This window comes from Populus alba, chromosome 1, assembly GCF_005239225.2.
Source record: "Populus alba chromosome 1, ASM523922v2, whole genome shotgun sequence".
NCBI classification, from domain to species: domain Eukaryota; kingdom Viridiplantae; phylum Streptophyta; class Magnoliopsida; order Malpighiales; family Salicaceae; genus Populus; species Populus alba.
Genome location: NC_133284.1, coordinates 14,527,005 through 14,583,869, shown reverse-complemented (window position 1 = coordinate 14,583,869; position 56,865 = coordinate 14,527,005). Strand labels below are relative to the sequence as shown.

Genomic DNA, 56,865 nt, shown 5'->3' with positions numbered 1-56,865 from the left:
TTATTATTATTATTATTGTTATTATCATTACTATTATCACTATTATTACTGTTATTGTTGTAGTTGTCGTCATCACCACAATTATTAATATCGTAATCACCACTATTACCATCATAATAAACTATTATTATTATTATCATTATCATCCTAACTACTAATAATATTATTTGTTACTATTTTTATTATCATTACTATTTGTATTATTATTACTATTACTATCACAATTATTACTATCATTGCAACTATTATTATCATAAAAAAAAAAAACTATTATTACTACCATATTTATTATCACAATTAATAGTATTATTATTGGTTTTATTATTATTATTACTATTTTTAATATTTTTATTTTTATTATTACCACTATTATCATTGTTGTTGTTGTCACTATTATTATCACAATTATTACTATTAATAATATTATTATCACAATTATCACCATCATTATAACCATGATAATAAACTATTATTATTACCACTATTATTAACATTATTATCACTATTAGTAGTATTATTAGTAATATTGTTAGTATCATTGTCATTATTACTATTACTATTACTATTACTATTATTATTACAATTAGTATAATTATCGTTATTAGTTCATTACTACTATTACTACTACACCACTATAACTATTATTATTATTGAAATAATAAAAATCATAAACTTGATTTGAATGATAAAATTAAAAAACTATAAAAACTTTGATAAAATGACAAAGAAAACAAATAAAAAATCAAAAGAAAAGGGACCAAAATGAAATTAATATTATTATTATTTTAAAAAAATCATAAACTTCATTTAAAGATAAAATTCAAAACTATAAATATTTTGATAAAATAAATCAAGAAAAAAAATGAGAAATCAGAAGTAGAAAGACCGAATAAAAAAAACATATATATATATATAAGTTAGAATTAAGGGATTAAGTTGTTGCTTACCTTAAGTAGGATATTTGAGAGTGATTTTCTTTTTTCCTTTAGCATAACTAATTTCTTACTTAAAAATCTTTGAAAGGCTAATTAAGTCTTCTAGTAACAAAAAAAACTAGGTGGCAATACATTTTTTCATTTTACAATTTTGTATATAATCAGTTCATCAAGATGTTTCCGACAAAATGCTACTCCACCTAGAATTTAAGACTAAGCTTTATTTGTTTAATTTTTAGGATAATATACTCTATATGCTTTTGATATATTTTATGCTTATTAGCCTAAACACACACACACATTATGTCACATTTCATACATCATTCATCTTTATTAATCTCATTCATTATTCATTATTCTTTGAATTAAATATTATTTTACACTCATCGTCTTATTACATAACACCTTCTTACACATAATTTTCTCTTAGTTATCATTGATAAATTAATGGTTTCTTAATAAGTTATACTTTAGACTAGCACTTATAAAACCTCATATTCTTGTTGAAAGTCTACATAGTCATGATTAGTAGCTAATAAGATTTTTCTGATCTATATTTTATATACCTTGTAAGCTTTAAGGCAACCTTTTAAAGTTTATTTTCTTAGGTGATGAGAGATTCTTTTCAAAGTTTATTTTTGTAGATCTTTAGTGACCATATCTTTTTTTTTTTCCTTCTCTTTATCTCTCTCTATCCTTGAATTCCACATCAACTTTTTCAAATAACCAGACTCACCCCTCCAATTTATTATCCCTTCACATTTGATTTTTATTCTTTTTATTACTTTTTTTTTTAATTTTGAAAAAGCCAAAAAATTACAAATGGTTTTCAATCTCACTCCCTTTTAATTTTTAATATTTAAGATTTGGTCCCCATTTTTTTTATTATAATTTTTTATTTTTAATAAGGCTATACAATTATAATTGATTTTCAATTTCACCCCCTTTCATTTTCTTATTTCTTAAACTTGGTCTTCATTATTTTAATTGCTATTTATTTTATTTGAGAATATTTTTTAGATTGTTTTTTTTTTTCATATCAAATTTGATTCTCATTCTTTTTATTGTTATCTTTTTTTTTTTTAGGTTTTCTAAATTAATAATTTTTTTCATGATTTCATCCTTCAAAATTAAATTGATTGAGAATTAAGCTTCTTAATTGAATTTGGTTCAAGGATTTCATAATTTCCATGGTCACGAGGTTTGTAGGTTAACTTGAGTTTACTCATATTTTTTCCATTACTTTTTCAAATTAAATCTCTCTTTTTTTTTTCCTTCAACATTACATTGTTCGATAATTAAGCTTCATAATATTATTCAATTTGCTTTCGAAACGTGTCCACCCTGGTATTCATGGCTAGGTCTAAGATTTTGTATTTAACCCAAATGGGCTCAAATTGAGTTTTTTTACCTTTTTAAATTTTTTTTTTCTTAATTTTCATCATTCAACACTTTATTTGCTAAGATTGAGCTTCACTTTTTTTCTTTTTCTTTTTCTTTTTATGAAGTTATTATATTTTCATTTGATTTATTAGGAATTGGTATTCAAATTTTTTTTCCTGCACTTTTTTCTATGAGATTATCCAAATCTTATGTCCATGATCACAAAGGTTGCGAGTTAACCCGGTTTAACCAAGTTTTTTCTTGTTGTTTTTTATTTTTATTTTTTTATGTTTCCCTTTATCATTAAGTTGTTTAATAATTTGAGTTGACTGAGATCAAGATCTTTTAACTTTTTATTTATTTATTTATTTATTAATATTGTATTATTATTTTAATCATATTATTTAAATTATAAATTGAATCAATAACTCGGATTTTAAGATTTTTTTACATTGAAATTTTTTTTACCCGCTGCTAATAGCAGGACTAGAAATCTAGTTTTCCTTTGTTTTGGATAGAAGTACATTGCCAAGGTCAACCCATTGTTCCTGCATGAAAAAAGTTTTGATTTCCCCTGAACACCCTTATAAACATTTCTCAGATTATATATTAAGTTTTCCTCCATACTTGTAAATATTGGCGTGGCTTTACAATACCAATCAATACCCTAGTTGTAATATTAAGGAATAAAACTTAATTAATCAGGTTTTAAATTTATTTTTTTAAAGGTTATTAGTTTGAGTCCTATAAATTTTAGAGCCTTTAAAAGCATATATAGTCGTTAACTTCAGAATCATATAGATTAATCGAGGTACGCGTAAACTGACCCAAACACTCATGTTAATAATAATAATAAAAAAAAATATCCCAGTCCTGTACTGTACTCAAAACGAGAGACAATCACAAGTCGAGTCCACACATATTAAGTTCATGTACTTGTTTTATTAGGGCCAATCTGCAAGATGGCTATCCAAGGAATTACTAGATTGAGTGCATAAAAGCAGCCTTACCTTCTTTCATGTTTTATTGAAACTGGCGATCCGGGGACCATCTTCGACGACAGAGGTCATGTCCAAGAAGCCTAGCCGCTTCTATAATCTTCGCCTGAGCTTCCAGGTTTGAGCGACGAGAGCAGAAAGTTGCCCACTCTAACCTGAATTTCTCACGCTTCTTCATTAATGGAGTGGAAAAGATTGGAAGTTTATTGGCTGTAGGAGAGCCCAGCTACCGACCACGCTGTATATAGTAGATGAGAAGTTAAGGAGTACCTTGTCTGAGATGATGTACACAATAAATACATGAGACATGCAAGTACTGTCCAATGAAAATGAAAAAAAAAAAAATCAATAAAGAAAAGGAAAGATACACTTATGATGAGTATCTATTCTGAATTGCATGAATATGCTCTTTTAATTTTATTTTTTAAAAAAGAGAAATGCATAGATAGGTCTATCACATATCAGTGAAAAAATATTATACTTTTTTATATCTTAATCGTATTTATAGCAATAAAAAAAATCAAAATACAAGGTAAATCAAATATAAATTTGCCACATCAATCATCCCATAAGCTCAAATATGAGATTTCAATCTAAATAAATCTTTTTATTTATCACATATGTTGCTATTCGCTGGGCTAGCATAAATTTTGTGAACAAATCACGTGTGTCGTTTTTTCTCAAGGACGAACCTTGTGAACCTTTATTATGTCTGCCTTTTTGCTCCAATCGTCGATGGGAGCATGTTTTTTTTTTTTAAAAAAAAAAAAAAAAAAAAAAACTTAGATACAAGCGCGTCTGGGTCTAATTGTCAGGTCTGGCTCTAAAGAATGATTTTAATTATGAATAAATGGTTTGTGTGGGGTCTGCAAACATCATTCTTACTCAATTATCTTTAAGTTCGATAATGTAGAAAATAATTCTGTGGCAATAAATTTTCGAGTATAGTCTCCCCTTCTGTTTCTATGCACTTCAATTGGGATCATAATTTAGGTAGGTGGGGTTACATCTCTATTAATCTTATTGTTTGGTTTTGAAGTTGGAAAGTATTTTTATAAAATTTTAATTTTTTTTTATTTTAAATTAATTTATTTTATGTTTTAGATTATCTTGATTTGATAATATCAAAAAATAAAATTTAAAAAATATTATTTTAATATATTTTAAATATAAATTACATTGAAAAAAACTGATATTCCAATATTAAACGAGCTTGTAGTTATATTTCTTCAAACATGTAACCACAATTTTTTTTATTATTTTAATGATTAATCTGATCTTTTGGATAATTAAAAAGATACAAAAATATTTTCTTCTTTCCTCTTTTCTAGCAACAACATAAAATTTAATACCAATTACTAAAATTTTATATTTTTATAAAAGATATATAATAATTGAATAAATTTATGGGCCAGGAGGCACGAGGCCTGAATACAAACAGCCAGTTGCCCAGGACCAAGACAAGAGCAAAATGTGCAGGCCCAACTTGATTGCAAAAAGACTTATTTTACAGACACGTTCAGGTTCTTGAAGATGATATGCACGTGTTTCCAACCTTTACCGTGTGTTTGAGAATGTGCTAATGGTTGTTTTTTAAATAGCTTTTCGTACTGAAAAGCATGCCAATAATATTTTTTTATTTTTTAAAAATTATTTTTGATATCAGCACATCAAAACGATCCAAAAAGTACAAACTATACTTCAATTTTAATAAAAAAAAAATTAAAATTTTCTGAAAAATAAATTCAACCACAGTACCAAACGGCAATAGCCGAGTTCCAAATGAGAAAGAGAAAAGGCTTATTAACAATGTCAACAGAGATCATATCAATCCATATATTTCTAAAACTAGAGTTATAACTTTTAATATTTTTTAAACAGCAATATACCTATAATTAATCGAACTTTATGTTGAACCATTTAAACTGTAAACATGAATTTATTAGAAATCACTATAATTAAATGAGATTTACTCGCTAAAATGTGGTTTTTCTTTTTAAAAAATTAGTAGTATTTATAGTATATATTTACTCGAATTGGATATAAGAATATTTGTGTTCAAATATGATCAAAATGCCTTTAAATCTAAAATATTTCTAAATAGAATTTTAACTTGAAATAACTCGCTACAAAGTTTTAATACAAAGAAAACATAAATTCAATATCGTTCTTCTTAATGACCTGTGATAATCACTATTTTTCTACCATTTTTATTTGTGTATTTTATTGAAAGAAATTCTAATTCACGGGCAATTCATGATAAGAAACTAAAAGCAGATAGTTCTAATGATGATGATGATACCAAAACGGCTCAAATGGTTTGCTCCTTGCAAATCGTGTGGAGTGCATGGCTTGCGGAAGTTAAAGGTTTGATTTAGAAGCTAGAAAAGATGTGATTTTGGTTCAGGTTCTTCTTGATGCTAGAAGAAAGTTATTCGTAGTCAAATATTTCAATTTTTTTTTTTTTATTAACATGATATTTAGACTAAATGATATGTATCTTGACTAATCCTACAAGTTATGAAATGAATAATTATGTAAACCTCTAATAATCATTATATGAGCTATGTGTCATTATATGAGTAATTATATGAGTAATTACATGGCTTGAACCTGAAACCATATGAAAGTAAATATTTTAGTTCCAAACTCTTACTACTAAGCCACCAAAAAAGAGGGAGAGTAAATCAAACAATATTGAAAAAATAAAGAAAACTTACATATACACATTAGATACAGTTTAATGTGGGATGCAAAGCAAACAAATGGGCTCCTGGGATAGATAAACTTCACTCCAAAATTCTATTGAAAAGTGAGAAACACATTAGATACAAGTCCTCCTTCATCACTGATTTATTGACCACAAACAGTTCCTTACATTTTTAATCTGCTGTGCCAGATGATTTCCTTAATCGTTACATATACACACCATGATAATTGATCTTCTCTTTGTTTCAGGATTAATGGAGAAACAATCTTCGTTCTGTCACTATCTTTCTTCAATGCCAAGGCTCTGGCATTGATTGATCAAGAAAGCGTTGAATGTCACGTTAAACCATGAAAACAAAGAAGCCAATGCACCTGAAAAACCCAGAAACTGAAATTCGTTGAGAGTGAAAGATTCAACTGCTTTGAGTCTTTCTTATCAGTATCCAATTGGCAAGATCAAGAACCAAGATCAAGCCAAATCAGTTTCAGTGCTAGCTAGAAAAAGTAAGCAGAGGAGCCCAAATCAAAGCCATCTGGTACCATATCTGAGACTGGGGGCATCCTGCTAAAAAGTGGACTGTGCACATACTCTCCAGAATCAAACCCGAAATACGAACCACTGCCACTCCCCACTGACTCAAACCCACTAGTCATTGTTGTCTGGTCCTCAAAACCCATCAACCCCGAAGTTGACGAATCAGTCCAACTACATTGACTCATATTATAATCCGAACTGTGAGATATATTGGAAGGAAAATCATGAGGAAGCACATTGTTTTGAATAACATGTTTTAGTTGTTGATTATAGGTATTATTACTGGAGCAGCTCCAAAAACCTCCACCAGATGTCATTGAAGAAAACCCCTCTTCCAAATGGCATTGGGAGCTAAAATCCTGGTTGAAAATGGGAGTCGAGTCCGGCTGATGATCATGAGAGGGAGGGACATTGATGAATAATGACAGGTTGTTGTTATTATCACTATGTTGCTGGTGTTGCTGCTGCTGTAGAGATTGTTGTTCATCAGGGGAAATAATGGAAGTGACAAAAGAACCAGCAGGCATGTCAGAGTAAACAAAGTTTGTGCGAGCACGAGAACCGCGCATGGAGCGAGCGGCTCTGTCGTAGGCCAAGGCAGCTTCCTCAGCAGTGTCAAAGGTGCCTAGCCAATGCCTTTCTTTTGTTGAAGGGTCTCTTATCTCTGCTGCATATCTTCCCCATGGCCTTCTCCTAACACCTAGAAACCTTAATCCAGTACCTGGTTCCTGCTGTACTTGTTGAGGTTGCTTCTTTTTTCTGTTTGATGAAGATGGATTCATGCTGCCAAGGTTTTTTTTGTTTCTTTCTTTATAAGATGATAGAGGAAGTTAAGGAACTAGAGAGAATAATTTGCAAGAGTGATGCATGTACTTCCTTTTCTCTCTCTCGACTACTGGTGTTGGTCGATTTTGTCTTCTTGCCTCTCGTTGTTCAAGTCAGTGGTTTATATAAGAGAGCATGCCCATTCCCCTTTACAGAATTTGCCCTCGATATCTTCAGTTTTTCCTAACATGTCTTCATCTAACAAATGGGCCGGCTTGTATATATATATATATATATATATATATATAAAGAAGTAAATATCATTATTCAATGAAATTTCTATTTGTTTGTTTGTAAAGGAGAGAAAAACTCATATACAATCTAGTTGTTTTTTAACTGATTTTTAACTTTAAATTATTATTTTTAGTATTTTTAAATTGTTTTAATATTTTAATATCAAAAATAAATTTTAAAAAATATATGTTATTTTGATATATTTCTAAAATAAAACATTTTAAAAAATAATTTTTTATTATATTTTTACACATGCCTTAAAAACTCAAGTAGGAATAAATTCCAACTAAATCAATGTCATATATTGGTTTAATTTATGATGCCCATATATACAAACTTAAATGTAATGTTATTTTCTACCAATAACTTGCCGTAACAAATAACTATACGAAGAAATCTAAATAAGAACACTCATGTATATTCTAAAACTAAAACATAGCCTAATGGGGCTTCAAATTTTAATTGCCAATGGTCTTTCTTGATAGTTCTCGAAAAGACATTGGTTTAATTTCTTAGCCATGATACAATAATCTTGTAATATTGAGAAAAAAAGTTAAGGGCCCAATTGATACTTGATTTTATAAAATAAAATAAAATTCAACTTAAAACAATTAAACATTAAAAGACCAAAATTAAAAATAAAATAAATATGAGAGTTAAAATAAATAAATAGAACGCATGCACTCACGGGTAGAAGATGCCTACTGTGTTTAGGCGGCAACTCTTGGTGGCCAAAAGCCAGCTCCTATAAATGCATGGTGGTGGTAGAGGGGTGATTTGGCGCCAATTTCTTTTAATCTTTATTTTCTCTCTCCTCTCCTCGACATTTGAGTTTGGTGTCTATCAAAATTTAAAGGTATCTTATAATTTTATTTTTGCATTAAATTTGGTATTCAATCATTTGATTTCTATTTGTTTAGTTATGAATCCCTTTTTGAATCGATTTTTTTTTTCATTTTCTTCCTTCAATATTTGATTGGCTGAGAATTAAATTTTTATTTTTTTTTTTTTTATTTTCTTTTTCTTTATATGAGTTATCTCATTTTCATTTAATTTTTTTTTGTTATCAAATAAAATAATGAAGATCTTGTAAGAATATTGAAAGTATCTTTCTATGATATTGACAAGCGCTTAATTTTTATAGTTAATCATTTTTATTTTTTTTAGTTTGATTTATTTAATGTCTATCTTCTTATTAAAATTTTATTATTAAATTAATCAAATTTTATAAACCCGGTTAAGTTAATGATCTAGGTCTCGAGTCTTTCTTGAATTTTAAAAAATCTCTAACATTGCTTAAGGTTTTTATTTTTTCATGTTAGGAAAAGTTTGATCTAGCTAGCCTGCGATATAACATTGTCTCCCAATCTAGTAAAACCAGGTTTTTGACTTTCTATCATCAAATGGCCTTGTCGAAAAACAAGATACCGAGTTCAAATGATTGGGATAGATCATAGAATATAGCAGGTTAAAATGAGAAAAAAAATAAAATATAAATTGTCAACATGATTGCATATTTGGAGGCCCCATATATAAGCATGTTCTCTTGGATACCATGTTAATAATTAATCTTCAATCAGAGTAATTTATTGGTGTTAACAATTAATATCCACAAATGTCCATTTATGGATATCGCATACAGTCCAAAGTTCTTACATGTGCTGTCTCAAATCATGCATGAATGAGGAGAAGCTAATCATGCATGGACCCTGCACAGAATCTAGCAGTAAGATATAGAATCACTAATGGGAGCCTCAACCAAATTAAAAGGGCTCATCATTTAAAGTTCAGGTTCACATTTCAGTACTGGCCAGTCATGATAACTGCATGCGGCCGGTGGAGGGAGCTCAGGTGCCTCTCCTCATATCAAGATATATATATATATATATATATACATGTGAAAAAACAAATAAACAAAACAGTCTAGCTATATTACTTCATTAAAAAATAATATAAATTATATCTTAGGATCTTACCTGACAGCTTAAACTATTAGGTTGAGATAATTTCTTGATATAGTATCAGAGCTTTATGACCAAGCAGTCACGAGTTTTGAATCTCACTATCCCCATTTATTTATAAAAATCAAACAAAGGTAATGTGAGTATGTGCAAGTTTCAAGTCCAAAAAGCTTTCACTTGAGGGGATGTGATAAAGAATAATATAAATTATATCTTAGGATATCACTTAACAACTTAAACTATTAGATTGAGATAGAGATAGTTCCTTGACACGCCTATATAATTACTTCATCTCTTCAAAAACTTGAGAATTAATATACAGCTTCTTCACTGTTGATATAAACAATCAAGTTCTTCACTTGAGAATTAATGTGGCTCGTGATTTTCTGCTAGAAATATTAATTAAAAGCTATCTTTACGAAACTGGGTTTCTCTCGGAGAAAAAAAAAAAGCAGATGATAATGAAGGCAATCATTAGAAAAGCATTAATCCCACATGCCAAACACAACTTTTTTCAATATTTTGATTTTGATGGGGAGCCAGGCCTTCCATCTGTCATAGTATCTACATTTGTTCTCTATAATAGTCCAAATTTAAATTCTCGAGAGGGGCCATGAAGATGATGCTGATAAGTGCATTGCTTTGGCTGCCATTATCATGTGGTTCACAAGGACTATATCATTGCATGATCGCTCTTGAAAAGCATCGAGGGCTGGCTATTTAGGCCTTTCTAACGTTGGATCTTGGAATTTAATCTTGTTTATGTAAGCTCTTTAATTAGTGGGTGTGCATGGAATATGATTGCTCACCCATGTGCATTCAGTTTGTGCAAGGAAAAATCGATGATATTTCTCGATTTTTCTTTTTTCCAAGCCACGTCTTAATTTATCCCTTTTTTTCAATTATTGGTTAGGCTTTTTATCATGGTTTTCTCCAAATGAAGCCAAGCCACCTTGTTGGGTGGCATGTGAGAGAAACACGCAGGCATGCTTGCTTACGAGGAAACCGATTACTTGGCAACATGCATGAACGAACTGTGAGGCCTTTTCACTAAATACCCACGGATAGTCCATTAGTTCGAGGAATTATTATTAATTAATTATACATTATATATTATACATAAAGCTAAAACCCACAAGTGTTTGATTATGGATTATGACCGGTGCAATTCATATTAAAATGATGATTTTGCCATTCAATAACCAAAGGATTGAATACAAACTCAGGGCTAAAATAATATCTTCACACTTCGCGATGCATAGAGTAATAATGGCCATGCTCTTGAAAAATACCCACCACTGCTTATAATTGAGGGGTTTTTTGTGATTTTTATATTTTTTTTATATATATAGTGTAATTACGCGTAGCTTTTGAGTTCAACTTTTTTTTTCTCTTAAGATTAAGGGGCCTTTGGTTTGGTTTTTTACCTCTCTTTTTTTTTTTGTCCTTACAATTATCGTACGGGATTAAAAGATGTTCTGGTATTTTGATAAATAAAAACAAATAGTTGGCACGTACGACATCTCCTAGTGATTTTTTGTCACCTTCCGGGGTAGTGTTCGAAGCATCGCCCCACCCTCCACACGATGGGCTAGCGCATGTCAACCTCCATGGCATGATAGAGCCCCGGGGCGGTGTTCGAAGCATCGCCCCACCCTCCACACGATGTGATAAGTTTTCTCCTCCCTCTCATTTCTCTCTCCTCCGCCTCAAAAAGTATGCTAGCCTTGCAAAATTACATAGTGGTCATTAATCTTTTAATTGTGTTAAATTTGATTTATTTGTTTTTTAATTTCATTACTTGGCATTTTATTTTTTTATGTTTTTCAATCAAATTTTATTCTCATGCATTCTTTTTATTCTTATTTATTTTTATATTAATTTTTTTTATTGTACTTTATTTTTCAATTTAATCCCTAATCATTTGATTTTAATTTATTTTTGATGAATTTGATCCTTATTTTTGTGATTGCAAATCCTTTTATTTCGACTTATCTCCATGATTGATTTCTTTTTTTTTTTGGCAATTTCATCCCTCATTGTTTAATCCCATTGAATTTTCATATCATATTTGAAGTTTTTTTTATCATGCTTTTAAAACCTGGCTTAGGAGTTGACCCCATCATGCCCCGGGTCATAGCATAGGTCAAATGACCAGGTTTACCGGGTCAATTAGATTTTTTATTCATGTGGGAAGTAAAAGTTATATTATTTGGATAAAAAAACTAATGGCAAAAAATAATTGAAGGATTTTGACATGATTTTCCCGTAGCTAATCGCTTGGTATTTTATTTGGCTAAAAAGTAAAAATGATATTATTTTGATATAAAAAAATAGAGCAAAAATTCAATTATGACCCTTTTCTTTTCATTTGTTTTTCTTTGTTGTGAATGTTTTTTAGATTTTTTTTTCCAGCTTCATCTCTTTTCATCTATATATATATATATATATATATATATATATATATATAGACACACACACACACTACTCATTCTCTTGATCATTTATTTTTTTATCCCTTTCGTTGATTTGATTTTTTTTTTTTGATTTTTTCCTTCAACATTCTATTTCATTTATTTTTTTTCTAGATTAGTCCTCATTTTTTTATTGCTTTTTTTTAATCCTTTTCTTAATTTGTTATCTTTCATTTGTTTTCCCTCGACATTTTATTTCCTTTTTTTTTTATCTAGTTTTAGTTCTCATTCTTTTAATTGCTCTTTCTTATCCTTATCCTTTTTCTTTTTCTTTTTATTTTATTTTTTTTTATTAAGACTCACATTATTTTCTCTCATTAGTTTTTTATATCATATTTAGTCCTCATTTTTTTATTATCATTTGTTTCTTTTTAATTTTTTTATGGTTAATAATTTTTTTAAGAATTTTTTTTGGTCTTTTGTATGATCACCTTGTTCTCATAACAAGAATTGCTGGTTTTGAAAAGTAGCCTGATTTAACTTTAGTTTTTTTTTTTTCATCCTTTAACATTAAACTATTAGGCTTTGAGCTTTCAATTTTTTTTTCTTTCCTTCCTTTGGAGTTATCCTGGATTGCAGGTTAGTTAAGTTAACTTAGATTCACTCAGGTTATTACTATTTGAATATATATTTTTAAGTTAGAAAAAAATTGACCAACTCGCAGCATAACACGAGTAAAAAAATCTAGTAAAAATCTAAAAGGCGTTGCCTTTTCATTGTTAAAAAATATTATTCACACACTCACATATTACTATTTTTTTTCTAATTTTTATTTTGGTCCTCAAACTTTAATTTTAGACGATCTAATCCTAATTAAAGGCCAATTATTTTTTATTTCTTAAGAAATGATGAAATTATAAGAAGAGAGATTGAAATAATAATAATAAAAAAAAAGACATCAATAATGAGTGGTGTGTCCAGTGTTTTTGAAAAACAATACACTTAGGTCTTCAATCTTTAAAAATAATACAATTTATATAAATTAGGTCCCTTTAAACTCTAAAATTCCTATCTTAGTACAAAAGTTTATTTTTATCATTTTTCAGTCCTTGGTTAGAGAGAAGAGAGAGAGATTATTAGATTCTGATAATAAGAGAGAAAGTCATCGTTAACGCCATTTTTCACCTAAAAAATGGTTGTTCTTTGTGTCCACGTGTTCAATGCAATGAAAGGGGTTTGGTGGTAGTTGTTTGAAACCTTAATGTTGCTTAAAAAAAATATATCTAAGTTAAGAAAAACAAATCTAACATGGTTTGAGTTCAGGGTTTTGACTGTTTTTTAGGTAGATGGATTGGTTTGTTGGGGTTATAAGGGAGTTGGAGAGGAGTTTTTGGGTTTAAATGGCTTGAAAATTGATTCTTTAACGCATAAAAAACACTATTCAAATCTTCAACCACCATATGGTTGAAATCTTATCTTGCAGATGACATGTTATTTGTCTATTTTCTTTCAAAAACTATGTTGTCCACCTCTTTGAAAAAATATATATATATAAAAACTAAGCCTAAACACTTTGGCCTAGGCTTGAAGGCCTACCCGTATGCTTGGTCTCTTCATTGCAATGCCTCGAGTATGCTGGGCTTTTTTTTTATGCCTTTCTTGTTTTCATATTTATATTTAGGTTGAATATAAATTTAAGAGAAAACTATTAAGCCCAATTGAGTCTATAATTTGGATCATAGATTTGACAGGTTAAATCAAAATGCTTAGGCTATTTTGTTTCTAATTTTACTCTTTTTTTTTAAATTGTATTTTTTTAATGTTTTTATAAATATAAATATTTTTTAATTTTTTTTATTAGTATCCCTCCTATGTGAATTTTTTCGGGGGCTTATTTAGCTTTTTTTTTAATTGAGATTTTTTTAATTTTTTTACATGTATTTAATTTTTGAATATATTATTCTAGTTTATCTATAATTTTTTTATATCTTTTATATATATGAACTTTCCTTTTAAAAAATATATATATATTTAGTTTTATATAATATTTCTATTGTGTACAACTTTGCATAATATATTTTTTTATATTATTCAATAAATTTCATATGGGTGTCTATTTCTCTTATTGTTTGGTTAAATAAAATATTAATTTTAATAAATCAATTCAGCAAACACAACATGGTAATTCTCCTATGTTGCAATATTATATATTTTTCTTTGTATTAATGTCTTGGTTTTTCTAATTTTTTTAGCTATCATTAATGATTTTTTTTTTTCTCATTTATTTACAGGGGTTTGGTTCTATTGCAAAAAAAATTTTAATCCCACAAAGAATTCTATTTTTTTTTGCCAGCATATTTTTTTTTTACTAGTCCATGAATAAACAGTTTGAATAATAGCCTTTTATTTCCTAAAAAAATTATTTTCTCAGAAAAACATTTGGTTTTTATTTTTTTGTGGTAGATAATTAAATTTGATAAACAGAAAGAATTAATTCTAGTAATTACAATATTCGGCATCAGTATTGGCTCTAATTTCCATTATAGATCATAGGGGCTGGAGGGGTTGTTCTACACAATTTGTAATTCCTTTTTTTCCTGTGTTTTTCTAGCTTCTTTGCTTATGGTTTTGCTTTGTTTTTTTTCTTTTTTTTCTTTTTTCCTTCTATTATAAAGCTATTAGGGTCCGAAAGAACTATTTGCAAGAAAATCATATGCTCAAAGTTATTATCATTTTAGTTTTAAGTACAAGTGGTCTAATTCTTGATAACAACTCTCTCATTTCCTCGTCCAAGTATCTTCTACAATTAATTACATAATATCTACACTGATTTCAGTAGTGAGATACCTTATGTTTTAAGTATAATACTTTGTTTTATATCTATTATGCTTGCTAGGATTATTTTTTTATTCAATTACAACTTTGAATGTTTTATTCCATGCTAGAAATGATTACTTTAATTTAATTTAAAGTCTTATTACTTTAATTTAATTTATAAACTTGCATGTAATCATGATTAAATAGTTATTTTTGCCGTGCATGCGTCTCCTTTCATGAGATACATACTTCTTTCTAAGGTTATTTTCATAATATAAAGATTTATCTTGTTATTTCCAAGATTCTTGAAAATCCATGTTTCCACATCTATGATAATGGTAATTGCCATGCATTTAAGTTTGCATGAAAACGATATATAATTTATCCATGTGTGTCTTATCTGTAAGGGTTGGATCAAGGAAAATTTTGAAAAGCTACCATCACCATATATCATCCCATTTTTTATCATGGAAAAAAATCGATTTTCTTGGACATTTAGATTAAAATACCATATCTAATCGATTGTGTGACTATTTATCTTTTTGTTAAGGGTAAATATATAGTGCCAAGAATTAGAAAGAAAATCCATCAAATTATTCGAACGGGCACATGACAACAAGTTGATAATCTGGGCCTGGAAGATAGCAGAACAGTCTGTTTCTTAGAAGAGAAAACAGGTTAGGTCTGCAAAGTTCAATGACAAGTTTCCTTCTCATAAAATTTGAATGAGAAGTTGAAATTATTTTAAAGATCCATGAACAAAACTTCCATTAAACACCTCCACGTCGCAGAAATTAAGCAATATAGTAAAATTAATGTATTTTTATTTTTTTAAAATTATTTTTTATTTTAATATATCAAAATAATATAAAAAATATTAATTTAAAATAAAAAAATATTAATTTCTTTTAAATATTTTTAAAAAATCAGTTTTAAATGGTGATGTGATGGCAAGCTTTTCCACTAGTCACCCAAATACGGCTTCAAAGTTAAAATAGGTATACATTTTTTTTCCTTTTTTTGGTGGGACTTTAAATACCGACCACAATTTATTTTAATGTTGTCCTGAAACCTTATGTAGATTAATATACGTTTAATGAAACTGATCCACGTCATGATCAATAAATAATTGCCGACTCACTCAACATATATAGAAAACTCCACATCTCTCTTCTTGATATTGTTCTCATCATTGAAGGATTAGTGCCAGTCCATTATCATCATTAATTTGAATGTTTTTTCGTAAAGTTTTATCTGTTAGACGTCTGTTATATATATATATATATAATTTTCTTTTAAAATTAAATTAATTGTTAGAGACTTAGAGGGCGTAAACACCTAGCTTTTAATTATCAAGTGCAAATGTAAATCTGTAATATATCACTTTCGTATTCCCATTTTCAATTATAGTAATTAAATCAGAAATTGAAGCAGAAAGAAATATGGTTTGATCAAAGTAATTAACTTCTCAAGACTGAGAATTAATTTCACAAGAACCTTATCGATACTCTAAAAGAAGATTGTAACTCATTGACTTAATTGGATGCTATTGCCAGCTCTTGAAATGGACGCCCCGTCACAATCATGACGGGATTACCGACTATATATATATATATAAACACCTTCTAATTCTCTAAACAAAGCTAATTATTATCTATACATTTGAAGTGGAAAACACGATTTATATAAAAACAAACCACCTCAAGTTTTATTTTATTTTTTTTCAACTCCTTTTTATTATTTGGGTCCCTTTTTCATTCACTTTTTTTTTATTGTATCATTTTACTTTTCATTTAACAATTGTAATGCGGTTTCATAAAATTGATGTTCCGTAAACTATGAAATATTTGAAATTACAAACATATAAAATAGTGTAAAATGAAATAAATATTAAAAAAGAAAAAAATATAGAAAAAAAAACACAATCCACTAAGGGTTACAATAGTTACCCATGATGTTATTTTTTTTTAATGTTTTTGTCACTTGATTCTTTTATTTCTAATTTAATCATTTCATATTAAATTTAAATGTGATTGAATTTGATGTTTTGTTTTGATTGACTGTAATATAGGACTCTCACAATATTAAAAATAAATTTCGATGTTGTATTGAATTAAAATTTTTAAGATCTAATTTCAAATTAAAACAAATATTCAATTTTTATTTTAAAAAAATAACATTTTTATCTTAGCTTTCCAACTCAATCTTTGATTGTAATTAATAGATTTATTATTATTTATTGACATGTATAATTCTTATTTTATTTTATTAAATACATGCATAAACTTTTCATCAAAAATTTTAACATGGCGGAAAATCAAACTAGTTTGATTCATGAGAAACGCCCTCTTTTTTTTTAATCGTTAGATACGAGGAAAATGACATAGGAGGGTATTAATCATTTCCAAGTTGTAGCTTACTTTGGTGCAAATGAATTATTCTATCAAAACATGCTTAACCTCACAAGTTATAAGATGGCTTTGTGTCTTTGTTCCCATAACTAACATATAGCAGGGTTTAAATTAGTCGTCTGATGCTCATAACTAATGTATAATTATTACTAATCAAATAAAAGGCGGTTGGTCGGCTTCCAATCATACAGTGCTCCTCCATTCATACGGGTCCCATGGGCGGTGCCGGCTATGAATTCTTTTTGCAAATTTAGCATCGCAGAGCACCAGTGGTGCTATAATATAAACCACGCCCATGAAATCAATGCAGCCCGTAGAAACACACACAAGAGCTTGAGCTAGCTATCTTGATATATAGTTCTGGTAATTAAGCTTAATTGGCCCAAGGACTACTGCTCAAGCAAGAATGGTGAAGATAGCTTTTGGGAGTCTTGGTGACTCTTTCAGTGTTGGCTCTCTCAAGGCTTATTTATCTGAGTTCATTGCCACTCTTCTTTTTGTGTTTGCTGGTGTTGGATCGGCCATCGCTTACAGTAAGTAGTAATCCAATCTCTGCGATTTTTGCTTAATCATGTCTGTAAAAACTAAAAAAAGAGGGACCGTGATGGAAATTTATACAAAGTTTACTATTTACTGACAAAATGGTCCTCTTGCCATGCACGTAATTAACATGTGGTTGAAGCATAATCTTTTCACTGTGCTAATGTTTGCTTCTATATGGTACAGGTAAGCTCACATCAGATGCAGCCTTAGACCCACCTGGCCTGGTTGCGGTGGCTGTGGCTCATGCATTTGCACTGTTTGTGGGAGTCTCCATAGCAGCCAACATTTCAGGTGGCCATTTAAATCCAGCTGTCACCTTTGGACTGGCCATTGGAGGCAACATCACCATCCTTACTGGCGTTTTATATTGGATTGCTCAATGCCTCGGCTCCATTGCCGCCTGCCTCCTCCTCAAATACGCTACAAGTGCTGAGGTAAAACACCAAAATTAAAGACGGGCATGGAAATTCCTAGACGTTTATCAGGATTTTGAACTGCTCATATGTTAGTCGTACAATTCCAATATATCTCCAGTTAATTATCACTGAATGTATCAATCTCAGAGTTGTTTTAATGGATTTCACAGAGCATCCCAACTCATGCAGTCGCTTCAGGGATGAGTGCTGTTGAAGGAGTGGTGATGGAGATTGTCATAACCTTTGCCCTTGTCTACACCGTCTATGCCACCGCCGCAGATCCCAAAAAGGGCTCCATTGGAATTATAGCACCCATTGCCATTGGGTTCATTGTTGGTGCTAACATTCTTGCTGCTGGCCCGTTCAGTGGCGGTTCAATGAACCCAGCTCGCTCATTTGGGCCAGCTGTTGTTAGCGGAGACTACTCACAGAACTGGATCTACTGGTTAGGTCCACTCATTGGAGGTGGATTGGCTGGGCTTGTTTATGGCGATATTTTCATTGGGTCTTATACCGCTGCCCCAGTTTCCGAAGGCTATGCCTAAAGAGTTGCATAGGCTTGCTTTGTGTTGACTTGTGAATTGTACTTTGCTTTCTTGTTTTTTTTTTTTTTTTTTTTTTTTTTTTTTTTGTAATGGGTTTCGGCCTGCTGTTTGTTAATGGCCAGTTAAAAATTCTCTTCCCTGTTTGTTAATAAGATGAAAATATCTTTAGTGAAACTTAAGCTGTTTGTTTGCTATAAAGTTTTTTTTTAATAATATTTTTAAAAAATAAATTATTTTTTTATATTTATTAATGTTATGAAAAATGAGTTGGGAAATTTCTTATTGTTTACTTATGCTATGAAAAAATGAGTTGAAAAATAACTTATTAATGTTTTTAATTTTTTTTCAAGTTTATTAAAAAATAAGAATAAAATCTTTCAAATAAAAAAATTTAAGAAGGATAAAATTAAAAAAAAATTACAATCAAAATAATTAAGATCAAATCTAACAGATAAAAAAGTTGAAAGATGATAAATAAAAAAAATTATAATTTTATAAATTATTTTAAATAAAATAAATAAAAATTAAAATAATGAGACTCAAATCTAATATATATAAAATTTTAATTAATAAAAAATAAGATAAAAGCAAATAACAATTAAGAGAATAAGGTTCAAAATTGATATAAAAATCAAGTTCAATCAAATTCTAGAGGATGAAATTAAAAAAAAATATTCAAATAAAATATATAGCAATTAAAAGATTGAGGATTAAAATTGATATAATCAACAAGTAATAAGATGTTTCTGATTTCTTCACAACTTCTGAAATGTATTTTTCATCTAAAATAAAAGGAAAATACGTTTTTTGAAAATTAAGAAACAAATTTCTTTGATATAAAAGTGTTTTTCGTTAATTAACTTTTCTCATTATAAATAAACACATAAAAATTTAGAAAGTAATTTTCAGAAAACTATTTTTCATAAAACAAACGGGGTTTTAGTGCAAGTTTAATTTTGTAGTGAAATTGCTTTTTAAAAGTATTTTTTTACTTAAAAATAAATTAAAAAATTATTTTTTATTTTTAATATCAACATATTAAAATTAAAAAAAATCTTAAAAAAAAAACACTAGATCACTATTATTTTAAAGTAAAGACACTTTTAAAATACACTACCAAAAAGGCCCTTATCACTGGATAAATTGTCTTTCAATAGGAACGCTTTCCATAATGCTATCCATGGCAATGAGTTTTGCAAACAATATCGAATATTAATGGGCTGGGCTCACTTGAAGGATGTTACATGATGGTGGAATCACGATGTAATATGCGTTTGGATTGGAGGTTACTTATTTTAAAAAAAAATAAAAAATATGTTTTTTTAATTTTTAAAAATATGATTTGTACTTAAAAAATATTATGCCTTAAAAAAAAAACACCGCCCTCAAAGTCAATCACAGTGATTAGAGGTTAAAAATTGAGAAATTTATTCAGTGAATAGCATTATTAGGAAAGGAAGTCAATTGCCAGTTTCATTTGAATGCATTATTGCTGCACCAAGGAGGAACGATACGATCGAGGTTGCCCATCTCGTCCTGTAAGTGTGGCCCATCATCTGTGATTCACATGATTGCTACAGAATATAACTTTCGTGGCATGAATGGGAAGATATTCTGTTTGTTTTTTGTTGTTTTTTTGAAAAAATTATTATTTTTTTAATTTTTTTATTGTTGTAATATATTGATATTAAAAATAATTTTTTAAAATTAAAAAAAATCATTTTAATATATTTTTAAATAAAAAATTACTTTAAAAATATCAACAATTCTAAATTGAGAATTAATTTGAAACTGATTTGCATGTGAACCTTTTCTTTTACACCCCACGTGACAGGGAATGCCCCATTGGTGGTTGGCTGATTCTGGAACACTGTAGCTGCTGGCTCTTTGCGACTGTGGATGGCCGGTTTGTTTGGTAAATAAATGCGTTTTTTTTTTTTTTCATTAATGAACTTTATTGTTTTGCAATTCCTTTATTCCGTTTTTTTTATATATATTTTTTATTTAAGGAATTGTTGTGTTGAATAATTTGTTTAGTACCATTTGCATCTTGACCACCAGTATAGGAGCCCTTAGAGCGTGTTAGGCAATGTGGTAGTGATTGTTTTTCAAATAGCTTTTCGTGCCGAAAAATATACCAATGATTTTTTTTATTTTTTTAAAAATTATTTTTAATATCAGCACATCAAAACAATCTAAAAGGTACAAACCAAACTCAATTTTAACAAAAATAAAAATTTTAATTTAGGCAAAACACAGGTGCAAACGCAGCACCAAACGCTGCCTTGTACATTTTACCTTCTTTTTTCCCTTCATTTTTGTGGCAAGGAGCAGCAATGTGATTTTGATGACGTGTTGCCTTAGGGGCCGGGTGTTTCTTTTCTTATCAAGCTTAGGTAGGGCGGCCTTAGAGTCTAAATATGTGAATGTGATACATGTGCTTTCAAATAAAGACAAATTATATGGAGTTCTCTATAGTTTGATTTTTTCTTTCTTTATCCCTATCTTTGTTCAATAATTATAATTAATCTATTAATAAAATATTTGAAAGTATAATAATAGTTATTTAAAAAATATTTTTTATTTGAAAATATATTAAAATAATATTTTTTTTACTTTTTAAAAATAATTTTTAACATCAATACATTAAAATGATATAAAAATATTAAAAATATATTAATCTGAAATAAAGAAAAAAATTTAAAATTTAAAATTTTTTAAAGCATTTTTAAAATACAAAAACAAACAAATCATATACTATAAATTTATTAAACCATAACTTTTATCACACTATGTTTGCTTGCTGATTCAATTTGATGATTTATTTTCTTCTTCTCGATATATTTTAGAATCTTATATTCAACAAAACCCATTATCCTTTTTTACAAAGTGCATTATTTCTCACATAATTAAGTGTGTTAATTTTGTTTTCTAAGATTATAAGTAATTGAATTTTCTTCAAGATATAAAATGGATTGCTTGGGATTTGAGGGGGAAAATAGAAAACGATACAAGATTTTTCATACCACACCTAAAATGCATATATATACAAACAAATTTTGGAAGAGCTCAATATTATATTTTGGAAAAAAAACAAGATGGGAAAGAGAAACGATAAACTGTGATGTCAAGCATGAATGATGCAACAACACTATTACGTAAGTGTTATGCCATGCTACACATGAGGTTATAGGTCAATGGTTGAAGGGACTTGTTTTCTTCCTCTATATTAAGGGTTACAGCCTCACTTGTATACGTTTGTCACCCATGTGGTGTCTTATATACTCACTGGGCTTGCAGGATGTTCAGTGAATCCGGTGATTAGTTGTAGTGCATGCAAGTTATCCCGGACATCCGGGGTTATTAAAAAAAAAAAAAAAGTGTTATGCCATGCTGACTTCCCTCTACCAACAGAATACCTTCAATGCCATATAAAAAAGTGTCGGTAAAATTGTAACAATATGATGCAGCCACAGAAAGCCCCCGAAGAGTTCATAACAGAGAGCAAAAGATGCAGCAGAGTTTCAAAGTCCTGAAGAGTGCTTTAAACAAGACCACTCCGTTTTCCTTTCTTAGAAGGACCCTTTCCTCATCACTCAATAATGCTACAAACAGCTGTGAAGATCTTGAAAATTCGGTGACTTTTCAAGAATCGCACCCGTATTGATGTCTAGACGTACGTGTACACGATGCGTTTTAATCAGGTGTCTTCTCCTTGTTCTTTCAGGTGCTGGTTGAGAGAGGAACAAACTCAAGAGTTGTAATCCTTAATAGACCCCATGTCCTGAATGCTCTCACCTCTCCAATGGTATGATTATGCACAGTCATTTTCACTCAACACCCCTGCAATTCTTGTTTTTTCATGATCCTATAAATTCTATCGTCTTTACTGGGTTCATAAACGTGTCGTTTCCCCCCAATTCTATGCGTTTTGGGCAAGTGTATTCTTGCAACTAGTTGATGCTCGCTAGAGAAAATGGCTTCATTAGGGTTTTTGATGCTATAAATTATCAGGGACATCGGCTTACTAAACTGTACGAGTCCTGGGCAAACGATCCCCTCGTTGATTTTATTGTGCTGAAGGTAAGCATTTGCTTTTCAGTTTTGGTTTTACGGAACTGTGTATTCTGCTTCACCGCAGCCCCTCAACCACAGTGTTTTGAGCTTCCTGTAGGGAAATGGCAGAGCGTTTTGTGCTGGTGGAGATGTTGTTAGACTATATCGGTTAATCAATGAAGGTGAATAACGTTTTGGCGATTTTGTTTTAGCAAACGTCAAATACATTGCCAGATTATTAGAGTTTTATCTATTTTGATTTCTCCATTAAAAATCTCTGTCAGAACTCTAAACAAAGAATGTTAAATCTCCTGTAAAATGATGCTGTTTTCATAACAAAATAAGAGAGTATATTTTAGATGAAAATATAAATTAAAAGTTTAAAAATTGGATGAAAGTTTTTAGTTGAGAACTATCTGTGTAATTAGTAATGTATTGAGGTTCTTACACTCGCGTGTGTATAAATTATAGTTGGATTCTAGTCTATGAGTATATTTGAAAATACAATAATAGTTATTTTTTAAGATATTTTACGTTAAAAAATATAACAAAATAATATATATATTTTTATTTTTAAAAATTTATTTTTGATATTAGTATATTAAAATAATTTGAAAACAAAAAAAAAATATTAATTTATAACAAAAAAAAATATATAATTATTTTTTTAAAAATATACTTTTAAAACTCCAAAACATACATGTCATTCAAAACTAGAGTTTATGCAGCTAATAATTAGCTTTCAAGATTTAATCTCTCATTTTTTTCCTAGCTACCACCATCCACCTATTTTCTTTTCCTGATCAATACTGATTATGAACGTATAGCTAGCTCATCAACTAAGTTATGACCATGGATTATTCTCTTGGACAAGTAATCCAAAGACAAAAGTAGTTGCCTCTTCCAAGACTTTCATACCTCTCCATATTTCAGAGTAGTAATTGGCACCTTTTTTTTTTTGATAGTAAACGAGATAATTATATATTAATTAAGCAGCCCCATCAAGAAAGTGGGGCTGAACGAAAGATAGAATACAATGGGAATATGAAGAAAGAAAAGACCAAAGTGATGAGGGACTTAATTAGTTAGTCCAGTTCATAATACATTCAGGATTTCTAAAAAGATCTGAGCCTGTATAGCTGAAATTTGTAACTGAGGACTTCAACCAGAAAGCCAAACGGTGAAAAGTGAGATCAAAAATCATATCCCAATCAGGAGCCTTGGATTCGAAGATTAGGCGGTTGCGCGCTATCCAAATTGACCAATACAGACCTTTACAGAGGAGTGTAATAGCACGACGCTGAAATTTTCCATTAATCAATCCGAACCATTCCTGCAGATTTTGATTTGGGTCTTTATGCAGACAACCTGAGCACCCGAACCATTTCAAGAAACGACCCCAAAGAGACCATGTTGTAGGACACCAATGGAAAAGATGATTAATTGTCTCGGTTTCCTTGCAGCAGAATGGGCAGTGAGATTCCTCATAATTTATGATTCTCCTCTCAGCTAAAAAACTTCTTGTACTCAAACCTCCATGAAGAAGAAGCCAAATGAACACATCCACTTTTGGGGGGGCATAACCATTCCATAGCAGAGTAAGGGAGTGATTATTTTCAGTGACCGAAAGACTATCAAAGAAGAGGCGACTTGATTGAGCTGAGTACATGCCAGAGCTGTGGAATTTCCATAACTTGCAGTCTGCACCATCTGAGAAAAGGAGACCACGCTGCACCTCTGCGATCAAGCTCTCCCTTTGGCAGATCTCACGAGGCCGAAGGGTTCTTCTCCAGGAAAGGTTTAAAGATGCATCTGTCAAATTGTATATATCTGCAAGGTTGGTGTTTTGCTGCAAGGAGAGGTTATAAAGTCTGGGGAATAAGAGCTGGAGATTGGTTGCAGAGCCGAGCCAAGAGTCAGTCCAAAACCGGATGTTCCTCCCGTCACCCACCTTGAACCGACATTTGCATGTAAAAAGATTGGCTATGTTTTGTGTTGAGAAGATTGCCGAAACAATGCCATGCCAAGTTGGAGATAAAGAACCAGCAAACTCAGGGATACCATTTATAAAGTGAGGTCGGTATTTTAGAAGAATGTGTTCTTGCCAGCCTCCTGCCACTCCATTGTCTAGATTCCATATCCATTTAAAGAGCAAAGCCAGATTTTTGTTGTGGATGGATCCCAACCCGAGACCACCAGAAGATTTATCCTTTATTACCTTATGCCAAGCCACCTTAAAAAGGCCATGAGAAGTTGAGCTTCCTTTCCAAAGGAAAGACCGGGTTAGAGAAGAGATGGCTTTAGTAACACCCTTTGGCATAGCAAAAACTGACATGTAAAACAGAGGAAGAGAGCTCAAGACTGATTTAATTAGACATAACCTTCCCGCCATGCTCAAAAAATTCCCTTTCCATGTGAGTAGCTTTGCTCTGATAGTGGACAACACTGGTTTCCAAGTAGAGATTCTGCTGGGATTGGCTCCAAGAGGTAGTCCAAGGTACCTAACCGGGAAAGTATCACTACGACAGAAGACTGAGTTCGCCAGGCTAGAGGTGTAGTCGTTGTCCAAGTTGATACCTATTAGTGAGCTTTTATAGAAGTTAACTTTCAGTCCAGAAATGATCTCAAACCAACGTAGAATCCTCTTGGCATGTAGAAGAGAGGGAAAATCATTTGGCAAGAAAATCAGAGAGTCGTCGGCATATTGCAAATGAGTTAAGTAATGACCTGGGGTAGTCTGTAAGCCTTTGAAGTAACCTGAAGCTGATGCCCTATTGAATAAAACTGTCAATCCCTCAACTGCAATGTCAAATAGGAATGGAGAGAGTGGGTCCCCTTGCCTGAGACCCCTCTCCAAACTAAATTCTCTACTAGGAGAACCGTTTATCAAGATGGCTAATTTTGAAGTGGATAAGCATTCGAATATCAGCTTCCTCCAGTGTGAGCCAAAACCCATGTATCCCATACTTGTGTCAATATGTTCCCATAAAATTGAGTCAAAGGCTTTATGGAAATCTACCTTCAATAAGAGGCCATGCTTCTTCTTGCTACGCACACCATGGACAACCTCATTTGCTATCATGAACCCGTCTAGAATCTGTCGCCCAGCAATAAATGCAGACTGGTTAACACTGATCACATCTGTCATGACATGACGCAGCCTAGTGGACAGTAGCTTTGCCACTATTTTGTATAGCCCGTGAATCAGGCTTATCGGACGAAAATGGGAGAATCTGCTCGGCTCCTTTGATTTCGGAATCAGAGTTACAAAAGAAGAGTTGATACCCTTTGGAAGTTTACCAGTTCTGAAAAAACTTTTAACCAACATAAAAACCTCTGAGCTGATGATATTCCATACCTTTTTATAGAAACAAAAGGTGAAACCATCAGGGCCAGGGGCTTTGGAACCATCACAGTCCCACACAGCTTGCTTCACTTCTTCCATTGAAGGTGGTCTTTCTAGCCAAATTGATTTGGCTTCTGAAATTTTAGAGAACCCCGAACCTCCCATTTCAATTCTTTTGCATGTTGGTTTGCGAAACAAGGATGAAAAGAAGTTGACAGCGCCTTCTTTTATATCATTTGAGGAGACTAGATGACTGCCATTATAATCAATCTTACTAATGTAGTTGCGGCCCTTCCTTAGACTTGCTGATATGTGGAAAAAACGAGTGTTCTTATCCCCCATTTTACACCAATTTTGACGAGATTTTTGCCTCCACATATCTTCCACCCTTCTGTTAACTTCCCATTGCTCAGAATTCAGCCCCTGGAGCTTTGTTTTTTCGGTCTCCGATAAGGGACGCACTTCGCTTAAGTTCTCAAGCGTTGTGATGGAGTTCTGGATGTCTGCAAGTTTTAAATTTTGATCCCCGAAAGTGGATTTATTCCATTGTCTCAGCTTTTTTCCCATGTTCCCCAACTTCTTAATCAAACTAAACTCACCTGGAAATTCCTTGCAGCTTTCAGACCAGAGGGCCTCAAAATCTGTTAAGAAAGAAGGGTGCGACAGCCAGCAATTTATGAAACGAAACGGCTTCCACCCCCAGTCTACCTCCGGGCTTTGGAGAATCAGCTGACAGTGATCGGACAGCCCTCTAGGGTAGCGGCAGAGAGATAGAGACGGGAACTGTAGATGAAAATCCGGGGATGCGAAAGCTCTGTCAATGCGGCTCATAGAACCACCCCTAAACCAAGTGAACCGATGCCCTTGCAAATTGAATTCAACCAGTTCACAGTCTGATATGAATTTGCGGAATGAAGTTGAACCTGATGAATTGAGGTGACCACTACTTCTCTCATGAGCGTGTAAAGTTTCGTTGAAGTCGCCTAGCACCACCAATGGCAGTTCGAAAGCAAACTTAAGAGTGGTGACTTCTTCCCACATATTAGCACGGTCCTTCACTGAAGATGCAACATATACACCAATTATCATACAAGTAAAGAAAGAGGGAATATGCGTGCCGCATAGGCTGATCCACTGCCCCCCAAATTCTACCGAGCTAACTTCAAAGACAGAGCTATCCCACATTGCTATAATCCCTCCTGATTTCCCTATAGATTCTAGAAAAGCCCATTTGACAGTTGCAATATTCCACAGATTTCTAATGAAGGAGTCACAACAGTTGTTTTTCTTTGTTTCTAAAAGAAAACAGATGCCAATATTATTTTTTATAAGCCTATTCCGGATTGAATTTTTCTTGTGTGACATGCCTAAACCACAGCTGTTCCAAGCAAAGATATTCATAAAAAGAGCAAAAGACCAAGGCAGGCTAGACTTATCAGGATAAAGAACTTACAACTGGTTAACTGATGTCCACTCATCAACTTCTCTATCAATATTTCTCATTATTCCTTCTTTGAACCCTTTTAGTTCTTGCGGGTTTCCCAAACCTAGAGCCACAGCATCTTGTATCATTTCTTGAGTCTCCTTTTCACTGTCAAACCCATTGTCTTGATGCTTCGTACAAGTGATCTGAAACCGAACATTTCCTTGTTGGATTCCTGAGTTTAAGGAGTCGGAAGAATCACAATCCTCCATAGTGTTAGCAACACTACCACTGGCTTGCAACAACTTCAGTTTTCTTGTTTTGCTGCTTTTCTCGTTTGTGTTTTCAATGGTTGCGTCTGAAAATGTTTGTGGGTTGCTTTGAGGGTTCAACAGGGGTGGTAAATGGTGATGCATGACACTGGTTTCATCATCCGTGGAGGCATAGTTATGGTTCTTTCCAATGCCGGATGACTTAATAACAGGGGATGGTGTGGTGTCTTGTAGAGGTGTGTTGTTTTGGGTGTTGGTTACCTTCATTGCAAAAAGGTTGGGTGCTCCATTCCAGTAATTGGCACCTGCTGCATGCTAACTGATGGCCATATCCTTCCATTATTTGTTTTGCTGCTATCTACAGGGAAAATTGAAGAATGTAAAGACTGTTTCAGGACATTTTACAGCTTCGTGTTCCTTTTAAGCACATATTTGAAACCGCATGTGAGTCTTCTCCTGGATTTCTTCTATGATCATTACACTGTGTTTTTCTCAAAGCATGGCAATAGGTTCGATTTCCGGGATCCTCTAGGGGTGTTTGTTACTATTTTCAAAACCCTGTATTATAGAATAAGATTCTAATATAAGATGTTGTAATCATTACAGTTACTCATGTATCTATCAGAATAAGATTCTAATATAGGATATTGTAATTATTACAGTTACTGCAGTGTTCTACTGCCTCTATATAAATAGGAAGGTTGACTAAGGCACAATCCAACACATTCTATTATTCTCAACTCCCTGTTTGTTTAAAATTTAATTTAATTTTTTATTTAAATTTATTTTTTAATCGTTAAAAAATAGTTTTTTACTTAATGTTTATTTTAGTAGCTATATTTTAAAAAAGAAAAGTTATATTGGTCCTTATATCTAATATTTTTGACAAAAAAGTGCTCATTGTAAGTTTTTTGGTCATTGTATATTTTTACAAACACCTTCTTGTCCTTGAGTTAAATTTTTAATTAAACCACATCACGTTAAAATATATATTTTTCATTGTTACTCGCTCTCCATTGGCAATGGATGGATTTGGCTTGAAAAACAACCATTAATTTCTTTCTTTTCTGCTATTTATCAAGTGGAAGCTGTGGCTTGTGAATAAGAGAACGCCAATGTGGAGATAGTAGGAAATGGAGAGGCAGAGATGAGAGAAGGCTGGAGGGGTTCTAGTTCCAGAAGTCATGTCGCAGCAATTCAGCATGACATGTCTTCGGTTTTGGTCGTTTAGGGTTTGACAACTGAATCTTTCCTCTGCTCAAAATGGGTGTCTATGTCTGTAGGTTGCTATATTGGATGGCATTACAATGGGTGGAGGAGCTGGGATTTCAGTCCATGGGTCCTTTCGTATTGCTACTGATAAAACGGTAACGTCTCAGTAAATCTTCTATAATACTTATCGTCTTTCACTTTCCTCTCATCCTGTTTATTCCTTTCTGGGTTTGTCTGAGGACATGTATAGTTTCTATAGTTTTGAACTTGACACTTTCTTGTTACGCATATGGTGTGATCTAGTCAAATTACTTTTTTTCTTTTTTCCACTCTAATGTAAAGAATGGCGTGTGCATAATTTGAGTTCATTTCATAAGATTTTAGTTCTTCAATCTTAGTAAAATTCCCCCCAAGTTGATATCACATTCTCAGGAAAAACTGCAGGTTTTTGCCACTCCTGAAGTTCTTATTGGCCTCCATCCTGATGCTGGCGCTTCCTATTATCTTTCACGCCTACCTGGATGCTTAGGCAAGTTCTCTAGCTGCTTTTACTAAACTGATGTGATATTTACTTTTTGCATGCTTTCCAATTAACTCGTACAGCTCGAATCATCACATGCAGCATCTTCTTGCACGCTTTTTAGTTAGATTTGTGCTTCGATGCGTATTTCCTTGCCCTAGCATTCATTGTCCAAAAGAGATGGTTGCCATGTTTTCATGGTAAATTTCTCCCTGCTGTTTGCTAATGCCTAAAAAATTATATTGTTTGCCCCTTTATTTGGGGGATTTCTACAGGGGAATATCTAGGTCTAACTGGAGATACGCTTAGTGGAGAAGAAATGCTTGCTTGCGGGCTAGCTACCCATTATTCACCCAATGCAGTTTGTTCTTCCTCTTATGTTTTTCTTATTATAGGTTTCTTCTATCTATTTTAGTCTAATGATATCAAATCTTCCTCTTCTTAACAGAGTGTCCCTCTCATTGAAGAGCAGCTTGGTAAATTAGCTGCAAAAGATTTTTCTGTCATGGAAACTTTTTTAACTAGATTTGGCCAGACTGCAAATCCGAGCGAAAGAAGTGTTCTTCACAGGTAAGCCAATGCACACACGCATATATATAGACTTTGAGGAAACTGCATGTATATACATCGTTGTCGCCTGGTTTTATATTCCATTCGGGATTATTCCAATTTATACATTTCAATGGCTTCCAGAAGAAGTGAAGAACAGCTATAGATTGTAGATCATAAGAAAACTGAGGAGCAGACAAGAAATGGCTTACCCAGATATGCATTGGAATATTGTCACAGAAAAATGCACATGCATGTCTATAATCTTGAAGTCAGATATAAAATATATAGTGGGAGTTATTCAACTTAACTGATAAAGTGACGCAGACAGAAAAACAAAAGATAGAAAGAAAGAAAGACAGAATTGATGCGAAAAGATTTTATACATAAGAACCCTAATCTGTACTTTAACGAACGAAATTGAACCAAACACATCTTCATGATCTAATTTATGGATTTTCTTAAGCACGGCCAGTTATAGCCAGCAAGCCTCCTACAAAATTGAGCATGTATAATCAATTCATATAATTTGACCCTCGTCCATCAATTGGATCGAAAATTATGGCATGTTAATTATTACAACTTAAACCTTGTGAGAAAACCATTATGAACGAGGTATAATTTGTTGTGGATTGAAACAATAAAATTATACTTTTATTTTTATTTTTATCAATAAAAATCATTAAATTAGCTTTGAGGGGTAAATAAATCTTTTTACAAGATCTATTGATCATTCTTGGATTGATTAAGAGCATCTTGGTTTTTTCCTCCATTTTTTTATATAGCTAAATTACTTGATTGCTTTTAAAAAACAAACACTTAACTATAGTGTAGGGGGCTTTTTGATATTTCATCTTTTAAACACAATATTGCCTTTTAAATCAAAATTCTCAAAACTTTACTGAAAATTCGCCCAATTAATGTGGATTGAAATTATAAATTTACCTTTCTATCCTTTCAAAATTTCACAATTACCCTCATTTAATTACTATGGATTATATGTTTTTTGAATTGAACAAGGTTATTATCGTTTTTTTACAATTTTTTTGTATAGTTAAATTATTGAAATGTCTTTAAAAGCAAAACAATAACTTAGGTCCAAGGATATTTTTTTTTTAATTTCAGTTTTCCAAATTATTATATTGCCTTTAAAATCAAAATATTTAAAGCTTGACTTAAGGAGCTCATTTGTAATATCATATTAGTTTTTTTTTTGTTATAATTATTTGGTCTTAAGGGTAATTTGATCTTTTAAATAATATCAATAATAATTAAAAAAAATTGTTGGTGGTTGTTTTTTGTTTTTGGGTCCTTTCTAATTTAATTTAATTTAATTTTTTATTTCAATATTCGATATTTGGTTCATTATAACTAGCTTTCCTAAGCCTTTGATTGATCTATCTCAATATTTTTTTAAAAAAAATTATGTAATTCAATATATCATCATTTAAGTATTTCAAAAGTATTTCGGCTGGTATACATTAGATTTTTACTTTACAGTACTTTTATATTTTTTTAAGATGAAATTTTTTTTTAACCCATGGTGTAGGACGGTAAAAAAAAATAATTAGTATCAAAATGTTGGTTTGGCATTCATATGCCTCTTCTTGGGCTTGCTTCATCCTATTGGTTTATAAATGAGTATCTAAGCTTTTTGCATGATTTTTTTGTGATGAATTAACAATTGACTGATTAGAACTATCATATTTTTTTGACCCACCTCCATCATAAAGCTATTTATCATTGTTTGTATAGACTTTGAGATTGAGTTTTACTCACACCTAGGCTGAGTAACTTAGTACTGTTTTAAAACTCATTTTTATCCAACAGGTTGGCTCATGACTGGGACGATTTGGGATCTAAGTTAGGTTGATTTTCAACAAAAAACATAAAAGGAAAATTGATTAGGCATGACTCGGTAAAAAACCTCAAATTAACTCTCGACTCAGCCCAAGAAAAACTCAGTCAAAACAAGTCAAAACACAATGAAAAAAATGTTTGATTTTTTTTTAAAGGTATTGAGATACAGTGACCAATGCTACGTAGAAAACTTGATCTTTTAAATGCAACAAAACATATTCTTACAGCATCTCTTGATATGAGGGAGAATTGAAAGCATATGCATAGACTCAAGATGATATCTCATGTACTTAGAATCGGCAACTAACTGAAATTATATAGTTAATATGCCGATAAGTTGTCTGACACCCCCTCCCAACGCACACCCACACAGAAAACGAAAAACAGAGATGGGATCCAGAATTCTGGCCTGTATGTAATTAAAGAGCTGCAGCCGCCAAGCTTTGATTATGAATGTTCATCCTTCCCAAGGGATGCATGCCTTTTTTCGTGTAGAATTGAGACTATGTTTGTATTCGTCCTTCAAAACTATACTTGCTTGAGGTTTCACTTTTTGTTTTTGGATTTTTGGTATGGTATTTATACGGTCCAATTTACTTTGTTCAGGATGAATACGCTAAATAAATGTTTTGGTCATGCTACAGTCGAGGAAATTGTTGACTCTCTGGTAAGATTTATTTTCCCATAAAGAATCTACAATAGGTTTTACATTAATGCAAAGCCAGGATGATGGTTCGATGTGGGAAAAGAGTGACAGTTCAAGAAGAGGCATAACAGTTCCCATGCTCTAATTCATTTTTGCTATCTTTACTGAGAAATGATTCTCGTTCATAAACTAAACAAATTACACCAACTGCTAAGTTGCTAGATGCTCATGGTGTTTTTATTTTATTGAGGGTTAAGAGCATAATTGGACAGCAAATTGAAGAGCCAGCAGTGATTATCTTAACTTGAAAAAAGGTTTGGTAATGGTCACCAGTTTTCAGTTTTCTTCGTTCACATTTTAATTATGTGCTGAAACCGAAGCTGGAAATTAAGTGTGCTTCGGTGTCCTTGTGTTTAAACTCACCTTTCCAAGTCCTAATGGTCGGGAACTTATTGTTCTATATATACTTCAAGTGTCTTGGAATAATGAGTGCATATCAACAACACTTCTCAGGAAAGTGAAGCAGCCAGAACAAAAGATGACTGGTGCATCTCAACAGTTCGGAAACTAAGAGAGGCTCCGCCTCTGAGCTTGAAGGTTTCCCTGAGATCTGTAAGTTCCGGGTCATTGCTCAAGTAGCCCCTGGCTTAAAACGGCTCTGGTTAATCACTTAATCTACTCCACTTGTCTTCCTCATGCTCTAATAGCTTGGTTTTTCTGATAGATACGAGAAGGTAGATTTCGGACACTTGAACAATGTCTTGATCGCGAGTATCGGATGACTCTTCGAGCAATTTCTAGACAGATCTCCAATGACTTCTGCGAGGTAAAATCGGGATTCTTCTTTCAAATAGCACACTTATCGTGGAGTTTCATAATAAACGAATATATTTCATCTGAACCATGCATGTTTGATTAGGGAGTTCGAGCAAGATTAGTTGATAAATGCTTTCCACCAAAGGTATCTTCTTTATCCTTCGACTGAGAATTTACGATGAACTAAACCTTTGATTGGTCATTGACTAATTTTTAAAAAAATAAAACACATGCAGTGGTATCCGCCTTGTTTGGAACAAGTACCCGAAGACATGGTGGATGCATACTTTGCCCTGCCTGATGCATATGAGCCTGGCCTAGAGTTACCTTCTAAGTTACGAGAAGCCTTTCCCTAAGTTTTTATTTAATGTCAGAGTACAAGATACGTGGATGTGTTTGTTATCGTGCCTGTGCCTGTGCCTGTGCCTGTGGTGATTTAAAAACAAGTATTTTATAAAAATTATTTTTAATTTAAATTGATATGAAAAAAATATATATTTACTTAAAACTGTGATTTAATTGAAGTTCAATAAAAAAATAATTTAATATATTTAATTAATAATACTTTTAAAATTGAGGTTATAAAATAATTTTAATATATATATATATATATATATATATATATATATTTTGATGGTTTTTAATTTAAATATTATAGATTTAACAATTGTTATTACATCATGAAATAAATAATACTTTATATAAAATATTTTTTATTGTTTTTAATAAATTATTTACAATTCCATTACATATGAAATATATCCGACAAGAACTGCAATTGTTTTGGTTTTTTAAGTGCGCAACAACATCAGGTAAAATATAATCAAGAATAAAATTGGAATTGCGATCAAATTCTACAAATATTATGCCATCAAACAATCTCTGTCTAATTTATTTAGTGTAATGAAATAATGTTAAACATTAATTTTTTGAATAAAACACAATTAAAAAATTAAAAAATAATTTTTATTTTTTATTTTATTAGTTCGGACCTAATTCAATGTATTTTAAGCTTTGAATCAAGAACCAGTCCGGCCGGAATAATGAAGCTGACTACACTGTTTAATGGAGCTGAACAGTTCATCTACCGAGTGGCCCAAAAGCCCTTAATACAATTTAATTTTAAGACTGGAAATTCTAGGTTCAAAAGCCTAAGAAGTCGTGGTTGAATACGAGCTTGAAGCTGAAAGCCTAAAAATTGAAATAAGAAATGCGAAAATGCTTGGAAAAACTATTTGGGGAGATCAAAACCGAAAGAGTAGAAGCTTGCTGCAAACTTGGGCTTCAAACTCAGGAAAAAAAAAAAAAAACTCGGTCATGATGTAAACATCAACATAAATCACAAATTGGACCCAAATTTCCAATTATAATTATATAAAAAAAATAGTTTTATATTTAAAAAAAAACTTTAAAAAACAAATACTCATGCAATCTCAAACAGTAACTTAAACAAGTTTCCAATGACAAGATTTATGTCTATTAAAAGCTAATTACCAACGTACGCGCTAGATTAAGAAATAAAATAGATAAATTGAGGATCATGTGACTAATACTGTACTCCATCATGATTGGAAGGCTCGGTTTCGTCACATCAATCAGAAGGGTAATTGTTTTGTGGATTGATTGGCTCATAAGGATTCTCCTCCCGCAAGAATTCTTTGTATTTTTTGTTCTTGAGCCTTATGCGCCTCTGTCTACCAAGTTATCAATTGTTTTATTTTTTCAATTAAAATAGAATGTTTTAGTTTTGGAGTGTTTTGGTGTGCTGTTTCGAGGTTGTACTATATATATATATATATATATATATATATATATATATTCAATAAAAATAATTCAAATTCAAGATAAATTAATTATAAATTATACAATACAAACACAATGCCAAACAAATATAATTTTAAAATTTAAAATATTTCTAAATAGTCAAGATTAAATAGATCTTTAACTTAAAGTAATTCAACTTAAATAAAATATTAAAATATTATGAAAGTAAAATATTTTAACAAAAATATTTTAAATATAAAGATAGGTCAACGTTATCAAGTGGCTAATGAAATCTAAAGCATCCTTATTTTTGCTCAAATTCCTACAAAGTATAAACATGAATATAAACCATATATATTAGTGGTAAATCTAATTTTAAAAAATTAATATCATTGTTAATGAAAATAGTAATAATAATTTTCAATATTAATATCATTACTATTGAAAATAGTAATAAAAAAGAGCTTTTTATAATCGGGTGGTTTTAATTAATGAAAATTGAGCAAGATTCAATGGCTTTTCAAGAGCGGAACGGAACATGTGGAATGAAACCGGAACGTTTCGGGTGGAATTTAGCCGAAAAATCCGGAACGGACCGAGATTTAAAATGAGATGAAACTTGTTTCGTTTTTTGAATTGGTATGGAATGTTTCGGCCATTCCGGATGGAACGAAACGGAATTGACAACCTTGTGTCTATCGAAGAAAGAAAAACACACCTGAATTCTCTCTCTATTTTTGACACACACGCTTGAAGTTCCATTATAAAAAGTGGGACTCTGTAGAATTTCGTTGAGTGGCCTGAAGTGTGACCGTCCGGCAATGTTCTTTGATGACGGCCTAGCTTTATTTGATCCAAGGCTCCACCCGCATGTGGAGATAAGGAGAACCTTAGCTTTCAATCTTTCTACTTTCTCGGCGACTTCTTTCCTCCGATTTGAAAACTTGATTCCGTACCGAATACTTGTCAATTTCTGCTACGCAATGTGCAGGTGGAGCAGCTCAGCTTGCTCGGTACCATGTGGCCAAGAAAAGTAGTCATTTGTGGATTTCTTATTCGAAGTGGAGGACAAAGGGAAAGATAACAATCACACCTCTTGGATATAGAATCTGTTAAGTGTCTCTTCACTGTAACAGCTACAATTGCAAAAACATCTCCACGAATTAAATATAAACATAAAAAAGTTGTTTCGGATTTGTATTTTGTGATCAAATATAATTCTTAGATGCTAATTGTTGACCTAAATTGAGATGGTAAACTGCTAAAACCTACGACAATAAACTGAGATATGGGCTCGGCAACAAATCACGATCCTTATTTTTAAAACATGAACGTTGAACTTGAGAGGATGATAAATATTGAGTTGAACTTTTAACCCATTTACTTTGGTTATGTTCAAAATAGGCACCTTTCGGTCCCTCTTTTCTCTTAATCATTATTTTACTCCATAATCTTTTAAACTCCTATTTTTATTTCAGTCCCTCTTTTCTCTTAATCATTATTTTACTCCATAATCTTTTTTTTTTTCTTGATTATTTTTTTGAAAATATAACAAAAAGGGGTCAGAAAAGGGGTTACAAAGCTATAATGACATCTCTTTACATATTGCAGAAAAAACTATGAATTCTTTGCTATTTTTTATGCATTCTCAAATTAATTTACACATACTTCTTTTTTATTTGCTATCATTATTATTGTTTGGGGAAAAAAATATTAGATTGATATTTTTTTAGTATTTTTTAATGAATTTAATATGTTAATGTTCAAAATAAAAAAAATAAAAAATATTTTAAAACAAAAAAAACTTAAAAAAACAGCATTCATGACCTTACCACTTCTATTATTAAAGCTGCTAGCTGTCCAAAAGATAGTGAGGAATTTCAAATCCGCGTATAGAACAGTGTTTCGAACAAAGCTAAAGTTAGATAATTTTTGGGAGTTACTAAGAAGAAGAACAGAGAAAAGATAGCTAAAAATCCAAAATCGACAAGCACATGCTCAAACGCTCCTTCTACAGTGTGTTCATCTACTGTACCAACAAAAAGGGACAAAAAGAACTCCCATGTAATTATGAGTTGAAACAAGTCCCCGTACTCCCCCAGTGGTGAGTGTGGAAATTAGAGGCGTAGCAGACTGGCTTGGTCAAATCATTTATTACGACGGGCCATGCTGTTCATGTGCATAATGCAGACGAGGGGCCCTCCTTGCAGCTCTTGAAGATAAGGAAAAGGTTGACCACTTTTCATGAGAAGCGCCATCCCATCCCAGAATTTGAAATTTGGGTGAAGTCGGAATCTTTGGCTGATAGTGGGCCTTCGGTGATCGAGTCGGCAAGTGAGGTCGTGCATGTATGTGAGTGTGACAAGGAAGCAACACGTTGAGTACAAGGCAGGCCTGGAGTTTCGTACGGGATCATCCCTCCATGTTGAAAACCCGATACGACCATGGAAATTGGCGTTTGTGTCGGTGTGTCAACGCCACCACAGATTAGCAGAGGACAATTATGAGACTGTGTATGTAATAAGGTAGTCTGTGTAATTAGGTATAGTGAGAGTGACTGGCTAGCTAGCATGTTAAGTCGAGCATCAACCGAGCCGAGCCTAGTAAATTAGCCTAAATTAAAATAATTAAGTGTTAAAAAAGTAAAATTAAAACAAAAATAAATATGGAAACACAGTTGAAATGGCAAGGCAAATAAACTAGCATGTGCAATACACGTGCTAATAAGTGAGAGATATCCGTCATATTTAGACGATGCGTGAGGCATCTTGTAACTGTCAAACGCTCACTTTTATGATGATGTTGGAAGTGACGTATCAGGCTCTTCCTATCAAGCCGACAAATTGTGGTTTGGCGTTAGCTATCCTTTTTCTTCTCCTCTTTCTTTTCTCTCTTATATTCTTGAGATTCAAACCAGCCATATCAAAATTAAAAAGTGTCATGTCATTTTATTTATGTATCAAATTTGATTCTTGATTTTTTCATTGCTATTTGTTTTACTTTTAATTTTTTATTTTATTTTATTTTTTAAATTGTATCCCTCAATATTTGGTTTTATTTGATTTTTATATTAAGTTTGGTCGTTATTTTTATGATTGCTATTTGTTTTGTTTTGAATTATTTTCTTAATTGATTTTTTTTTCAATTTCATACCTCATCATTTAATTAGTTTCATTTTATTTTTATATCAAATTTGGTTATCATTTTTTTAATTTATATTTTTTTTGGTTTGGATCTTTTTTTATTGAATTTTTTTTTCTCAATTTCATCCCTTAACATACCTAAGCTTTGTGATTTTTTAGGTTTGCCTTTTGTGAGATAATTTTTACCCCATGACCCGGGTCACGAGTTTGAAAAGTTAACCTGAGTTGATTTCGATCTTTTTTTTAGGTTCTTTCTTACAATCGATTTTTTTTTTTAATTTTATCATTAAATATTGGGTTTGTTAGGGATTGAGCTTTCTGATTTTTTTTGTTTTGATTTTTTCTATAGAATTGTCTCAATCTCATATCCTGAATTACAGGCTCGACGGGTGGACTTGAGTGTGTATATATATATATATATATATATTTTCATTTTTTCATTTTTTTTTTGAAGTTTTGCTCTTCAACATTGTGTTGGTTTGAAAATTAAGCTTCTTAGTTTTTATTTAATTTTATTTTTACAGGGTTATTTGAGTCTCTTAACTAGGTTTTTCTTGTGTCGAGTTGAGTTTTTTTGTTTTTTAAAAAAAAAAAAATTAAATTTTTTTTTCAATTTCTTTCTTCAATATTTGATTTTTTTAGGAATTGAAATTCATTTTATTTTTATTTTTTTTATAGGATCATCTCATTCTTATTTAATTTTTGTATTGTTATAAATAAGATCATAGAGACTTTTTAAGAAATTGAAAGGGTATATTTTCTTGATATTTTCAAGCGTTTATTTTTTGTAGTTAATCATTGTCAAAGCAAGTTTAATTTGATTTATGTATTGTTATTGTTATTATTTTTTAATTATATTATTAAATTAACCAAGCTTGTAAACCAAGTTAAAGCAATAACTCAAATCTTATTTAAAAAAAAAAATAGTAGCATCAGAGTATTTTTTTTATTTTAGAAAAAAATTATCCAAAATAATAATAATAATAATAATAATAATAATAAAGCTTAGAACACCAATCTAAGTACGTAGTTACTTGAAGGAATTAATTTTAAATGTGAAAGATAAGGATACCAACCTTAACCGTCCGCTTTTGAGCAAGGCTGTTCAAATGAAAGAGAGAGAATCCTAAACTGTCCCCACCGTCTAGCTAATGCTTATGAGTTGGCTGGTATTTGCACAGAATTCCAAGTTTCAGAATACCTATAAGAGAGACCATCCATGCGCTCTTATTAGCACTCATGGGGCAAATATACTCGACATTTAATACTCATACATATAATCCGTTGTTTCCTTATAGAATCCTGCGCTTTCTTGCATGAGTGCTTAAGAAACAGTCCCCGTTTATTAAGGATAATGTTCTCCTTGTGTCCTTTAAACTATGATTATATTAGCTATCGAGTTCCGTGACTTCTGTCTTTTTGATCCCTTTCATGAGACCTGACCTTATTTTCCTGAGGTTTCAAAGCACGAGGTTTTGGAAAGTGCTTTTGTACTCTGTTTTGCCTCCTATTTTGCAGTTTCTTGACCTTTTTGCAGCTACAAGCTATATATAAGAAGTTTTCCAAAGGAAGAGTTGTAGAGTAATATTGTTTTGCTAGTATATAAAGCCTCCGAGCTTGCCAGGTTAGTAGAGCAGCTCTCTACCTTCATATTTTGGCCTACTTTATTTCTTTTGCAACTTCTTTCAGGTCTTAGCAAGGAATGCTCTTTCTTTGAAACCTTGCACGTTATTGTCTAATTTGGAATTTCTTCTTCTTCTTAGAGGTATCTTTCACTGATATTGCAGGGAACTTCAGTTGTTGTAATTTTAATGAGATAGATCACTGAACTGTGCAAGGAGCTCAAGAAAGAGAAGCTTTGCAATTTGATTGGAATATTGAGATATAGATAGAAGAAATGGAAAGTGGGCTTTATTCTTCTTTTAAAAGTAGTTCTTTGCTAGATTATTTAGAGGAGGATCAAGAGATGAAACCAGCATCTTCACTGCCAGCAATCCCTCAACCACAGACACCAAGAGAGCCTATGGAGTTCTTGTCTAGATCCTGGAGTCTCTCTGCTTCAGAAATTTCAAAAGCCCTAGCTCAGAAGCAGAAACAATTTTTCGCTGAAAAGAATCCCTACACATTTGCAGAGATAATTGTGGCACCACAAGCAGTGAGTCATCTTCTCCGCCACTCTTAGTTATTTATAGTTTCTCCATCATGTGCTCTATTTTCTATTACGAATCAGAACACTCTCAATTCTGTATTAAGTCATTCAATGCTTTTCTTGGCACATAATCCACTCAATTCTTATCATCTAATTACTTTGCTTCTTTGCAGTCAGGGAAGGTGGTAAACTCTAAAAGTCCAAGGACTGGATCATTAGGAAAATGGTTCCACCACAAGGAATTCAGTAGTCGTGAAGTGAGGAAGAAAGACAAAGCACGCACCGAAAATGCTCATATGCATTCTGCTGTATCTATAGCCGGACTAGCTGCAGCCTTGGCTGCGGTGACCGCTGCAGGAAATTCTAGTGGCTCCAGCTCCAAAATGAACATGGCTTTGGCCTCAGCTACAGAACTCCTCGCATCACATTGCATAGAATTAGCAGAATCAGCTGGAGCTGATCATGATCGTATGGCTTCTGTTGTGAGATCAGCAGTAGATATTCAAAGTCCAGGTGACCTAATGACCCTTACTGCAGCAGCAGCGACAGGTAATTGCTCAATCTTTTCCTGGTATTCACGTTTTTCCTATCGCTTAATATTGTTTCCAAAGTAATGTGATCTATCCTTTTATATCAGCTTTGAGAGGAGAAGCAGCTTTAAAAGCAAGATTACCAAAAGAAGCAAGAAGGAATGCTGCTATAAGTCCTTATGATAGGGGGGTGGCAAACACTCCTCACTGGACTTCTTTAAATGGTCCATTAGAAGAACCGGGTCCTCCCTGTGTTGGTGAACTGTTGCAACAAACAAAGAAAGGTCCATGCTCTCTCTGTTGCTTTTGGAATTTACTAGAAATCTTGATAAAGAAATACCAAGAAATGCAACTGCTGTGGAGTGATTTTAGATGCTAACGCTAAATACTTGTTACCGGAATTGTCAGGGGCGTTGCGATGGAAACATGTCACCGTGTACATCAAGAACTCCCAGGTACATACTAACTTGGAGAAAAGTTGGAGCAATTGTTTGTTAGTCATAAACTTCCTTGTTCACCAGTATAAATCTTTCCAGGTCCTAATTAAGATCAAAAGCAAACACGTTGGAGGAGCCTTGTCCAAGAAGCACAAAGGTAAGAATTAGCCTCAGTCTCGGTTTGGCCTTTTTTCCATCTTTCTTCAGTTCCACGTTATCTTTACCATTTCTTTAATCTACTTTGCGCCGTGTATATATATATATATATATATTTTATCAAATCTCGAAATACTTGAGCAACAATTTCTGCAGTTTTAGATCTGAATATCTTCTGCTGCTATTAGGTGTTGTTTATGGAGTTTGTGATGAGACAACAGCATGGCGTTATATAAAAGAAAGAGAAGGCACTGAAGAAGTGTATTTCGGCATTAAAACAGCACAAGGTCTCCATGAGTTCAAGTGTAAAAACAAAGTTCATAAGCAGAGGTGGGTTGATGATATAAAAAATCTTCTGCAACAAGTAAGTTATGTGGAAGTAACTGACCGCTCACTGAAATGCTTAAGCATAAACGATGGCGCATAGTATGATCCATGTTTGTATATTGCTCCAAGAATTCAGGACAGACGAAAGTTTTGTTTAATGATCTATAGAGTATGACAATGGTGTATACTAGTGATATTACAAATGAAAATCCCTCTTATGTACAATTTACCTATGCAATGTAAGAAATGCATACACGATTCCCCTGAGCAGTCCCCAATTTATGAAATCAGAAGATGAAGCTCCCCTTTCAAGGGTCCTGTAACCTCATAACCAATTTTCCATGTCTGTACATGTGCACGAACTTAGCCAATGTGTGAAAGTTGGGCAGCGTTGTTTCTGTCAGGTTGCGTCTAGGATTGTCAGGAAGGTAAAGCTGACAGAGTTGAGAAATCTTCTACAATCTTCATTCTTACAGTGAATTAAGTGACAGTTAACCATGTACCAGTGTGACAAAAAACAAAGAAGTTTCTTTCCTTAATTTTCCTTTTAATTTCAGACAAGTCCCAGGTATCAAAATTTAGCATACTACAAAAGTAACAATCAAGATATAACAGCCCCTGTAGTTATCTAAAGCATTTCAGTTTCAATCGAGCCCATGAATAAACGTGTGCCTATTAATCATCCCGTCCGTGGTAACCAAGGGGCTGAATTCTATGGAGCTAGCTTGCATACACTGTAAAGGAACAAACAAGAGTTTTTTTTTTTTTTTTTTTTAAAAAAAAAAAAAAGGAAAGAGGGACTTCACTATCGAAGGAGACTGAGACATCCTCAGAAGCAGCAAAAAAAAAAAAAAAAATAGCGGTTTAGTAGTTCTATTCACATGCAAAGGAGATACCTGGCGATAAACTAAAGATAAAATTACTTTAGGTGGGCAAAAAAAAATGCAGTCTTGTCTGATGATCTCAGCAAGTCAAATCGAAAGAGAAGGCTTGAATTTCACTCGGTGACTTTTAAGTTTGAAGTATACGTAATCATCATTTCTACGTGTTGTCAATATTTTAATTAGAAAATTTAAATGAATAACTTGACATATATACAGATTGTAATCACTGTCAACAGCTTTCTCTCTGTCTTCACCTCAGAATACAACAGTTCTGTTTTCCTCATTAGGCAAAACACGCAATTCGCAGTATGATTTTATAGCTTTTGCAAGGCATTGTTTCTCAAGGTTCTCTGATTTTTGCACAAAACTCTGTATATTATCTCTATGGGAAACCCTCTCAACCTGCAACATGTAAAGAACGATATCAAAAACGTAAGAAAGTTGAAGGCCAAACCAGTTACAGATATCCTGCAACGCCTGGTGGATAAAGATCAAGGACCAAACTTCACAATAGCATGCTACGAAAGATGTGATGCAACACCCCATATAACATTAGAACTTCAAACAGCAATGGTGATAGATTAAAACAGGGTTTGAGACAATTTATTCTGATGAACAAATCCTTCCCGTTATCTTCACCAGCATAGCTTCAAAAATCCAGTAAACAACTCTAACAAATCACTTGAACTTGATTTTCAAACAAGGAAAGAGTGTGGAATCACACAAATCCTTGAATGAACAACATCAGCCACAAGAGAAATTAGATCAAAATCACGACAATCAGATTCTTTACGAATCATTTTGAAATCTCTCACAAAAAGCCAAAAAAAATTGTAGTTGAGTACTTTTTGAAGGCTATTTTATTCTCCTTCAGCTAATTCAACTTGATCCAGCCATCTCATAGATTTCAGTCACACATAGTTCCTACTTGATGTGTTTGTGTTTGATGCCTGGAAAAAAAAGGCCATTTCCATTCACAGTAGACTCTTTATTTCTCCTGAGCACCATGATATTGAAACCTGTCAACTAGGATTTCGTTTGATAGCCTTCTATTCTAGAAATAAGCAGCATCCAGCAAACCTATATTCAGTAGAATGGGTGATCTATATTTGATTGACAATTGTTGATTAATTCAAGAAGTTCCAGCATTGTATAAATTTGTGTGTGGAAAATTTTACCAAGTGAAATACAGTTTACATCTGAACATTTTAGCAACATGGCAAGAACAATGATAATGTGGTGGCAGAGGAAGTGATGGAGCAACTTGAAAAAAAAGGAAACAAAACCCAAATCGATGAGACAATAAAATATTCATCACTGAGTACAAACAGCTAAAATTATCAGAATCTAGATGAGAACATAGTGTATTAACAATGATTACCATCTGCTCAATGATAGGCCCTGCATCAAGTTCTTCAGTAACAAAGTGACTTGTCGCACCAATTAATTTCACACCCGCATCAAATGCCTGCGAACAATATCTAGCAAATTAAACATGTATGGGAGTCGGAGGAAAGTTGAAATGGTTGAAAATGTGATAACTTTTATATCATAAGAATAAGGTTAGAAAACTAACCTGCCTTGATGGATGCCCACCCTTAAATGATGGCAAAAGGCCATGGTGAATGTTAATTATATCTTTCCTATATCTCTGCAAAAACTTACCAGATAATAACTGCAGCAAGAATTAACTTTGTGAATTGAAATGTCGCAACAGTTGATTCAATCATACCAACAACTGCGTATGCATCATAACCATTGCAAGTAATTTATTATGGTTGAGGGTGCCAAAAAGACAGACGCAAGGAAAATATCACAGGACTTCCTTTATGAATATCCATTGGCTTTCAGAGTTGAATGGAAAAAAGGAAGCCTTATTTCTTCTATTAGCTCAACTACATATATTCTTTTAGTTTGGCATGCAAGAAGTAAGCAGAAGAGGCACTATGGACCTTATCATCATATTTACCTGCATATACCTGGCAAGAACTAAAAAATCAGTATTCTGAACCAAATCCAAGATCTCGTCTTCTCTTTTATTCTCTTTGCTGGTGCACAAATAATGATAAGGAATACTATTCCTTTCAAGAAATCGAACCACATGCGTGTTTGGGAATCTATCATGATTACTGTTACGAATGCATGAAGAATCATAATTAGTATCGTTGAAACCAGACAGATATATAAAAAGGGTGGCATTCCAAAAAGTTCACCTGATTACACGAGTTATATCAACCGGAAGTCTTCCACCTTGCCATGAGTGTAACAAATCAATCAGGCAGTGTTCCTGCAGCAAGACAAACACATGTTTAAAATAATATCGATGGCATAAAAAACAAGAACTGGAAAAAATATAACCAAATGCACCTGCTTTGAAGCAAGAACAGCAATCTTGAATTTGGGGTCTAGCTTAGGCACCCGGACAACGGACCTTGATGCATCAAACATTTTTGAAATCCTGAGAAAGTCCTCATCCATTTGCAACCGTGGCCATTTAACAGGGTCAAAAATAAACTCACTGCCACATTGCACAGAAATCAAAATACACCTCCACTTGCTAGCACAATTAATAAGTCAAGCTTGCTCCCAACTACCTTAAACACACAGACCCATTAGCAAAAGCATTAAAAAAGAAAAATAAGATTTTGAAAGTCTACGAACCAAATCCAACCACAAAGACTGTGATTCAGCAAAATAACAAACAAAAAGATAGGAAATGGAGTAATAAATTTGATGCAATACCTTCTAGAATAGAAGACATTCTTGTTTTCAGGGACGAAAACATCAGCACCGAGAATGTTTCCACCTCTGGAAGCAATACAATCTGATAGCTTCGCAACAATACCAACAGCGTCCTAACCATTGACAAAGACAGATATACGTATCCATCTATCTATCAATTCAATACGACGAGCCATTCATATTTATTTGTTTCAGTAATAAAGAAATTTAAAGGGGAGTGACTGACTGACTATCTTACAGGGCATTGGAAAACGTGGATGCCGTGGGTAATAGAGGAGGAATCGATGGCCTTGAAGGACCTGATGCTGCTGCTTCTTCCAAGTCCAAATACTTGAAGGACTCTTCTTTGTGTCAGATTCATATCTCTTCTACTCTTAGGAAAGTATTCAAGATTTTTTGCTCAGGCAGCACTGCCCAAGGCTTACTTCTTACCCTTACCCTTTCGGGTGTGGTGGTGCTGGTTGAAGCTCACATTGCTTTCACATTTTCAGAATTTTTCTTTTTGTCTATCATGACGGTGTCGTTTTGTGAAAGTTGTCGATGACGTTTGATAGACGAGATTCTGCAGGATCTTGACACGTAATACCCGGTTCAATGATCATTTTGATATCCACGTGGTAAACCCCACACAATTCTCAGCGCCAATCTCACTCCCAGTCACGGCACAGAACTCAGATCCTGGTTGTAGTCCCAGCCCCTGACTCGTAAGCAAAACTTTGAAATTTCGCATCTCCTTTTCACTATATCCTCAAAGAAACTGCAATCGATCAAGCAAGTCTCCAGTCGTTGAAGTACGATTATCGTAATTACCCAGTCGATCAATCCGATTGGAAATCGTATAAATTAGAAAATACCTGTAAGTCTCTCTCCCTCCCTATTGTGGATCTGGATCTATTATCACTTACAAATTCATTTCGAAATTAGAAAATCTCAAATTGTGATTCGGTGCGGGTGCAGTACAGGAGAATCATGGAGGTAGAGCCGCCGAGTCCGTTAAGGTACATAATCGGCGCAGCAATAATGATGATCGGAGTGGTGTTACCCGTCGGTTACATGATGTTTCGTAACAAGCGGGGTCCTTCTTCTTCTTCCACTTACTCCAAACAGACGTAGGTGTGCCTTTGCCTATTTTCTTCCTATTTTCCTTAGTAATCTTAGGTTTTGTTGGTGTTATTAATTTATTAATTCTGGTTAAATCTGATTTTCTTTTTTCTTTTTTCTTTTTTCAATATTCTCAGGGCAAAGTTTTGATAGAGATTTAAAGAGAGGATTTTTATACAATAGAAATTGCGCTGTCTGGGTTAAGTTTGAAGGAGATGCAAGAAGAAAAGGATGAGGTGCATTGACAGAAAATCTAATTCTGTTATATTTGTTATTGCTGGGGAACTCTGAGTTTTATAAAATGGAACTGAATGTGGTTTGATTCTATGTTTTTGATCTAGTAAATATGCTAATGCCATTTCAAACTCGTCATTGTTCGTTGGATGAATATGTGTAAGAAGGACAGACACTTGATTGAATTTGTCTTCTTGTTCTGTTTTTAGCCATTATCATCTAGGGAACCTGCGTATGAGAATACGCTACGGGTTATGTGTTTTTGTGGTGAATTTCACCTTTTCTTTGTAGAATCTAGAATGTCAAGTGATGTCTTTGACACTGCAGAATGCTTGTTGTTTGAAATTGGTGATCTTTTTTTTGTTATTTTGGACTAGCGTCATGGATGTGCCTGGCGGCTTGGGTTATGCTAATTACTGATGTGTTACATGATTGTTGGATTCACTGGATTAGCATATGGTGTAACAATGTTCTGTCGGTACGTTCGCTCTGTATGAAATTGAGCTATGATACCGAAGGATTGGAAATGATTTGTTAGAATGATTAAAGTTGATGTTTTCCTTTTGGAAAAGCCTATGGATCTGGGAATGTAGAAAAGACTAGAGAGTGGAAAATGCCAGTGCTTGAAATGTATTGCCATTTTGCTGGCAGCTACTATGGAAACTTTTTACGAGCTACCTTTTGGAATTGAAGTGTTTGGAAGTGCAAAAAATGCAGGATACACAAGGAATGGTGATGAGGTTTAGTGAAAACCCCCTCTGAGGATGATGTTATTTTCAAAGTTGATGATTGGGCTAAAAGGTTGAGAATGGATCGCTGGGCTTGAGAATCATGAATACTTGCAAAGTAAGTCCTTTGTTGGATTTATGGGATCATCCGATGCTAATGTTAGCTCAAATGTAGGAGTAGAGAAGCCTTAAAGTTGTTTAGTGTGCTTGATTTCAAAGTTTAAAGGTGATGTAATGGAAGAGATGATCAGAAGTTGAAGGTGAAGAAGATGAACAAAGAAAAATTGGAATCTTTTACCTGATGGTTCATGAATTCTTATATAGCTATGAACCATGTCAACTTGCATAAAGATAAAGATAGGGATAAAAAGTGGAAAATATTGCATATTTATTTTTAGATTTTAGGGGGTGTTTAAGAGTTCAGAGTGAGTTTTAATTTGTGTTTTTTTTGTCAAAATTTAAAGTTTTTTTTTTTTACTTCAAATTATTTTTTTTTAATATTTTTGAATTGTTATGATATATTATGTTAAAAATGAATTTTTTTATTTATATATATATATATATATATATATATATTATTTCGATATTTTTAAATTTTAAAAAGCAATTACTAATCACAGTTTTAAGTGAGTGAGACTCTGAGTTCAATTTAGAGGCTAGGATGTTGTGGCCTTTTGGGGTTTACAGGCTTCTTGGGAGTTGAGTCGTTCTTTTCTCGAGTCCAGCGGAGCAATAGGTTACATGATATACTCCAGTGTAAAGGTTATATATCCGAGTCTAAAGAGGTGTACATCGCACTCGAGTCCTGACACCCAAGTAATCATGACTACTTCTCCGAAGGAATAAAAACAGTTGAATTTCAGGCCGCCAAATGTGTTTCAAAGCATTTGTTTCTTTTTGCTTTTCTATTTATTTGATTCCCCTCATTAAGAATTGTCACCTTTATTGGCCGATCAAGAAATCACCCAACCTCTAAGAATGTGATCTTATCCTTCAATAGAGCATTTTCCATGGCCTTTTGCATGATCTTCAATTAATACTGTTAATTAAGCCTGATTAAACAAATTGATGAGCAAAGAAGGATTTGCTGAGATATGAAGGACAATGACCTTCCAAAAATGAGCAAGTGCTGATTTCTGATAAGCAGATTAGTTGTCTTGGCCAAGGGAAAAAACAATTCAAAAGTGCCTAAAGAAAATCCATGACTAGGCTGCCTGCTGGGGGCAAAAGAGATGGATTAATCAATGATCGGGGCCTGAAAACCAGGAGGCAAGAGCGGGCATAAATAGCAGTAATGGTCCTCCAACAAGATGAGGTCTAAAATAGTACATCTGAAATCACGACAGAGGAAGGCAAAACTGTTGAAGTCTTGATACAAATTAAGGAGAGACCAGCAGCCAAGCTAAATCGGCAATCTTGTGAGCTCAAGCAAACTAGCAGTCGAAACCCAGCGCTCTTTGAATCTACGATCACAGCTCGACAAATTGAAGAGGGGGTGTTGAACGTTTTTGGAACGACCTTCATAAGCACAGCACGCACAAACCCAAACACCAACACAATTGCATGTATGTGTCTTGAAACAGTAAGATGTGACCCAGGCAACAGTGTGGGCTGCTCTCTTCAGTGTTTCGACTTTCGAAATCATCCAGGGCACGATTACTCTTCAACATGCCATCATTGTTTTCAAGTACCTGTCAATGTTTAAACTAGTTATATCTAATTGAACCGAGAGTTCTGTCTATGTTTTGACTAAAAGCTGGAGTTCGCTCACAGCCTTTTGCTTTTAAAGTTTGGTGATTATTGATAGTTTGAGCTCTGCAGTGCTTGATCTTTCCTTTGATGAGCCGTAAATAACCCTGTGTTCCATTGACAATCTTGCTTTCTGGTTCAGGTACCAGATATAATTGACATATGCATATGTTAGGGATGCTTGACCTTCGCATGTTTGCTGAAGGCAGTAAAAACGAGCAAGAAATGTCTGTGGTGTAGGAAAGGTAGTCCCCCATGTAAGTGAATGCTGAGCCTGCTTCATCTTTGATTGCATTTGCCATCTCCCTCATATATAGGCGGCCCCCTCTTTTTCTGCTTTGTATTGTTCGGATGATTGAACAGCCAATTGTACTGTCGTTTTGATTTTAACATCCAATAGTTCCATTTACTGATTTGTTCCAGAGAGCATCGTGCATTTTGATAATCGTATGGCAGGAAGAGATACTGTACAGACATTGAAAGCTGAGGATGGTCGCGTTAAGTGAGTTGTCTTCAAGTATATTGGAGTTGGATTGTATATATTTGCGAATACAGTTAGGCTTCCTCTTAAGAACTTGTTTTCCAGATGCATCATGGATCTAGCTATTTGGAACACCTTAACTTCTTGTCTGCAATTCGGAGCAAAGGGTGAAAAAGCTCCTGCAGTGGATCGGCAAGAAGGGTTGATTTCAGTGGCTATTGAGTTGCAGCCCAGCTTTCTATTGAGAAGGGTCAATTTGTCACAAGTCAGGAAGTGTCATGGATGAACATTAGTTAAGCTATTATGCAAGTCTTGACTTTGGCAGCACCGCTGCTTCTTGTTTTACTCACCATTGTTCTTCTATGTATGTTCTTCATCGAAGTACAGGAGAAGAAGAAGAAGAAGAAGACAAAAACCTGTCAATCCTGTATAAAACGAGTTTTATCTTTCTTATCCGTAAACCTTCATTTCTTTACTATTGTTTTCCTGCATGATCACAAACTTCACAAGCCACAAGGAGTCATTTCATGGATGCCAGTATATAATCAACCATGAATCTGTGAATTGCTTGTGCTGCCCAAACTAATAGCTACAAGGCCACGGATCCTTTTTGTGTGTGAAATTCATGCATGTCGCCGCTGAGATGTTATCTTATCTTAATAATGATGCAGTAAAACGGAAGCAAACAATCTATTAGGGAATGTATTATTTGAATTAAAACACAAATAAACACGTCATACAAATAAATAGTGCTCTCGAAATGCTTCTCTGATCTCAACATTTTTTTTTCTTTAAATTAATTTTTTTACTTTAATTATTTTTTTTTAAAAAAAATCACTTTAAAAAAGATTTACATACAGATGTCAAAGTTGTGTCAGGCACTACCACGAACAAAAACCCAAACCAAAACCCCTTTGACAAGAAAATCAAACACGGATTATTAAACAAATTCTGAAAAAGAATTCCCCCTACCCAAGTCACAAAACCCTATAAAAATCATACACTTGCAGGTTAGAACTTGCAAGCTAAGCCCTAAGCTCTTCAAAAAACAATAAAAATCCATGTCATCCTCGTCGTCTATCATAGCTCTCCAACTCCTACTCTTTTTCATTGTGGTTCCCATCCCTTCATTAGCAAAAAAGCCACACGTCATCCATTTCCGATCTCCCAACCTCTACCCTGAAGGCCTTGCCTACGACCCATCCGCCCAACACTTCATCGTCGGCTCTCTCCACCACCGCACTCTTCACTCCGTCTCCGACGCCGGCGTTATCGAAACCCTCATATCCGACCCCTCCCTCCCTCCTAACACTACCATCCTCGGCCTCGCTGTTGATAAACTCAACAACCGCCTCCTAGCTGCCATCCACTCCGCCCCTCCCCTCCCTCCATTCAACGCCCTCGCCGCTTACGACCTCCGCTCTCGTCAGCGGCTCTTCCTCTCCCTCCTCCCCTCTACCCCCTCCGATGAAAACCGCCGCCCCGTCGCCAACGCAGTTACCGTCGATTTCAAAGGCAACGCTTACGTCACCAACTCGCTAGGATACCCGGAGGGGAACTTCATTTGGAAAGTCAACCTTGAAGGGGAAGCCTCCATTTTCTCGAGATCTCCGCTTTTCACGCAGTTCCCGGTGGACCGCGACGCACCGTATAGTTACTGCGGGCTGAATGGGATCGCTTACGTCAGCAAGGGGTATTTGCTGGTGGTGCAATCAAACACGGGCAAGTTGTTCAAAGTCGATGCTCACAACGGGACGGCACATAATGTTTTGTTGAGCGAGGATTTGCCGGTGGCCGATGGGATTGCGATAAGGGGAGACGGTGTCGTTTTGGTTGTGTCGCATGAGAAGCTGTGGTTTTTGAAGAGTGACGACAGTTGGGGAGAGGGAGTGGTTTATGACAAAACTGACCTTGATGTGGAGAAGTTTGCTACATCAGTTGTAGTGGGAAGAGAGGATAGGGCGTATGTGTTATATGGGAGTGTGATGGAGGGTATAATGGGGAATGGAGGGAGGGAGTGGTTTGTTATAGAGGAGGTGAGGTCTGAGAAGGAGAATGAAGATGAGAAAATGTGGGTGTATGTGTTAATAGGGTTAGGTTTGGCATATTTTTTAATTTGGAGGTTTCAAATGAAGCAGCTCGTCAAAAACATGGATAAGAAGACCAATTGATCTTGGTTTTGTGGTGGTTTGTTTCTTTGCGCTGCTCGGTGCTGGAATGAGAATCCATGAGCTTCTCTGTTGTTCACACTTCTCATTTCAATAAAACCCTATTTTACATTGCCGTCGGTCAAAATTCATGGCATCTCTTCCTCTTCCTCCTTCCATCTAACTTTGAGATGCCAGAAAACATCGACTCTCAATTGCAGTAATAATTAAAATTAATAAGTAATTGAATGTACCTTGAAAGTTTTCCCATTACACAGTGACTTTGAGCTTCACGTGAAATTCAAAGTTATAACTTGTAAAAAATCTACCCAACTAGGAAATCCCCTCACTACAATCGAAGGCAAACGATAAAGGAAGGAGCTTTATTATTCTTTTACAATTGAGAGAGACGATCTCTGCTGTTAAACAAAGGGCTGTCTCTTTGTCTGTGGTGTAAGTTATTCATGGAGGAACTGTGAGCCGGCAGAGAAGAGAGTATGATTTATTAAAGTGGAGAAGTGGGAGAGAAATTCAAAACTTTCTATAATGGTATAAATATAATTTTTCAAACTTTAAAAATATTATCAAGTTTTTGAATCAGGTTTTGGTACGTGGAAGTTGTTTCTGTACTTGACTTGAAACCAAACCTTAATACAAATTATCCATAAGATTTTCTACCCATTCCAGTACATTAGGGTCAAATTGGCATCATAGTTTATCTATAGTTATGAATAGGTTATAGAAATAAAATATTTAAACGGTAGATAAGTTTTTGATATTATTATTAAATTTGTTCTAATAAATCAAATTTAAAAACTTTCAACTCCATCTTTTTATTTAATTTAAGTTTCAAATTAAATCACATGAAAGTTGATGTGATATAATTCAATTAATTTAATAAATTTAAAAAAAAACAAAAAAAAAAACTAATTTTAGAGTCCAAATACAATATGGACGACCAGAAAAAAGTGATTCAGCTTTTAAAAAATATCAATATGACATATTAAGACAAAGATATATAAAATCGACCTAGATTAATTTAGGTTAGCTCATCAAACTTATGAATTGGATAGGTTTAATAATTTTTTTTAGTTAATTATATAATAAAAAAATTAAAGACCAGTATAAAATAAAATAAAAAATCATATGATGAAATTAGAAAAACAAAAAAAAATCAATAAAAATCTAACATTAAATAATAAAATTAAAAAAAAAAATCATGCATGCTAATCTAAGTGGCCCAGCACGCCGATGATATATATAAAACCCCATGGCTTGCGGTAGGCCTAGGCGTCCAGGCCATATTTATTTATATATTTTTCTTTTATAAAAGGTAGATGACCCTTATTAATTTTTTTTAAAAGAAAAAATAAGCGACGGGTCACCTATTGCTGCCTAACCTATAATTTACCCACCACTATGGTGCTGAAAAATAGAGGGGGGGGGGGGGTTGAAAACCTTTTTTCACCAAAAAGCACGTAATAAATACAATGAAAACCTCCATAAATCATTCATCAACTTGAAAACACATTAAAATCACCTAAAAAAATATATCAAAATAAAAAATCAAAACAAATCTTAATTTTTATTTTCAAACATGTTTATAAAAAAAAACCCATTATTATTGAGTTTTCTTGTGAAATGAAACTTGTTGCCTCAAAAAACAATTAGTCTCATTGCAAAAAAAGAAGCCAGACCAATAATTTTTTATTTTTTTGCTGTTTTTAGATGCCTTTCTCTCATCTCTCAAGGACAAAGACCATGAAAATTAAAACATAAAAATTGTTAAGAATTTAGAATTAGACATATTTTATGTGTTTTACATTTGAGTTCTATTTCTTTTAATTTGACAGTTGTACAATAATTTCAAAATTAATCTCATCCAATTAGTCTATAAAAGGATTAGATTTAAAAAAAAAAAAATTTAGCAACTTCACTGTTAACTAGGATTATATCCCAAAATTTTCAGGATATAGGTAATGATTTCTTTTTTAGTTTATTATTGCTTCATTATAGCACGAAAATCGAAATCACAATCTCAGTATCCTTAATCGACGTTGTTTAAAATTATTTTTTACCCCCAACACTTTATCAGAGTGAAAAAACAATTAGTTAGTTTTTTTCTTAAAAAAAAAAACTAAAATTAAACCCTATTTATTTATTGAAAAATAGTTTTTTTTGAAAAGTGGTTTTCTTGGAAAGTGAATTTCTGAAAATTAAATTATTTTTTGATATTTGATAGTGTTATGAAAAATAAACTGGAAAACACGTTCCAGTGTTTGATTATATTATGGAAAATAAACTGAAAAATAATTTATTAATGAATTAATTTTTTAAAAAAATTTATCTAATATATAAAAACATTAAATATAAATATTAAATCACTTACAATAAAAAAAAAATAAAAAAAATGTAATGATGAATTTTTTTTATTATTATATCCTATATTCATATATAACTTATTTTATAGATATAACTATATATGTCATATAATATTATAGAGATATAACCTTGTGAAATTTTTCATAAATAAAACATATTAATATATATTTTTTTAATTTTAAAAGCTTAAAATATGTTTTTTTTTATATGAAGAAAGTCAAATTAGTTTATGGTATTAAGTAAGAGTTAGATATTTGAATTTTTTTGGTATGAAGATTTTTTAAAAAGATCAATTGTAAAATAAATAAGAGAGAAGGAGAGATTTGTTTCATTATCCGTAAGTTAAAAAGAAAAGGAAATTATTTTCCAATAATAAAAAGAGAAAAACACTTTCTGGCTATTAAAGTTAATATTTTTCTTGATCAAAATTTAATTTTTTTTACTAACTTTTCATATATTTATCAAACATAAAAAAATAAAAAAAAATAATTTTCAAAAAAATAAATTTTTAGAAACAAACATGGCTTTAGATATACAACTAAAGATGCACAAAAGGAGTAATTGTGGTTTTCCGATGCCTGGATGGACTTCTCGGGTTGTGATAAATCCAGATATAAAATTTAATTCTCGTTCTCCAATAGATCCATCAAAAAATGGTAGTGGTTACATGGATTAATAAAATGAATTTATTTGAGAATGTGATTCAAACTCTACTTTTTTAAACTTTGAATTTGTTTTATTATATATATATATATATATATATATATTTAAATTGTTTTGATGTGTTGATATTAAATATGATTTTTAAAAATTAAAAAATATATATATATATATTATTTTATATATTTCTCAATAAAAAAAAATATTTTTAAACCACAATCATTACCATATTTCTAAACTAATTTTTTTTCAAAGGTTTCATATTACTCTTCTCTTGTATTGTCCATCGGGAGTTATGGCTTAAAAGCGTTGCCTTGTCGTGTTGAGCCCTTGTTCTATGCAGAGGTAAAGAAAGGGGATGGGAAATGAGTCCTTTTTTGTGCTTAGATAAATGGGATCATCTGGGTTCTCTCTATCATGTATGTTTCATTATGTGATAGCTCTAACTTGTGGAGCTTTAATGATGTTTTACACAAATGAGGTCGCCGTGTTTGGTCATGGCAGCTTAAAGGCTCGGCTCTACATTACAAAGAGCGTGTTTGGCGGTGGGGTAGCGGCTGCTTATCAAATAGCTTTTCGTGCCGAAATACATGCCAATGATGTTTTTTTTATTTTTTTTAAATCATTTTTGACATCAGCACATCAAAACAATCCAAAAAGTACAAACCGCACTTAATTTTAGTAAAAAAAAAAAAATTAAAATTTTGCAAAACGCAGGTAGAAACGCAACCCCAAACACTACCAAACTCTTAATCCAAACCTCCGAATCCTTTTCTAGGTTTTATTTGCTAGTGGGTCCCTCTTGTTCTACGAGGAGAGCCAATGATGAATTTTGTTCATGATGGGTATAATATTGGTTGAATTTTAGAATAATATTAGATGATTGACTTGCATTGTGATACGGGTAAGATGTTTTTGTTTAATGTAAACTAAAATGTTTAGGCATTGTTAATATTTTTTAGTTACAAATAAAAATATGCCGTTAATTATATATAACTCGATTGATTTGATAATTTTAAAAATAACTCAAATAACTATTAAAAATATAGTTTAACTCGAATAAATTCAAAGATATCTTTATTTTTTTTTAATAATGAGATGAAAATATATTGGATTAATCAAGACTAATTTGTCAAATTCGTAACTATAATCATGAGACCATGATAACCCTAACAGAAAATAAATAAAAATAAATTATAAAATTTAATTCTCAATCAATCAAATGTTGAAGAATAAAATTATAAAAAAAAAACAAGAAAAAAATGACCTAAGTCAACTTGATTGATCTACCAAACTCAAAGAAAATCAAAATAAATTATGAAACTCATTTTTCAATTAATCTAATATTGAATGATGAAATTGAAAAAAAAAAATCAATTAAAAAAGAAACAATAAATGACCTAAGTTAACCTGAGTCGGCCAGGTTAACTCACTAAACTTATGACATGGGTTACAAAACCAAGATAACCTTATAAAAAAATAAATAAAAAAAATAATCCAAATCAACTCGAGTTAATAGGTCATGAGGCTGAGATAAACTCATAGAAAGAAAATCGAAATAAACTATAAAACACAGTTCCCAATTAATCAAAAGTTAAATGATGAAATTAAAAAAAATTAAAAATTTATCCAAATCAACCTATTAAATCTATGACTCAAGTCATGAAATCGAGATAATCCCATAGAAAGCAAATCAAGATAAATCATGAAGCCTAATTTTCAATTAATAAAATATTAAAGAATAAAATTAAAAAAAATAATCAATTAAAAAAGAAAAAAAAACTTGAGTCAACTGAGTTAACCTACTAAATCTGCGACTCAGAAC

The 56,865-nt window shown here is 32.5% G+C and overlaps 7 protein-coding genes across 8 annotated transcripts; 5 read left to right on the top strand and 2 right to left on the bottom strand.

Annotated features, from left to right (window-relative positions):
- Positions 1–6,520: 6,520 nt before the first annotated feature.
- LOC118039191 (ethylene-responsive transcription factor LEP) lies at positions 6,521–7,342 on the bottom strand. The gene has a single exon (XM_035045809.1). It carries the CDS (start codon positions 7,340–7,342, stop codon positions 6,521–6,523), a length of 822 nt encoding a protein of 273 aa, XP_034901700.1.
- Positions 7,343–17,518: 10,176 nt separating this feature from the next.
- LOC118039131 (probable aquaporin TIP2-2) lies at positions 17,519–18,900 on the top strand. Its single transcript, XM_035045742.2, has 3 exons — positions 17,519–17,755; positions 17,949–18,199; positions 18,352–18,900. The coding sequence occupies exons 1-3, from the start codon at positions 17,629–17,631 to the stop codon at positions 18,724–18,726; spliced, it is 753 nt and encodes a 250-aa protein (XP_034901633.1). The 5' UTR covers positions 17,519–17,628; the 3' UTR covers positions 18,727–18,900.
- Positions 18,901–22,165: 3,265 nt separating this feature from the next.
- Positions 22,166–33,806, top strand: LOC118039130 (3-hydroxyisobutyryl-CoA hydrolase-like protein 1, mitochondrial). Its single transcript, XM_035045741.1, has 14 exons — positions 22,166–22,363; positions 22,454–22,534; positions 22,741–22,809; positions 22,901–22,964; positions 28,188–28,267; positions 29,107–29,190; positions 29,480–29,564; positions 29,831–29,916; positions 30,004–30,125; positions 32,571–32,631; positions 33,124–33,222; positions 33,335–33,436; positions 33,530–33,571; positions 33,663–33,806. The coding sequence occupies exons 1-14, from the start codon at positions 22,238–22,240 to the stop codon at positions 33,780–33,782; spliced, it is 1,221 nt and encodes a 406-aa protein (XP_034901632.1). The 5' UTR covers positions 22,166–22,237; the 3' UTR covers positions 33,783–33,806.
- A 5,709-nt stretch (positions 33,807–39,515) lies between these two features.
- Positions 39,516–42,263, top strand: LOC118039127 (VAN3-binding protein). 2 transcript variants are annotated; one of them, XM_035045737.2, is made up of 7 exons: positions 39,516–39,957; positions 40,121–40,488; positions 40,656–41,031; positions 41,120–41,296; positions 41,421–41,467; positions 41,549–41,606; positions 41,794–42,263. In XM_035045737.2, the coding sequence occupies exons 2-7, from the start codon at positions 40,231–40,233 to the stop codon at positions 42,030–42,032; spliced, it is 1,155 nt and encodes a 384-aa protein (XP_034901628.1). In that variant the 5' UTR covers positions 39,516–39,957; positions 40,121–40,230; the 3' UTR covers positions 42,033–42,263. The 2 variants fall into 2 exon arrangements, with proteins under 2 accessions (XP_034901628.1, XP_073264389.1); XM_073408288.1 differs by lacking the exon at positions 39,516–39,957 and having other exon boundaries at positions 39,964–40,488.
- A 640-nt stretch (positions 42,264–42,903) lies between these two features.
- Positions 42,904–46,064, bottom strand: LOC118039128 (formyltetrahydrofolate deformylase 1, mitochondrial). The gene is made up of 8 exons (XM_035045739.2): positions 45,797–46,064; positions 45,559–45,671; positions 45,184–45,334; positions 45,030–45,103; positions 44,786–44,945; positions 44,393–44,491; positions 44,198–44,284; positions 42,904–43,218 (listed from the first exon to the last, which is right to left on the bottom strand). The coding sequence occupies exons 1-8, from the start codon at positions 45,917–45,919 to the stop codon at positions 43,072–43,074; spliced, it is 954 nt and encodes a 317-aa protein (XP_034901630.1). The 5' UTR covers positions 45,920–46,064; the 3' UTR covers positions 42,904–43,071.
- Positions 46,065–46,069: 5 nt separating this feature from the next.
- Positions 46,070–47,101, top strand: LOC118039190 (uncharacterized). The gene is made up of 3 exons (XM_035045808.2): positions 46,070–46,075; positions 46,483–46,671; positions 46,797–47,101. The coding sequence occupies exons 1-2, from the start codon at positions 46,070–46,072 to the stop codon at positions 46,669–46,671; spliced, it is 195 nt and encodes a 64-aa protein (XP_034901699.1). The 3' UTR covers positions 46,797–47,101.
- Positions 47,102–50,706: 3,605 nt separating this feature from the next.
- LOC118039125 (uncharacterized) lies at positions 50,707–52,146 on the top strand. Its single transcript, XM_035045736.2, has one exon. The coding sequence runs from the start codon at positions 50,913–50,915 to the stop codon at positions 52,020–52,022; it is 1,110 nt and encodes a 369-aa protein (XP_034901627.1). The 5' UTR covers positions 50,707–50,912; the 3' UTR covers positions 52,023–52,146.
- The last annotated feature ends 4,719 nt before the right edge of the window (positions 52,147–56,865 follow it).

What these genes read in the sequence shown, in the direction of transcription:
- LOC118039191 (XM_035045809.1), bottom strand. Translation starts at nt 7,342, where the DNA reads ATGAATCCATCTTCATCAAACAGAAAAAAGAAGCAACCTCAACAAGTA.
- LOC118039130 (XM_035045741.1), top strand. Translation starts at nt 22,238, where the DNA reads ATGCAGCAGAGTTTCAAAGTCCTGAAGAGTGCTTTAAACAAGACCACT. An exon ending in GCACATATTTGAAACCGCAT is followed by an intron (nt 28,268 to 29,106) that starts GTGAGTCTTCTC and finishes CTATGTCTGTAG; the next exon opens with GTTGCTATATTGGATGGCAT. An exon ending in AGGAAATTGTTGACTCTCTG is followed by an intron (nt 32,632 to 33,123) that starts GTAAGATTTATT and finishes AACACTTCTCAG; the next exon opens with GAAAGTGAAGCAGCCAGAAC.
- LOC118039127 (XM_035045737.2), top strand. Translation starts at nt 40,231, where the DNA reads ATGGAAAGTGGGCTTTATTCTTCTTTTAAAAGTAGTTCTTTGCTAGAT. An exon ending in TACTGCAGCAGCAGCGACAG is followed by an intron (nt 41,032 to 41,119) that starts GTAATTGCTCAA and finishes CTTTTATATCAG; the next exon opens with CTTTGAGAGGAGAAGCAGCT. An exon ending in TGTACATCAAGAACTCCCAG is followed by an intron (nt 41,468 to 41,548) that starts GTACATACTAAC and finishes AAATCTTTCCAG; the next exon opens with GTCCTAATTAAGATCAAAAG.
- LOC118039125 (XM_035045736.2), top strand. Translation starts at nt 50,913, where the DNA reads ATGTCATCCTCGTCGTCTATCATAGCTCTCCAACTCCTACTCTTTTTC.
- LOC118039128 (XM_035045739.2), bottom strand. Translation starts at nt 45,919, where the DNA reads ATGAATCTGACACAAAGAAGAGTCCTTCAAGTATTTGGACTTGGAAGA. An exon ending in AATGTCTTCTATTCTAGAAG is followed by an intron (nt 45,335 to 45,558) that starts GTATTGCATCAA and finishes GCAATGTGGCAG; the next exon opens with TGAGTTTATTTTTGACCCTG. An exon ending in GGCCTATCATTGAGCAGATG is followed by an intron (nt 43,219 to 44,197) that starts GTAATCATTGTT and finishes TACATGTTGCAG; the next exon opens with GTTGAGAGGGTTTCCCATAG.
- LOC118039131 (XM_035045742.2), top strand. Translation starts at nt 17,629, where the DNA reads ATGGTGAAGATAGCTTTTGGGAGTCTTGGTGACTCTTTCAGTGTTGGC. An exon ending in TGGATCGGCCATCGCTTACA is followed by an intron (nt 17,756 to 17,948) that starts GTAAGTAGTAAT and finishes TATATGGTACAG; the next exon opens with GTAAGCTCACATCAGATGCA. An exon ending in AATACGCTACAAGTGCTGAG is followed by an intron (nt 18,200 to 18,351) that starts GTAAAACACCAA and finishes TGGATTTCACAG; the next exon opens with AGCATCCCAACTCATGCAGT.